Source organism: Saccopteryx leptura, chromosome 5 (genome assembly GCF_036850995.1).
Source record: "Saccopteryx leptura isolate mSacLep1 chromosome 5, mSacLep1_pri_phased_curated, whole genome shotgun sequence".
Lineage (NCBI taxonomy): Eukaryota > Metazoa > Chordata > Mammalia > Chiroptera > Emballonuridae > Saccopteryx > Saccopteryx leptura.
This window is the reverse complement of record NC_089507.1, coordinates 5,194,730-5,264,200: the sequence shown is the minus strand read 5'-3', so window position 1 is coordinate 5,264,200 and position 69,471 is coordinate 5,194,730. Positions and strand designations below refer to the sequence as shown.

At 51.9% G+C, this 69,471-nt stretch overlaps 3 protein-coding genes across 4 annotated transcripts in view; 1 reads left to right on the top strand and 2 right to left on the bottom strand.

The window, feature by feature from the left end:
- The window catches only part of TMEM128 (transmembrane protein 128), a 5,654-nt gene extending 4,089 nt beyond the window's left edge, over positions 1–1,565 (bottom strand). The window contains exon 1 of the mRNA XM_066386109.1: positions 1,442–1,565. Coding sequence (XP_066242206.1) covers positions 1,442–1,538 — 97 coding nt within the window. The 5' untranslated portion in view covers positions 1,539–1,565. The remainder of the gene's footprint in view (positions 1–1,441) is intronic.
- Positions 1,566–15,632: 14,067 nt separating this feature from the next.
- On the bottom strand, positions 15,633–34,292 carry LYAR (Ly1 antibody reactive). 2 transcript variants are annotated; one of them, XM_066384632.1, is made up of 10 exons: positions 34,153–34,292; positions 28,901–28,947; positions 26,865–27,039; positions 25,402–25,516; positions 23,327–23,434; positions 23,147–23,230; positions 18,980–19,403; positions 18,587–18,676; positions 17,329–17,414; positions 15,633–15,921 (listed from the first exon to the last, which is right to left on the bottom strand). In XM_066384632.1, exons 3-10 carry the CDS (start codon positions 26,984–26,986, stop codon positions 15,787–15,789), a joined length of 1,164 nt encoding a protein of 387 aa, XP_066240729.1. In that variant the 5' UTR covers positions 26,987–27,039; positions 28,901–28,947; positions 34,153–34,292; the 3' UTR covers positions 15,633–15,786. The 2 variants fall into 2 exon arrangements, with proteins under 2 accessions (XP_066240729.1, XP_066240730.1); XM_066384633.1 differs by having other exon boundaries at positions 28,901–28,943; positions 34,153–34,267.
- A 33-nt stretch (positions 34,293–34,325) lies between these two features.
- ZBTB49 (zinc finger and BTB domain containing 49) lies at positions 34,326–69,086 on the top strand. Its single transcript, XM_066384631.1, has 8 exons — positions 34,326–34,474; positions 47,372–47,542; positions 52,206–53,236; positions 55,024–55,070; positions 62,237–62,310; positions 63,492–63,574; positions 63,659–63,820; positions 68,288–69,086. Exons 2-8 carry the CDS (start codon positions 47,391–47,393, stop codon positions 68,956–68,958), a joined length of 2,220 nt encoding a protein of 739 aa, XP_066240728.1. The 5' UTR covers positions 34,326–34,474; positions 47,372–47,390; the 3' UTR covers positions 68,959–69,086.
- The last annotated feature ends 385 nt before the right edge of the window (positions 69,087–69,471 follow it).

Genomic DNA, 69,471 nt, shown 5'->3' with positions numbered 1-69,471 from the left:
AAGGAAGATTTCAACTTATTAAATTACCATTAACTTCATGGGGAAAATTAACCTCTTTTAAGCCAAATAAAAGAATGTATCCTAGAACTTTCTGAGAACAAGATTCTCTCCCAGCATAGCACAAATTTCTTGCATAAAATTCCCAAAACAGGTTTATAGCTGCAGAAACGATTATTACGAGGTCAATATATAGCATGATCAAAATAGTCAACTATTTTCCTCTGCATGAATTCTCAAATCAAATTTACATACTCGGTCTTTCAGAAAGAATGACAACATCTGGTAGTGTAAGAATTTTAATATTGCTTCATATCTCATCTAGGAAAGTAATTGGTGCTACTAAGGAAAAGGCAAATGTTAAGAGCACAAAATAGACTTGTAATTTTCCAAAAATACTACTTGTTAACTATTCATTTTAAACAAACACAAACTTTTAAGGCAGCTCTAAAGTGGAAGGGGCACACTGGGTCTAGACCCAGCACAGTGCTGTCTAAGACAGAGGACAAGTCAAAATTTATTCTATCTGGAACCCAATCTGAAAGAACAAGTGGCTGGGGTTGGGTCAAATGAGTTCTTGCCAACAAGTTCCCCAGGTGATTGACACAGCCCCTCTTAGTTCATGTGAAAACCACTGGTACACATTTAGAGTTCCTAAAACGCTTGTTCATTCATAACACACATTCCGGGAGAGAATACCCTCAAAATGTATAAACCAGGATGCCAGGGCATGACATTTTCTGTGTTTATTTTTAAAAAGGTAATAAATGCAAATGGCTTACAACAAACAGGGGAAAAAAGGTCTAAAATGTATCCATCTCTTCCAGCTCCCCTGCCCAGGAGCAACCACCACCAACATCGCCTTCTACTGCATTCTCTCTCCTATACTCCTGGCATCTACCGGAAAACGCACACCGCACGTGACACCGTCTGCACCCCAATGGTCGCGTGCCATACACTGTTCCGTGCCTCCCTTTGAAATGCATCCACACTGGCAGGCAGGTAAGTGTGCCCGTGTGTCTTTCACCAACTCCCTGCTGACGGGCAATCAGACAGTCGCCGTCGTTCGCTGTCACAAGCAATGCTGCAGTTGAAAACACGGGGCCCACGCGGCCTCGTGGGTCCATAGGAGGGTGTCTGTTCGATGCTTAGAAATAGAACCGACGGGTTTTTTGCACAGATATTACCCAACTGGTGTTAGACCAGCATCCCTGGGAGTCCTGAAGCGCAGCCTGAGATGAAGATGCGCAGGGCTACGGATCTCTACGGATCTTTTTATGACACTCTCTACCCCATTTGCAAACGACTGGTCAACCCTGAGAAACAGAACCCGGTCCCTCCCGACTGGGCAGGGCTGGGGGAGGCCGCAAGGCCGGCCGTTTGCGGGCGCCGCGGCCCCGGGAACCTCGGCGCGGCTCGGAGCGGGCCCGCAAGAGCGCCTCACCCGGCCGGGCGTAGCCTTCCCGGTCCAGCGAGGCCTCGGCGTCGGGCGAGAACAGGTATCGCCGCCGGAGCTGCTCCCGAGCCCGCAGAGCGTCCATCTTGGTGCGCCTAGGAAACGCGACGGAAGTGACGTCGTATCCACACCGGAACTTCCGTTGTCCGCGGAGGGGCCTCTTCAGGCGAGGGGTGGAGACTGGTCTTTGTGGTTTTAATTGGCGAGACTCGAAGGGCGCAGTTGCCTTCGTAATTTGCGCGCCGAAGTCCGCGAAATGAGTTGAATTTAAAATGCTCAGCCTCTCATGGCCGAGAATATCCCACTTTCTTCCCGCGGACCGAGCCCGCGGGCGCCGCGTGGGTGGCTGTGCCGCCTCCAGAGCTGTCCTTGCCTCCCAGGTGCCCAAAGAGGGCGAAGTTCTCGTGCAGGCCTCCCCTCCCAGCCCCCAGCTTCGCCCAGCGAGACCTTGAAAGGGTCGAAAGCAGCCTTCGCGAGGGGGGAGGGGGGGCTCCGAGCTATCGACCATCGACCACTTGGGTGGGCTCTGGCAAGAAGTAAACCTCTCTGGGCCTCTTTCCCCTTCTGCACCCCGGGGACTGTACCTGCCTCCGTGGTGTGCTGTGAGGTTGAAGGGCGAAGCTCCTGTTATGTGGTTCGTGTTAACCCCCTTTTTCCAACTAATGAGAAATTTCACCAGCTGGGAATGTGGATAAAATGGATACTTTTCCCAGAAAACTGCCATCTTCCAGCGCTCATTCTTATAAGCCGGAAAAGACTTGTGTCACTAATTCACAAGATTTTCTATTGCAAACATCCTATCTATTACTCTCCTGCCTGCTTTCTCTGTGTTCTGTGTTGAATGTGCTTAGCCACGCAGACGTTTACTGAGCACCTACTGTTGGCTAGGAACTGTTAGGTGCCCTGCCGGGCAGTGGAGAGAAAAATAAATAAGACGTGATGTTGCCCTTGAGGAGCTCCTGGACCAAAGATGGCCACAGAGAGGTACTGGACTGTCGTATGTTGCAGTATTCACATATACATAGAAGCATTTCATTAAGCCAACAAACATTTTCTGAGCCGCTGCGTCTACTAAAATACTGAGGACACAAGTAGGTTTGCATCTAGTGAGGAGATGATTTCAATGCAATGCCATAGTAGAAACACTGTATGTAGCATTATGCGAGTACTGAATAAAGGGCACTGTATTCTGCTGGGAGGTGTGGGGAACAGGGAGAGTGGCTTGAGGTGTGTCGTAACAGGGGTGGGTAGCCCAGAACACTTGCTACCCAGGAAGTAACATTTAAACCAGTCAGTTGGCACTCTTTCATATCTTCTACATGTCGTGGGTATTTCACCAAAGAAATGTAATAAGAATGTCAAGTTTCTAATGGTTTATTTGTCATTTCTTCTGCCTGTTTAGCAAACCCATTAGAGCAAAGGATCGAACAGCTGAGTGGATCGTATGACCTTCCTACACAATACCTCCTCTTGTTTTGTTTCTTTTCAGGCTCTTAAAGAATCAGGATTCATCTCTTCAAAGCCAACTGGGGTCTTTGCCCTCCTTTCTTCTCTCTTGTACGAGGTTAGAAGCCCCGGTCACAGGAAGTGAACTCCTCCTATCAAGTACAGTCTTCTGTGGATGACTCCTTGCAGAAAGGTCAGTGCTGGGTCTCCCTGGTAACTGGATATTCCCAGAGCCTGGCAGCAATTCCAGGGTTTCCATATGTAGTATGTGCAAGTCCGATCTGGTTTCCCCTTCGGAGGTTTTGGGGCCTTTGTGTTTGGCTCTGAAACCCTTCCAGTTTTTCCCCCTGGGGACACATTAAACAGCACCACTCACACGCCACACTGATGATACGTAAAAGCAGGTTGAAAAAAATGCGATATGTAACAAGCACGTCTGCCTTGTGGGGGCCCCTTAAATAAGTTTTTAAATGCGTGCGCTGTGCACCTTCGCGACAAACACGTGATATCAGCGCGCTACCAACCAAGAAACTCTTATTTCCGGTGTGGCTTGCTTGTTGGGAAAACATGAATTTGTGACCTTGGCCGGCCTCCCCTGACAGCAGTACGGTTAAGTACAAGGTGTTTATAGACTTGAGCTCTGGCTCCGTCACTGTGGGTCTTGGGCAGGTTACTTCATTATTCTGAGTGTCCGTGTCCTCGTCTGTGACACTGCAGGTACCAGAGTGAGGATAAACGGATGCCAGTTGCTCAGCGTAGCGCCTGGCACGTAGTATGCGTCCAACAGGCAGGAGTTCCTGCTCTTGACTGCCGCCCTGGGCTGCCGGGCCTTCCCGGCCAGGCTCCTGCGCACTCTTCATTGGCTGTTCCCTTCACGGCTCCGGTTACTCTGTTACAGTTTCCCTTTTGCCTGTTCTCCCCCTAGCTGGTGGGGGCAGCCACCACTCTGAGCTCCCCAGTGCCATGCGAACACCTGACACGTAGCGGGAGCCCCATCGCCCGGCCTTCAGTGTGGCCACACATGTCTGCCGGCATCTCTCCCTCCGAGAAAGCCCTGTTGCCGCTTTCCGCAGTGGTCCTGCCGAGCTCCCGGGAGGCTGGGAGAGGGCCCGTGGCCCGACACAGATCTCTCAGCCCTCGGGACAGAGGCAGGGGCTGCTGCGCGTGTGTGGGCTGTGGGCTGGGTGGCCTTGGGGCCGCCACCACGGAGACACATGGGAGGAGTGCACCCAGGAAGGAGGCTGGGAGATGCAAACCCAGCCAGGGGTCCAGGCAGCGGTGCCTCCCCTCCTGGGTCCAGCCGGGCCCTAGTGCGCCTCATGCACTTTGGAGCCGGCTGCAGCTGGCTGTCATGACTGGTTCTGTCACCACTGGCCATTGCAGCCTTGGAAGGCCACCTACCCTCTTTCTTGTCCTAGTTTCCTCACTTGCAAAGCGGGGTGAAGAACGGTACCCACCTTATAGATTGGATGGAAATTGAAAGTACTTACCCATGCAAAGTGCTTAGACCGGTGCTGGGCCCACGGAAAGCCCTCAGTCTTAACTGTTGTTATTATTCAGCGTTGCAACTGCCCAGATTCCTCAGCAAAAAGAAAAAAAAAATTCTCTTTTTTCAAATTAACGCTAATTTGAGTTGTTTTCTATGACTTGCAAGCCTGAGCACGCAGCCCTGTTCCCTCGTTGTGCCCCGAAGCTGCCCCAGTAGTCCCCAGCTAGGCGGACTGGGAGCAGCTGCAGAAACCAGTTCATCCGCATAAAGCCCTCAGAAAGGCCCCTGCCGAGCGGACAGCGCTCGTGAACGTGAATGTATCGCCCTTCATTCTAAGAAGAAAGCCAGTTTTTAAAAACTCTCTTTGTATAAATAATACAGCGAGGTATGTGTCTCTTTCTACATGGCTCTCCTTCCCTGACAAAAGCTGTCGACTTGGAATTGCTAGCTGAAAAGACCTGAACATTTGAAAAGGTTTTTGACCCATCTTTTCAAAACAGCTGGAGTGCATTGTTCCACTTCACATTCCCACCACCAGGGGGCAGGAGAAACCACAACATGTGCACCAACAAACTGGCTTCATCATTTTGGTACATTTTTCCCAATTCATAATTGAGGAGTTGGAAGAGAATCTGCTGTTTTACCTTTCTTTCTTCTCTTAACCAACTTTATTAACATATTAATTAGTTATTGGTACATCATTTTCCTTTTGGGGTTTTTGTTCTTCACTTATTTTTATAGATCAGGGATATTGTTGAATATCAGATCTGTGGCAATTATGTTTTTTCCAATTTACTGTTCACCTTTGTGTGTGTGTGTGTGTGTGTGTGTGTGTGTGTGTGTGTGTGTGTGTGAGACAGAGAGGGGGGGGACAGATAAGGACAGACAGGAAGGGAGAGAAATGAGGAGCATCAATTATTCGTTGTGACACCTTAGTTATTCACTGATTGCTTTATCATATGTGCATTGAACGGGGGTGGGGGGAGGTTATAGCAGAGCAAGTGACCTCGTGCTTGAGCCAGCGACCATGGGGTCATGTCTCTGATCCCACACTCAAGCCAGATGAGCCCATGCTCAAGCTGGTGACCATGGGGTCTCAAACCTGGGTCCTCTGTGTCCCAGTCGGACGCTCCATCCACTGCGCCATCACCTGGTCAGGCCTATTCACCTTTAATTTTGATCCCGTTCGTGACTATGTTTTGTTTGGCCTCTCTTCACTTCTCATAGCCTCTGATGAAGAGAGACTGCGTGCGCTTGCCGCAGGGGGTCTAAGTGGGAAGTCCTGCCGGGTGGAAAGCACCAGTGTTAGTATATGTCATGTGGGGACACCACATAGTAAACATCACCTTGCTACATGACCTGGGGCACATCGCGTAGGCTCTCTGCACCTTCTTATCCATGAAATGGATACAATAATATTCTTCTAGAGCCGTTGAAAGGTGTGGTGTGTACTCGGCACTGTGCCTGATGTACAGGAAGTACTCCGTAGGAGGGAACGGTTGTTGTTGCTTTGGGGGAGGTGGCATCCAGGCGGTGGGGGAGGCAGCTCAGGAGTGGCACGTGGTCAGTGCCCGTGGAGCAGTGGCGGCTCGGGAGTGGCACGTGGTCAGTGCCCGTGGAGCAGTGGCGGCTCGGGAGTGGCACGTGGTCAGTGCCCGTGGAGCAGCGGCGGCTCGGGAGTGGCACGTGGTCAGTGCCCGTGGAGCAGTGGCGGCTCGGGAGTGGCACGTGGTCAGTGCCCGTGGAGCAGCGGCGGCTCGGGAGTGGCACGTGGTCAGTGCCCGTGGAGCAGCGGCAGGTCGGGAGTGGCACGTGGTCAGTGCCCGTGGAGCAGCGGCAGGTCGGGAGTGGCACGTGGTCAGTGCCCGTGGAGCAGCGGCGGCTCGGGAGTGGCACGTGGTCAGTGCCCGTGGAGCAGCGGCGGCTCGGGAGTGGCACGTGGTCAGTGCCCGTGGAGCAGCGGCGGCTCGGGAGTGGCACGTGGTCAGTGCCCGTGGAGCAGCGGCAGGTCGGGAGTGGCACGTGGTCAGTGCCCGTGGAGCAGCGGCAGCTCAGGAGTGGCACGTGGTCAGTGCCCGTGGAGCAGCGGCGGCTCGGGAGTGGCACGTGGTCAGTGCCCGTGCAGCAGCGGCAGGTCGGGAGTGGCACGAGGTCAGTGCCCGTGGAGCAGCGGCAGGTCGGGAGTGGCACGTGGTCAGTGCCCGTGGAGCAGCGGCAGGTCGGGAGTGGCACGTGGTCAGTGCCCATGGAGCAGCGGCAGGTCGGGAGTGGCACGTGGTCAGTGCCCGTGGAGCAGCGGCAGGTCGGGAGTGGCACGTGGTCAGTGCCCGTGCAGCAGCGGCAGGTCGGGAGTGGCACGAGGTCAGTGCCCGTGGAGCAGCGGCAGGTCGGGAGTGGCACGTGGTCAGTGCCCGTGGAGCAGCGGCAGGTCGGGAGTGGCACGTGGTCAGTGCCCATGGAGCAGCGGCAGGTCGGGAGTGGCACGAGGTCAGTGCCCGTGGAGCAGCGGCAGGTCGGGAGTGGCACGAGGTCAGTGCCCGTGGAGCAGCGGCAGGTCGGGAGTGGCACGTGGTCAGTGCCCGTGGAGCAGCGGCAGGTCGGGAGTGGCACGAGGTCAGTGCCCGTGGAGCAGCGGCAGGTCGGGAGTGGCACGAGGTCAGTGCCCGTGGAGCAGCGGCAGGTCGGGAGTGGCACGAGGTCAGTGCCCGTGGAGCAGCGGCAGGTCGGGAGTGGCACGTGGTCAGTGCCCGTGGAGCAGCGGCAGCTCGGGAGTGGCACGAGGTCAGTGCCCGTGGAGCAGCAGCGGCTCGGGAGAGGCACGAGGTCAGTGCCCGTGGAGCAGCGGCAGCTCGGGAGTGGCACGAGGTCAGTGCCCGTGGAGCAGCGGCAGGTCAGAGCACAGCCTTGAGGGGAGGCTGGTGCCCAGAGGGAGAGCTCAAGCTGTGGCACAGCGGGGACTGGTGATGACGATGGCCGTTTGTGGAGCACCTGACGTGTACCAACTATGTAATCCTTCTAAGCATCACGCAAGGTAGTGACTGTTGTGATCCCCGTTTTATTTCATACATGAGAAAACTGAGGCACCAGCTCTTGTATTATGGGATATGAGGAAGCTTTAATTTATTCCCGCGATGTAGGTGACTGAACGAACTGTTTGGTAGTTTAATTGCTGAGTCAGTATCTAGTTTGGGGGGATTTTAGAGGTTTGCCGTCACGCGGGTCACGACCCATCGTCTCACAGCGAGTGAAGTGGAGACAGGGTCTGAGCCCCGGCAGGCGTGGCGTCGGGGCCTGACCTCCGAGTGCCGTGCTGAGCCGCCTCTGACTGTGCAGACGTCTCAGGACTGACACCAGATAAGAGCAGAGTGCCGGGGCCCGTCCTTGCTGAGTGCTGGCTCCGTGCTGCAGGAACACCAGCTGGTCTGGAAGCTGGGAAGGGAACAGGTGGTGACTTGGCAGCCCCTTGTTTGCCCCTTCCCCACCCAGATCCATGCAGACATTGCTAATCGATCACAGCACTTCTTCCTCTTCCTACGAGCAGGAGCGGGGCCTCCAAATCCTGAAGGACACTAGAAAATCATCACCAAATGACTGGAGTTGAAAGGTCAGATAAGCCTATTTGCTGTCCTTAGCTTGAGGGCTTGGCATGGCAGACGACAGTGCAGAAATGCAAACAGGGCTGCTTCTGTGCCAGCAAGAATCTGTGTGTTCTTCCTTGAAAGACAGAACACACCGCTCATCTGAGTGTTCTGAAAACTCACAGTCCTAAACATGCAAACACACACATTATAAACAGCCCAGAGGGAACTCCCTGCCGATGTTAGGAGATTTGAGGCATCACCGGTCATACTGGAGGGTAATTTCTGCGCGCAGGGGGTCATCTGGACTCACCCCCCTTGGACATCATTCCCAATACCACAAACAACGCCGAGGAAGCCTCTGTGCCCTCCAGTTAAAAAAGCGAAGTGGGGGGAGAACACCTGCCTGTCAACACAGTCAGAGGAGAGCAGGGGGGCGGCCACGTTGTGAGCCAGGGTCAGCTGGTGAAGTGGGAACAGCTGACATCAGGGACTCCCCGGCACCGGCACAGAGAGCCCTCCAGACACAGTGACTGCCGTCGTGACAATGTTTGGGACCACTGGCTCTCCGTACAGACCCCTGATTCTCGAACTTGTTCAAATGGTGGAGCTCCAGGCACTTTTGTGGAACATCAAGAAATGTGGATAACTTAAGCGGAAAAATAACCCGGTGCTCTGAAAGTTGATGCCAAGTCTCATAGCATCTAAGTTAGAATTGTAACAAGTGCCCAGAGGTTTAAGAAATGTTATGCAGAAACCCCTTAATGTTGAGAAGATTCTGTTACCTTAACTATTTTTGGAAACCTAGAGAAGAGTGCTGTTTTCTTTTCGGCTATAAAATGCCCCCGTCCGGACACGCTTGGTCGGAGCAGGGCTGTCCTCTCGGGCTCCCGTTAGCGCCCCGTGCAAACTTGCTGGCCGATCCCAAGAGCAGTGCTGTTGGAAACTGCCCAGGAGAACCGAGTCTTCACCTGCCTTTGATCTGAAGGGAGAAATCCAATCTACGGCCTGCCACCAGCCCCCGACATTGGTCGGCCTGGTGTCGTCAGGCGGCCAGGCAGCGAAGGCAGGATTTCTGCAGCCCACAGTACCCGCGCTGTGACGGAGCAAAGGCTCACCTGCCGAGCGCTGCCTGACCTCTCAGCCCTGACAAACATGTATTTACCCAGCGATGACAATCGAGACTGTCCAAGGGGCAGCTTCATCACAAATATCAAAGGGAGTCAACGGAAGGTTTCCCAGATCCCGTAGCAAAGCCGCTGTGCAGGCCTGTGCCCTCGAAGGGGCCGCTCTTCTCGCCGCGGCCGCGGCTCAGGAACCCGCACCGTTCTGTGACCCACACAGAGGGCACCCCGGGCCCAAGTTACAGAGGTTGAGAACCCTGATGAGCAGTGGCTGAGCAAGCCCTTGCGCTCCTGTAAGCGTTAAGAGGCAGTGCGAGGCTATCTAGGCGGGTGCGTTTGCTGAGCAAGGGGGGTTGCTACCCTGGCTGGTGTCTAGCCTCCCTCGGGACTGGAATCTGCTGGGGAGACCCCAGGAGACCGTTTCCAGTTTGATAATCTAGGGTAAGTCCCAGTGACTTGACTTGGCAGCATCGAAAAATAACTATTTTGGAAAGAGGGATACAAAGACAGAAATTTGAGAAATAATAAATTTCAGTGCATTTGGGGCAAAGTAAATTCCATTGACCCTCACACATGGAGGGCAGCGGTGGCGCTGGGAAGCTGGCTGTGGCTGTCACCGGGACACGCACCCGGGGACTCGGCAGCTCTCCCTGAGGGCCACTCAGCAGAAGTGAGAAAGTCCGGGAGACAGAGAGAAGGCGTTGGCTTCATGAGCAAGTTAGCACCCTGGAAACGCCCGCGTCTCTTCAGCAGGAGGGTGGATAGGCACCGCACTGCATGAAGGGGTCAGAGCCAGGCGGGCGACTCCCCGGGAAGGTTGAGAGAAGGAAGCCAGACACAAAGGGTTCCTGCCCTGTGACTCATTTGCATAAAGCTCAAATCCAGGCTAGCCCAGTCCATGCGGACAGAAGTAAGGATATGGTTGCCCCTGGGCTGGTAATAGTCCGTGTCTTTGCTTTGGGACCAGTGTGTGCACTGAGTTGTTCATTTAGGTTTTTATACATTTCTGTGTGCATACTTCAGTCAAAGTTTACATTACAGAATGAACTGTATGTCGGTGTCTGTGTCCTGAAAAATGGTTACACTTTAACTGTGGACTGTCACCTCAGAGTCGAAGTGGATTCCATCATGACACGTGCTGCTGTACTGCCCGCCCGGTCTGGTGTGGGTCTTCCTGCTGCAGCCCAGGCACCTGGAGAGCCGCACGCCTGGAAAAGCCTCTCCCTGGGCCAGCGCCCCCGACAGGCGACGGCGCGCACTGCACTCAGTCTGCCCGTCCCTCATGCGCGGCCAGAGGAGGTCCTGCAGACACAGCACACCTGTGTGCCAGGGACCTTGTGTGCATGTTTTAAATTTCATTCTATACTGTGCGAAGTCAGGATACCAGACAAAAACCCTGAGGTTCAGGGAGGTTACATAACCTGCCCAACAGATGCCCTTGGCTAAGAAGATACAGAGTCACACTCGGGGTCGTCTCACTGGGGTCCCTGGAGCCCTGTTCAGAGCACGTCACTTCTCACTGCCCCTCACGGGCAGGGGTGGCAGTCTGCCAGTGAAAGTGCAGGCTGTGGCAGGAAGAAGAGAATGGTACCCAATACAGCAAGTAGGTAAGAAACACCTTTCCAAGGTCAGTCCAGGGGCCTCTAACCTCACACCTCCATCCGCACCCCAGGGGAATGGCTGCGACCATGCGCCTCCAGGACTGGCTACTGTGCCTGCAGCAGGTGGCGTGCCCCTCCCTACAGACAGCACGGAGCCCCGCCCAGGGTGGGCACTCTGGAATCGCCCCCTTTGTCCCTGTGACGTGGAATGGTTTCAAGGACAAGAGGGTATAACTGAAGAGTTGTGGGCAGCGAGGGAGCCGGAGGGTTCAGGTCCAAACGTGTTTGTAAAGAGGAAGAGCCAATGCGCGCGAGACCCCGTCCCGACAGACTGAGCGAGCCCCGGGCGTGCCTCTCGTCAGTGCCTCCTCTGCCGGAGGGGGGTGGGCTTTCTCACGTGGGCACCCTCCTGCCACGTCCAGCCCGCTGGGCTGCGGATGACCACCGGCCACAGAACCGACCTCTCACCCATGTGTGCTGCAGGACTCAATATAAAGTGACACTTCAGTGAGAAACAGCCCGTGCTCTCCTCCGCTCACTAAGGCACTGAGAGGCTGATGGCAGGCATTTCGTGACGGGAACAGGGAGAAAGGCCGACTAGGCTGAGACCCAGGCACTGCAGGCTCTGATACATACATGCACAGAGTACGCTGTGGGTCTTATCTCAGAGGAGCATAGTCATCCATCCCCAGTTTCCCCCCCAGGGAGGGAGCGCTGTGGCGTCCTGGTCCTGTGTCCTGGTAAAGCCAACAATATACAATCTTCTGCTTTATGCTGGGGTCCAGGTTCACGATTGAGACAAAACACAAAGCTAGGGGGTCCGTTTTCAACGGTGGAGTAGAGAGCTAAGATGATACTATCAACAGCTTTCACTAATGGAGATGAATTGAACAAAACCACTGCGCTTGAAGCTTTCTTTATTCAACTGCAAACGCGTTACCTAAAATACAGTCCATGAAAGACTGTTTCTTCCTCCCGACCCCACCCCCAATTCCTAGAAGTCTACTTTGGGAAAGAGTGGCCATTATAGGCTAGTGAGATTATCAAGGGAAACTGTCTTTATAGGACCTGGTCAGCTCAAGTGTTCACTTTCACAGAAAAACGACGTGTTTAGGATGAGAGTTTTCCAGAGAGATTCATAAAAACCTACAAAATGGGCCCTGGCCGGTTGGCTTAGTGGTAGAGCATCAGCCTGGTGTGTGGATATTCCCGGTTTGATTCCAGTCGGGGCACACAGGAGGAGTGACCATGTGCTTCTCCATCCCTCCTCCTCTTGCTTCTCTCTCTCTCTTTCTTTCTTCCCCTCCTGCAGCTATGGCTCCATTGGAGCAAGTTGACCCCAGGAGCTGAGGATGGCACCATGGCCTCCACCTCAGGTGCTAAGAAGAGCTCAGTTGATGAGCAATGGAACAACACCCCAGATGGGCAGAGCATCAGCCTCTAGTGGGCATGCCGGGTGGATCCCAGTTGAGGCGCAAGCAGGAGTCTGTCTCTCTGCCTCCCCTCCTCTCACTGAATTAAAAAAAAAAATGCTATTAATCTTGACTTTTACAATTAGCTTTTTTTCATAACCACACTATGAGAGGGGCTGAACAGACTGAGGAAGAGGGTCCTTGAGAGCCTCTCAGAAAGGTCACTGTGCTTCCCTGTGGGAACAAGCCACTGCACCCGCCTGAGGTCACTGCTTCCCCGCGGGAGGAAGCCACTGCACCCGCCTGAGGTCACTGCTTCCCCCACAGGACAGGCCACTGCACCTGCCTGAGGTCACTGCTTCCCCGCGGGAGGAAGCCACCGCACCCGCCTGAGGTCACTGCTTCCCCCCAGGACAGGCCACCGCACCCGCCTGAGGTCACTGCTTCCCCGCAGGACAGACCACCGCACCCGCCTGAGGTCACTGCTTCCCCCCAGGACAGGCCACCGCACCGGCCTGAGGTCACTGCTTCCCCCCAGGACAGACCACCGCACCCGCCTGAGGTCACTGCTTCCCCCCAGGACAGGCCACCGCACCGGCCTGAGGTCACTGCTTCCCCCCAGGACAGGCCACCGCACCCGCCTGAGGTCACTGCTTCCCCCCAGGACAGGCCACCGCACCGGCCTGAGGTCACTGCTTCCCCCCAGGACAGACCACCGCACCGGCCTGAGGTCACTGCTTCCCCCCAGGACAGGCCACCGCACCGGCCTGAGGTCACTGCTTCCCCCGCAGGACAGGCCACCGCACCCGCCTGAGGTCACTGCTTCCCCGCTGGAGGAAGCCACCGCACCCGCCTGAGGTCACTGCTTCCCCCGCAGGACAGGCCACCACACCCGCCTGAGGTCACTGCTTCCCCGCTGGAGGAAGCCACCGCACCCGCCTGAGGTCACTGCTTCCCCCGCAGGACAGGCCACCGCACCGGCCTGAGGTCACTGCTTCCCCCCCAGGACAGGCCACCGCACTGGCCTGAGGCAGTGTCCTGGGAAGGAACGATTCTGCAGTTCTTAAACTTTGTCCATAGACACGCCCTTCTGTCCTCAGCCGTGTCCAGCTGGGGCAGCGGGCAGAGGGAAGGTGGCCCGGCTTGCTCCTGCTTGGCCTCCCCGTTCTGAGCCCTGGCGGCCTCATCAGACTGAAAGATGCCCGGTGTGCCTGACACTCCGAGGCCCCAGCCTGTCGTGGTCACACGTCTTCATCTTTGGGAGGGCAAGCCCACCCTCCCAGTCCCCTTGTCAGCAGCATCACCGAACGTGCCAGAGTGCTGACAAATGCCGGGAGCGCCAGGAAGGGATATATAAGAAGCCCTGTGTGTCAAGTGTGCCCCTGGCAGGTGTGCGGTTCCCAAGTGGGGTACCATCGGACCTGCATGGGGACAGGCAGAACCCGGTAGAATTCAGTCTTCCGTTCAACTTAGACGAGATGAGGTTGTAAAGCCTGACACGAATTATCATCCCATTGGTTTCTAAGGCCCTGGGCTCCAGTGTGGTGTGCTGTGTCCAAGTCAGGCAGGCAGCTGCCTGGGCCAAAGGGCAGTCCCCGTGCAAGGACCCAGGGGAGAAGGAGTGGCCTGGGTGTCCTGCTTCACAGCCACGCCCACAGGGGCAATGGGCAAAGCTCCTCCCACCACCACAGCAGCTCCCGTGACAGCCCGTTAGAGGCCCTTCAGAATCGCCAAAGTCTTGCTTCTCATCCTCGGACCCCCAAGGGACTGAGAAACCACCTCCTCCACCCCACCGCCCAGGCAGGAGCTCTAACAAAGTCCCCACTCTTGAGAACCCCGGGGAAGGACTGACGGATACAGAAATGGGGACCCTGTCACAGTTTAAGTATATGGTTTAATTTTGTTTTCCCCATGTCTAATTTCTGTTCCGGAACATAAGCTCTTTTTTAGTTACAGTTGACGTACATTATATTAGTTCAGGTGTACAACATAGTGAGGTTTCACATTTATACACCTACGGAGTGATCAATATGTTTAATTGTCACAATAGCCAGACTGGGTCTTAAATGTGCCACAGTAAAATTGACATAAAAGTCAAATCAACAGAAATCTTACAGAACTAGGTGCTGGACATCAGCGTGACTTGGGGAGGGCTTCACACCCCTCTGTGCACAGGGACGGGGCCGCCTCCGCTCCCTGGAGCTGGACCAGCATGTCCTGGCCTGGCCTCTGGCTCCACTATTGTCCCTGATGATGTGACCTGGGTCCGGCTTCACTACCATCTTCCTCAGTGTCTGAAGCTTCTAGCTCAGAAATTGTTACTGAAAACATCACAGTAGTGACAGCAACCACTGAATGAGCGTCTGCTGGGCTGCAGGGACAGCGCCACGTGCTCTACCCCAGGGTTTCCCAGGGCCACTCTGTGGGAGAGGCAGCCGCCCTCTGTATGAAGATTCCAGACCCAGTGACCGACTGGAACCTTCACTCAGCATCGGGGCGGCTGCCTGCAGGGGTCCCCAGACTTTTTACACGGGGCCAGTTCACTGTCCCTCAGACCGTTGGAGGGCCACCACATACAGTGCTCCTCTCACTGACCACCAGTGAAAGAGGTGCCCCTTCAGGAAGTGTGGTGGGGGCCGGATAAATGGCCTCAGGGGGCCGCAGTTTGGGGACGCCTGCAGTGGACCGGCGCTGGGCTGCGAACCAGTGGCTGAAAACCGCTGCTTCACACAACTTCGTTCATTCATTCACACTCCAAGAGGGACCTCTCCCTGTTGTCCTGATGAGCACGTGCGGTTCAGAGAACTATGTACTAAGAGACCACACCGGGGCCTGACTCCAGGCCTCATTCTCAAGCCTCGGTCCTCGTTTATCCTGACACAGTGCCGCTGAGTCCCTCCCATCTCTGTACAGCGGCATGTCCCCAAGTGAACTCATTGTGGAGCTGAGGTCAGACAGCGTCTGTCTGGGCTGGTCCCGCCCCAGCTGTCACCACTGTGCCCTCTGCTTTCCCTGCAGGAGGAGGTGCTGACTGCTGGTCAACACTGGATAAAGGGCGATTCCTCTTTTCAGGGACTTGTGGGCAAACCCATCGGAATCCCTGATGGCTCAGCACGGCTCTCCAGGATGATGCACGAGGACTCGGTGGCATTTCTGAAAGCCCTCGAACCAGGGAGAGCCCCGCACTGCTGGAATCCGGTCTGAAACGAGCTGCTCACCCGACCTGGTCACAGGTCACACCCCAGCCCTCGTCACCGACAGATCCATCTCTGGCTTGAGGACAAACCATTACAGGGACACCTCCTGCAGAGGGGACACCTCCTGCAGAGGGCGGACTTCAGGCCAGGTGCGGGCCATCCCACACAGGACGGCCGGCAAACACATTCCAGGGCGCAAACCAACCCTTGAAAACCTCTAATCCTTTCCAGTCTGACAGAGGACCAGTTATTCCTTTTGACTTTCCACATGACAGTATTGAGTCCATATAATCATTTTCACAATCACAAATTTAAAATTTTGGACAATATAGTTTATTTTCTCATAAAAGTTCTACCAAAAATATATATTCTTAAAAGTACAGGTTAGGACAGCAAAATTTGAGATATTACTCATCACATGTATTACAAACAGCAGTAACAGGAAGAAATCAACAGAATGGGCTCAATGTATCAATATAAAAAGGTTCACTTCAAAAGCTTGACCCTGTCCTTCAGTAGCTGGAAGGTGGGGTTCTTGCTGACTTTCCTGTTAAAGGTGGCCAGCAGCTCCTCCTCGGACCTGTGCCGCTCCGCCGTCACCGCGTAGTACTGGGCCAGCACCTTGACAAGGAAGAGCAGCTGTCAATCAAGGGCAGTGGTCCTGAGGATTGACCTACAACGTTTGTTACTTAATCCAGAGGTAGGGCGACAGTGAGAAGTGAGAGGAACCCAGGTGCTGGCTGCACAGGTGTTCTGCTTGGGAAAACCTGGGCGCGGCACACGTGAGCACCTGGCCAGCACAGGCTGTACGGCGACAGGAAGTTAGAAGTCAGAGAAGCCGTTGCTCTGGAATAATCCAGAGACAGCAAACCATCTAGTGCAGGGGCAGTCCACCTTTTTATACCAACCGCCCACTCTGTATCTCTGTTAGTAGTAACATCTTCTAACCGCCCACTGGTTCCACAGTCATGGTGATTTATAAAGTACGGAAGTAACTTTACTTTATAAAATTTATAAAGCAGAGTTACAGCAAGTTAAAGCATATAATAATAATTACTTACCAAGTACTTTATGTCGGATTTTCACTAAGTTTGGCAGAATAAATCTTTTTTTTTTTAGATTTTTATTCATTTTTATTGGCGAGAGAGAGAGAGATGGAGAGAGAGAAGAGGTGAAGAGCAGGAAGCATCAACTCCCATATGTGCCTTGACCAGGCAAGCCCAGGGTTTCGAACTGGCGACTTCAGCATTCCAGGTCGACACTTTATCCCCTGCACCACCACAGGTCAGGCTGGCAGAATAAATCTTTATAAAACAACTTACTATAGTTAAATCTATTTTTTTTTCTGAAGTTGGAAATGGGGAGGCAGTCAGACAGACTCCCGCATGCGCCCGACCAAGATCCACCAGGCACGCCCACCAGGGGGTGATGCTCTGCCCACATGGGGCATTGCTCTGTTGCAACCAGAGCCATTCTAGCGCCTGAGGCAGAGGCCACAGAGCCATCCTCAGTGCCCGGGCCAACTTTGCTCCAATGGAGCCTCGGCTGCGGGAGGGGAAGAGAGAGACAGAGAGGAAGGAGAGGGGGAAGGGTGGAGAAGCAGATGGGTGCCTCTCCTGTGTGCCCTGGCTGGGAATCGAACCCGGGACTCCTGCACGCCAGGCCGACGCTCTACCACTGAGCCAACCGGCCAGGGCCAGTTAAATCTATCTTTTTATTTAGACTTTGGTTGCTCTGCTACCGCCCACCATGAAAGCAGGAATGCCCCCTAGTGGCAGAAGGGACCCGGTTGACTACCCCTGATCTAGGACAATAACCTCCAACAGCGCACACAGTGCTCCGGCCAGAGAGGAGTGATGGCCCGGGCTCTGCCCCTCCCCATGGACCCCTGGAGGACCTGGGGCAGTGTGGGAGTCACTGAGGCACGCACATGTACATTCAGAGTATTTTAGATACTTTTTAAACCTGTACATTTTAAATAAAGAACGGCTTCTCCCCTGCTTCTGTACCTGGATTCATGCACCGTACCTTTTTCCTTAGCTTTTTGAGTGCTATTTCGTTGTCTGGGGCCTGCTTCAGAATTGCTTTAATGGTTCCTTTCCAGTTGAATTTGCCTGCAATACAAAGAACAACATGCAAAACACTGTGTTTTGTGTACAGCAGAGGAGTAAGGAAATGACCCTGCACACCGATTTGCTACCCGGGAAATGAACTGATCCTGAATGGGCCGATACGGCACTGCTGTATAGCAGGCAGGCACTTGACCTGTCCAATCACAGTAGCCTAGAAGCTCTGACCACCCTTCACCATCCTCGTTCTCAGGGTGAGCAGGTTAAGTGAGTATCATGAACACATCACCACTGTAAATTCCCGTAAAAAGGCAGGGTTGCATCGAATGACCTCAGCAAGACTGAGTAAGCACCCACCAAGATCACGGGCTGTCTAAGCACAGGAAGCAAGACAAAGGAAGGGGGCCAAAGGAGCTGCCCTGACCGAGAGGGGCAGCCACAACCATCAACCATCTGGGCTAAAAGACTCATTCTGCAACTTTCTGCTACTCTACAATGACCTCCACACAATTTTTTTAAGAGCCTCATCTCTATAAAGTTGGGGGTGGGAGGGTTCCAAGCTGAGAGATCTAACCCAACTTGGGCAGTTACTGAGCCTCCATTAATAAAGCCTCATTTGCCAGCTCAGTCCCTGGACCTCCTCTTCACTGGCAGGACCAGGGGCCTCTCCGGGCCTGAGGACCAGGACCAGCTGTGTGGAGGAGGCAGCACTGAGAGGAACGCTGAAGCCCGAGGACCGGATGCTGACAAGTCCACACTCCAGCCGGGAGAGGGGCGGCCAGGGCTCTGAGCACGGGGACACCCGGACAGCTGTGTGGAGGAGGCAGCATTGACAGGAACACTGAAGCCCGAGGACCGGATGCTGACAAGTCCACACTCCAGCCGGGAGAGGGGCGGCCAGGGCTCTGAGCACGGGGACACCCGGACAGACCCAGAGAAAAGGGGCCCTGCCCGGGCTGGCCGGGAAAATGTGCTGGGCTTTCCCTTCCAAAGAGAATACACATTTCCAGTCCGGACCACTCTGCCCTCCACCTTCCTGACAGCCAGACAGCGGCCCTGCAAGGGTGACGCAGTTCTCCCTGATTACTGGGAGTCACACCCTTGGGGACTCACTTATTTTCGCACGTGCCTCTGGAGGGTACGGCCTGCCCAGACGCCCTGGTTCACTCTGCCCCCAACCTGGAGAGGGCGGACTTTTCCAAATGATGGAGGGATACCTGTTGCAGGAGGAACGTCATGGTTTTCCGGTTCTCCGCCCTCAGCATGTCCTGAGAACTTTATCTTTTTCTTCTTAGAATTTGCTTCAACTAGAGATTTAAAACAAAGAGGTTTTGCACTCATGACATCAGCGGCACTCAGTGTGCCTCTCGCGCCAGGCCCGCCCACCCACCGTCTCGCTCCTTCCCCAAGCTACCCAGCTACCCATCCCGCGGGGCTTCTCCTCAAGGCCAGGGGAAATGGAGGTCACCGGCCTGGATTGAGCCCAGGCTGGCCTTATGCCCTTTGCCTTGCTTGGCTCAAAATGCAAGACCAAACGCATTTTATTTATATGTATCCCAAATTCACAGCAGTGAACTTCAACAAGCCTGCAGCACACGCTGGCCACACACCTTCAGAGAGCTTCCGCTTTCTGCTCCCTGGACCGGTGTCTGTCTCTGCCTCTCCCGTGTCTCCGTTCACTCCAGCGGCCTCCGCGTGCCGCCCGCCCCGGCCCTTCCTCCGGCTGCTCGCTCCCGTGGAGCCGGTGCTCTCCAGGGCGCCCTCCCCGCTGGGGTCCTGCTCGGCCTCCTGCCCCACTCTGCGCTTTTTAGGCTTCTGACTCTGTGACTTCTCCTGGTGGTTTAGTTTCAGTTCCTTCTTTTCCTTCTTCCTAGCCTTCTGCCGCTCCTCCTTTCTTTCTCTCTTGTTCTTCTTCACCTCTGCTCGTCCCTCCGTGGTGCCGTTTGCTTTGGAAGGTGCCGCCTCGGTGGAGGTCTCTGCAGCTGTGGCCACCTGGTCGCGTGGCTGCTGATCTTGCCCTTTATTGGCTGGTTCCTTATTATTAGGCAAAACCAAGAAACACGTGAGCATACATTCCAGACACACCTGTTCACTCACTGCGTGTACCTACCGACTCACTGTGCCACGGAAAGCATCTCATTACTTACTGTTTTAGAACGGTGGCCGCGACAGGTGAAACTCAGCAGCAGATACACGAAATGAGAAGCACTGCCCCAGCCCACACCCTTCTCGGCACTGAACACACTTTCATTCCCCTGGAAAAGCGGATCCGTAAGTCCCTTCAGCCAGACCTTCCATCCTGGCTCATTATTCACCTTCCTCTCCAGTGAAAGGCGAGCACTGGGGTGCGGCCGAAGCCGGCAGACGGACACACCTGCAGACCCGGGTCAGGGCCAGCTCTGCAACGACCAGCCAGGGTCCTCGGGCCAGTTACTCATCTACTCCATGCTGTCTGCTTGTCTGCAGCCTGAGAGGCAGCAATGCCTTCCTCCCACAGCTGGTGTACGAGGAGGCGAGAGAAACACGTCCTGGGCGCAGCGCAGGAGATGCTCGATGCACCGGCCCAGTGTGCACGGCGGGCTTTGTAAGCGACAGCACTAGACAGAGACACGATCCAATCGTCCTTCAGATTAGATGGTTACCCCGAGAGGACACCAGCGACACTCGGACAGAGTCACGTATGGTGGGTAGGGAGTCACAGGAAACAAAATCACGCGTGCACTGGGGTAAAAGCTGTTTCCCACTCGCTGCACTCCCTTATTCAAATCAGCACATAGAGCCATTTGTTAAAATGACTTCAGCACAGCTTGTCCCAGTGCCTGCTGTATGTACTCCCTGACTCGCAATGTGCTGGAAATCTAGGCCAGCCCCACTCAGGAGCTGGTGCAGAGCCTTCTGCTGAGCTGCGGTGAGCCCGGGGTGCCCGGCGGGCAGGGAGAGGGTCGGAGGCAGCAGCTCTGGGAAGCCGGCTGGATTTATATGTCCGCAGACCTGTCCCAAGTTCCATCAGTAACTCACCAACCAGCTGACTCCAAGTCACCTCCAGTCTTCCCCTCCGGGGACTAGGTCACAAGAAGGGAGCGACTTCCCCCCATGTGGGACCAAATAAACAAGATGGCTTTAACTCAGTGCAAGAATACCACAAAGCCACACCTCACTCTGACATCAATGCTCAACCTCTGGCAGAAAGAGCAGCACATAGGAAATGAATGTTAAACCAAACCAGTTTTCTCCGTAGCAGTTCAGAGAAATAATGTAGTCCAGGCATGGGGGGGGGGGGGGGGAGAATGAGTTCAGAATCAGACTCACGAGGAAGAAAGTGGGCAAAGAAGCTCCCCATCCATCCTACGATGTTGTTCATATTGCCTGTTATTACTTTAACCACTAAGGACCAAAGACCTCAGCCCACCGTCCACCCAGTTCAGACCAAGTCTCTAGCCGGTGCCTTGCCTCTATAACCAAACTCACAGAGGAGGAGGAGGAGGAGGAGGAGGAGGCAGGAGACACACTTCCACCCCCCCCAGCAGCCACTCAGCAGGGCATGGTCAACCCATTCCGGTCTTCCTTCTGCTTCCTTCTGGGCTCTCCTACAGCGTGGTCTCGGCACTGCCCTCAGACCCCCGCCTCACAGAGCCCCTCCTGTCCTCTCTGCCCTCCTCCTGCCTTCAGTTTCTTCCTAGTACTTGCTACGACCTGATATTTAGCACAAAGTCACACAGCAGCTGTGACCACGTGCGAGTTGTGCCAGGTACAGAAAGCACCACAGAAGAGCAGAGAAAGCCACCACTAATGTTCAGCAGAGTAACGGGAGGGATGAGACAGGAGGCGTGATTGGACAGGGCGCCTGGGGCCCTCTGCTCTGCGCCACACGCTGGGCGGTGCTGTGACACTCAGGGTCAGAGGCAGAGCCACGGCCACAAGCTCAGCGTTCATCTCAAGCCATTTACTGATTTTTTAATTAAAATGTTCACAGCTTCCAAAGGGAAGTCAGAAAGAACTTTATCTTCAAACTCTGCAATTGAACTAAATCATTTCAAATCTTTGGTTCTTAGTAAAAATTATGGAAATAGCCTTTAAAAATTAGATGCCACATAAAGGCCAATTAAATGATTGGTTGTAAGGTTTCAAGGCCCAATCTGTACCTTTTGAGACATGCTAGATATACAGCCAAGATCAAGTTTCATTTTTATCAACTGGCCGCTCAAACTATTGCAATGTAACCAACAATGTGGCTAAGCTATCAAACCAAAACTCTCTGCATGTGACCCCTCCCCCCTCACCTAAGACACCTGGTCCCTCTCCACGCCCTCACCTGCTTCCTTCCCTTCACCACTCGCTCACCACCTGGGACCCCTCTATATAACTACTCTATATAAAGCAAATCAACTCCTAACAAAGTAACCAGAATAAAAGACCAGCAAGATCTACCGTTCTTTAAAAACTACTCATGGTGTAAGTCTCTGAATGGGATGTAAGCACCAAAAAGAGAATGCAACTGAATTAATGTGAAAGCAATCAAATTAACAATGTAACCAACAATGTGGCTAAGCTATCAAACCAAAACTCTCTGCATGTGTATCCACATCTGGGAACTCTTTTATTATTTTTTAAGTGAGTGGAGGGGAGATAAAGAGACAGACTCCCACATGCGCCCCAGCCGGGATCCACCTGACAACCCCCATCTGGAGCCAATGCTCTGCCCATCTGGGGCCCTGCTCACACTGAGCTATTTCTAGCACCTGAGGCAGAGGTTCCTCAGAGTCATCCTCAGGGCCCAGGTCCAATGTGCTCGAATCAATCAAGCCATGGCTGCAGGAGAGGAAGAGAGAGAGAGAAGGGGGAGAGGAGGAGAAGCAGACGGTGGCCTCTCCTGTGTGCCCTGACCGGGAATCGAACCTGGGACTTCCACATGCTGGATCCACACTCTACCACTGAGCCAACCGGCCAGGCTCACATCTGGGACCTCTTCTATCAAACCATTTTGACTAATGGGAAGTTGGCTGAATTAATCCCGTGGAATTCTTCCTCCACCAGAAGGAAAGAAAGAACACTTATCAAGGGCCCACTGAAAGTTGGGCATACGGTAGGATGCTTTTGTAGTCTCCTCTATTTTAAAACTACAGATGTAAGGGGCGCTCGTGACCCCTCCCCCCTCACCTAAGACACCTGGTCCCTCTCCACACCCTCACCCTGCTTCCTTCCCTTCACCGCACACTCACTATCTCGTGACCCCTCCCCCCTCACCTAAGACACCTGGTCCCTCTCCACGCCCTCACCCTGCTTCTCTCCCTTCACTGCACGCTCACCACCCGGAATATGTCACAGTTTTGTTCACAGCCTGGCACAGATGAGACACTTAGTAAGTATTGAAGGAATGAATGAATGTGACAATCCAGTGTTTAAAGAAAAGGAAACTGAAGCTCAGAGAGGTTAAGTAACAGGCCCAGATCAAACACCGGGCAGAGAGCAGCAGGGATTCACTCCGGGTCTGGCTGACGCCCACGCTCCTGTTCCCTCCCACTATGCCCGCCACCTGATTTCTAAGCAAGCGGTCCCTGTTCGCGGCTGCCGGATCCAACGCTGCGACAAACCACCTTTCTGTGCACACCAGGAAGCCCCTCTCGGCAGGGCCCTCCGGTTATCCCCCCCCCCCATATGAAGGCCAGAGAGGCTTCTGCAAAAACAGGCTGTCTTAACCTCCGAAAATAAGACACTCCTACTGCGTTATGACTAATGACTTGTGCAACGGTACAAATCTAAAATTAGATCTGACTTACACTGCTGGAAGCTTCAGAAAAGATATTCCACACCTGCTCCAGAATTGACTCATTATGAACTTTTAAACTGTTCTTCATCCAGTTCTGTCAGGAACAAACAGAGAAAAAAGAAAGTTTATCGCATTTGACAGGCGCACACAGCTGTCACTGAGGGCCACATCCCCTCCGTCAAGTACGCACCTGAAATTTTGCCTTTTTCCTGGGAATGTTGTCAAAACCACTGATTTGCTCTAAAAGTTCTCTCACTTTGGGGCTGACATTGGGTCTTTTAATTAATTCATTAATTTTCTATGAAAAAACAAGATAAAACAAAAACAATAAGCTGACACACGAGTATCAAGTAGCCAGAGCTACAGAACTGATATTTCAAGCCCAAATCTTGTGTTAATCCCTATGCTTACAAATGCCAACATAGTGCGGGCAAGAGAAAGAAACAGAAGGCATCCACGTAGGAAAGAAAGAAGCAAAGTTATCTCTGTGCACAGCCAACAAGGTCTTATACGCAGAACAGTCTAAAGATTCCACAAAAAGAAACTGTAGAACCAACTAACAAATTCAGCCGAGTTGCAGGGTCGACACTCAAAAATCAATTTGCATTTCTATAAACAATCTGAAAAAGAAATTAAAATAATTTCATTTATGAAAGACTTATCTATTTAAAACTAACAAAACATTGCTGAAAGGAAAAAGACACAAAGAAATGGAAATGCTCATAGACTCGAAGACTTATTAAAATGTCAGTACTACCCAAGTGATCTACAGATTCAGATGCAATCCCTATTAACAGCCCAATGACTTTATTTTTTGCAGAAATAGAAGACTCTACCCCAGGGGTCGGGAATCTTTTTGGCTGAGAGAGCCATGAACGCCACATATTTTAAAATGTAATTCTGTGAGAGCCATACAACAACCCGTGTACGTTACACATTATCCAATAAAAATTTGATGTTGTCTCGGAGGACAGCTGTGATTGGCTCCAGCCACCCGCAACCATGAACATGAGCGGTAGGAAATGAATGGATTGTAATACATGAGAATGTTTAATATTTTTAATGTTACTATTTTTTTTTATTAAAGATTTGTCTGCGAGCCAGATGCAGCCATCAAAAGAGCCACATCTGGCTCGCGAGCCATAGGTTCCTGACCCCTGCTCTACCCTAATGTTCACATGGACTCAAAAGGGACATCAAGTAGCCCAAACAATCTTGAAAAAGAAGAATAAAGTTGGAGGTCTCTGATTTCAAAGCCTACTATGCAAAGCTAGAGTAATGAAATCATCAGGGACCTGGCACGGAGACAGACGTGCAGACCAGTGGAACAGAGCCCAGAGAGAAACCCTTGCATACTTGGTCCAACGATTTTTGACGAGGGTGTCAATATCATTCAACTGGGAACGGACAACAAACAGTGAATGCACTTAACTGGAGACTTACAAATGGTTAAAATGATAAACTTTATATCACGTATAATTCACAAGTTTTAAAGACTGGAAAAAAATGTAAACAAATCAAAAATGGTCAAAAGAATCAGAGAAAATTCAGTCCAAAGGGACTAGGAAATAAGGACCAAACCAAAGCACTGATGTCTGATAAATACGTTTGAAAGGAACAGAACAGAGATGAAAATTAAATGTGTCCTAAAAACATGCTATGGCAATGCCAGTGAAGGCAGGGAGAAAGTCACTGTGAGAGTGAGGGAGATGGCAGTGTACACAAAAGACAGTCACCGGTGAGCCCCTGCCGTGAAGGGCCAGAGCAGAGCCCTTAGGCGCTGAGACCACCCAGCTTCTGTCCCAGGTGCTCAGCGCCATGCCCGCAGCGCTCAGGGAATCAGGGCTTTCGCTGCTTTGTCATTTTTATTGTGCATGTCTTCATTTTATTATTTAAGTGGAAAATTCCTCATATTTATGAAAATGTCTTCTTTTGCCCGATCCTGATGACCCACAGAGTTGTAAGAGCTGTGTTAGCACTGGAAGCACATACAGGTAAGAAAACTGCACAGCCCAGGGGAAGTGAGAATCCTACACTATTTTTGCAAGATATCTACAAAGCATATGAACTAAAGACAAAACACACTGCGATTATTAACAGAGAAATAAAGGACTCTTTTTTAAGGTTTAGTGCTCAGCCTTAGCCTAGTGTAAGAATGCTGTTTCCGTCTGGTCTGCATGGATGACGTCATTACTCTTGGTGTCTCAGGCTTCCAGAGAGAAGTGGAAGGTGTGAGATGGAGCTGCAGCCTGACTCAGACCTTACCTGAATCCACGCCTGCTGTTTCACGTCGCCCTTGTGGGTTTTCCCTTCATAGCCTTTGCCTCCGTACTTCTGGTTTTCACTTATGCATTTCACGTGGTTCTTATAGTCCTCGCCCCTGGGAAGGGAGGCAGGTGCACCATCAGATCGATTCTCAGGGCGGAGGCTGTCCAACGTGAGCACGCTGCGCCTACCTCCTGCAGCCACACGGTGTGTTTCACCCCCGCCCAGTGCACAGGCACGCCAACCTGTTTCACTCACTGTGCTTCCCACCTGCTGTTAACCACATCCCTCCTCCAAACCGTTCCACAGAAAACCCACCACCGAACTTCCCACCCATTTCTATATCCCAATGCCTTACACCAAGTGGATCAGCAGTACTTGTTTCCATAGAGGACTACACTCTGAATAAAAAATAGTCTCTGCAACAGGTGGCTTTATCTTAAGTGACAAAATCTGTTTGGGTTCCTGGTAACATAGTAGGCAATCAATACTCAGTTGTAGAACAAGTTAAAAACTGGTGTAAAATTAATACAATGTTATATCGATATAGTGCAATAAAAATAAATCATAAAAACTTAAAAAGTCCTGAGTGTGTCCTGTTCAGAGTGGACGCTGAAGTCTTTCTGATCTCAGAGTGTTGGGGAACAGACAACGTAACTGTGTCGTACAGTCCTTCTGTAGTTGTATGGGGCCCTCGGGGAATGTGTGCGGCACGGTCAGGTAAGAGCCCACCCCACCTCCAGCTTCCCCCTAGGACTACAGCAATAAAAACTTTAGCAGTTTCCAAAATAATTTTTTACATATCACTGCTCTAGAATAAAATGAAAACAGGCTATCATCCAAAAGCCGCCGAGGACAGCGGGCAGACGCACCCAAGGAGACTGCGCTGGAACCCTCGGAGGCTGAAGGGGGACAAGGAGATGGCGGAAGAAGCCATCTACAGACACCCTCCTGAGGGTGCCGCGGATGAACAAGTGAAGATCCGTCCTGCCCTCCCCCAGGTCCCCTTTCCAGGGACAGCCACCCTCCGTGGAAGTGTGGACACCCGCGGGGAGCAGGAGCCGCCCCCACCCCGCAATCAGCTCTGGTGTCCTAGGAAGGACCCAGCCTCTCTGAATTAGTTCACTTTCTGGTTTATAAACCCATCTCCACAGAGGGGTCAGCACACCATGCCCCAACGCCTTACTCCGTGGTCACTTCTCAGGTCTGGTAACGGGGGCAGTGTAATGTCAGCAGGTGCCCCAGACTGACCAGATGTTCCGTTCCGGTCACCACAATCCACCCTTCCTCCAGTCTTCTTCGTAAACCGTCCGTACAAGGCCAACGGTCTTGTGAACCACTTCCGATTCTTTCGTCATTGCTTTCCTTGAATTTGCCTCTATTTTGTCAAGATTGATGGGAACGATGCTCCCTAAACTAGCATGCACCCTTGCTAGGATCTACATGAGTGATTTAGAACTTACCAGAAGTCTTTACCGCAGTCAATGCACGAAAGGCTCTCGCAGCTCCTGCAAACGGCCACATGCTTCTCCACTTGTATTTTCTTCACTGATTCACCACATGCATTGCATGTAAAAAATACCATTTTTAGCTAAATGATTAAATAGTCCCTATCCAAGATAGGTGTCAAGTCTCGTCCTAAAAAAATTAAAGATAAAGGAAAAAAAGGTAATTATCATAATCTGGAACTTTTATTCCCAATAAATCAGTGGTCCCAAACCCCCGGGCCACGGACCGGTAGCGGTCCGTGGGCCACTTAGTACCGGTCCACAGAGAAAGAATAAATAACTTACATTATTTCCATTTTATTTATATTTAAGTCTGATGTTTTATTTTTTAAAAAGTGACCAGATTCCGGCCCTGGCCGGTTGGCTCAGCGGTAGAGCGTTGGCCTGGCGTGCGGGGGACCCGGGTTCGATTCCCGGCCAGGGCAAATAGGAGAAGCGCCCATTTGCTTCTCCACCCCCACCCCCTCCTTCCTCTCTGTCTCTCTCTTCCCCTCCCGCAGCCAAGGCTCCATTGGAGCAAAGATGGCCCGGGCGCTGGGGATGGCTCCTTGGCCTCTGCCCCAGGCGCTACAGTGGCTCTGGTCGCGGCAGAGCAACGCCCCGGAGGGGCAGAGCATCGCCCCTGGTGGGCGTGCCGGGTGGATCCCGGTCGGGCGCATGCGGGAGTCTGTCTGACTATCTCTCCCCGTTTCCAGCTTCAGAAAAAAAAAAAAAAAAAGTGACCAGATTCCCTCTGTTACATCTGTCTAAGACTCACTCTTGACGCTTGCCTCATAAGTTCGACAATTATATTTAAAAATATCAGTTTTTACACTGTTCGCATAATTTTTTTTTTTTTTTGTATTTTTTCTGAAGCTAGAAACAGGGAGAGACAGACAGACTCCCACATGCGCCCGACTAGGATCCACCCGGCACGCCCACCATGGGGCGACGCTCTGCCCACCAGGGGGCGATGCTCTGCCCCTCCGGGGGTCGCTCTGCCAGGACCAGAGCCACTCTAGCGCCTGGGGCAGAGGCCAAAGAGCCATCCCCAGCGCCCAGGCCATCTTTGCTCCAATGGAGCCTCTGCTGGGGGAGGGGAAGAGAGAGACAGAAAGGAAGGAGAAGGGGAGGGGTGGAGAAGCAGATGGGCGCTTCTCCTGTGTGCCCTGGCCAGGAATCAAACCTGGGACCTCTGCACACCAGGCCGACGCTCTACCACTGAGCCAACTGGCCAGGGCCTGGTCGCATAATTTTATTTCGTGCATTTATCCGTCCCACCCGAAAGGCTGATCCGTGAAAATATTTTCTGACATTAAACCAGTCTGGCCTGACCAGGCGGTGGCGCAGTGGATAGAGCTGCGCCTATCCACTGGACTGGGATGCAGAGGACCCAAGTTCGAGACCCCGAGGTCACCAGCTTGAGTGCAGGCTCATCTGGTTTGAGCAAAAGCTCACCAGCTTGGACCCAAGTTCGCTGGCTCGAGCAAGGGGTTACTCGGTCTGCTGTAGCCCCCCGGTCAAGGCACGTTTGAGAAGACAATCAATGAACAACTAAGGTGTTGCAACGCGCAATGAAAAACTAATGATTGATGCTTCTCATCCCTCTCCATTCCTGTCTGTCTGTCCCTGTCTATCCCTCTCTCTGACTCACTCTCTATCTCTGTAAAAAAAACACACAAAAAAAACCGGTCCGTGGCCCAAAAAAGGTTGGGGACCACTGCAATAAATGATCACACAACTTTTCAAGCATAACTTCGTGTGAAAATAACTACAAACAAGAGCATCAAAGTTGATTACCCAATCTACAGAGAACTCTACTGCCATGTAAGCAACATTCTAATTAACAGGGACGCTCATGCTAACATTTGTTGAGTGGGTGCTAACCATGTGCTGGGTCCTCTAAGACCTTCACACATAGAAACTTACTTCATCCTCACAGCAACCCTGAGCGAGAGACTGCTGTTCACAATGTACATGAAGTTTGGAAGCACAGAGATTGAGTAACTTACCCAAGGCCACACAGTAGCAGAACCAGGACTTAAACTTGGCAGGCTGGCTTTGAAGAGAAAAAGTTTTGGAAACATTAAGTGAAAACCTTACATTTTCTAATAACTTTCTTACTCTCTCCCCTCCCTCTCTCTCACCCTTAGGTGTGTACTGCAAATTATCTCAGGTCCCCAAATACAGTAAGGACATAATGAGAGGAGTTGAGGAAGCTTTAGAAAGTGGAGAACAGGCCTATAAAACAACTTTTCTAGGCACAAAAAACATTTATATACTGTGTATCCTTGGGTGTCACTGCACATTAGGATGTGCCCTCAGGCACCGTAGACAGGGAATAGGTGAGGGGCCTCCCCTGTGTGGCTTCTCAGACCAGTAAAGAAATGGAATGACATGCAGCTGTCCCAACTGCTGGTGCTGAGTCCCTGGAGGGCGTTCACAGTCCCAGGTGTCCCTGGGCCTGTGCCCACATTATATACATCTGCACAGATACAATCCTCTGTTTAAAAATCTGTGGGGCCGCTAGTGCTCAAAACAATACAATGTTATTTAAACGTGTGACAGAAGTCACAGTAAGTTTCCATGTTTACATAATTTCTAATCACTAGATTCTTGAGGAATATTGTTTATTTACATTATAAATAAGCTTCACAGCAGAACTGCCAAGAACTGTTGAACCCACTTGCTCACTATGGAAAATTAAGGGAGGCTCAAGCCAACTGGTACAGTTGCTCCAGGGTAAGACTTCCCCAGATCCTTCAGCACAAACGAGCAACCCTCTGTTCCCACGGCACGGCCACGCATGAAAGCACTGCCCTCCACTGCCCTGTGCGGTCACTGCAGGAGAGGCCGCACCCACGCAGAGATCAGGGCTGCTCCGCCCGCTCAACCTTGAAAGGAAATGTACGTCCTGGCTGCAACTCCACGGTGTACAGAGCCCAGCTGGTCCCTCATGGAGGCCTCTGGCTCTTCAGGGCACTGCCGGACACCAGCCTGCCTGAGAAGCTACGTACAAACGCAGGCCCTGGCCCCCGGTCCCCTTCCTCGGCTGCCAGAAGGGTCAGTGAGCCAGGGAGGGAGGTGGTCGGCTACAGCCCAGCACCGAATCCTGGGGGAAGCAACACGACTGTTTGCTCTGCGAGGTACAGCAACCCCACCCCCTCCTCACCCGGTGTGTAACAGTCACTGGGCCTGCGCAGTGGGCATCGCAGGCACCTGGCCCAGCTCCCTCCACGCTCAGCATGCTGCACACGGCAGATGGACAGGAGGACGCCCGGTTAATGACAGGCAGCAAGGACAGTGGCCGCCCTGCCCCTCAGGGGGAACAGAGGCCGGCACGGGAGCCAGCACCACATTACCAAACAAATAGCGTGCGGGGGCCAGCCGTTACCTGTCACCTAGAAATAGTACAGATGGCCATTGTACACGCAAGGGAGAGAGAGCTGCAAGATGCCAAATTATCTGCTGAAAAACGTGTAAGTGACTTCATGATGGAACTCAACAATGAAAACTAACCGCTCCGGGTCAGGCTATGGCCTAGAGCTAGTGCTCTGACCTTCCCTGCTGAGATCTGGTCTGTTTCCTGATTGAGGGGAGGAGGGGACAGGAGGTGGCCTCCACAATCTCTGACATCCCACTGGGAGACTCAGTCTGTCGCAGAAGGTCTGAAGTTTAAGGCCTGGGAAGGGGGCAGGTGGAAACAAAACACCCGGACTGGGAGCCGTCAGTGATGTTGACAAAAAGCTGCGGGAATGTCGTGCAGAGCCTGCCACCCCTCTGGGGACCAGCCACCCAGTGTCAACATCAGTTCAGGAGAGGAAAAGAATTCCATCACCTGTCCACCGGAAAAATACTGCCAACCCTTTCATTCGGTCTTTTAAGGCCAACGCTCCCATTTAGAAATGTGTTAGTTTTCCTTTACAAGCAGGATGGATGGCTCGCAGTGAGTCAGAACTCCATCCCTTAGTGCCTTCCTTGGGTTTTCCAGAGCCTACGACGCGCTTTCAGTCCTGATAGGAAATGGGCAGTGTGGCCGCCTGCTTGCTAATCAGACAAACAAGGCCTGTAAGCAGCTTACCCCTCACTTATCCAGAGCCCAGAGGACATCCCAGCACCAGCACAGGGTGACCGTGATCAGGCCTCACGCCTGACCTAGCCCCCTAGGAAAACATCTGTCATTTATGCGGGAAGCACCTGTGTGTCTGTGTGTGTCCATCTGTCTGCATGGGGGATGGGCTGTAAGGACAGGGAGCTGGACACCACCCTAACTGCACAGCAGACAGGTGTCCCAAGCCTCAGGGCAGGCTTAACAATCTCAGAAGCACACATGCCACAAACTTACAAAAACACACCATGTGAACAGTCCCTCTATCAGGGGTCCCCAAACTTTTTACACAGAGGGCCAGTTCACTGTCCCTCAGACCGTTGGAGGGCCGCCACATACAGTGCTCCTCTCACTGACCACCAATGAAAGAGGTGGCCCTTCCGGAAGTGCGGTGGGGGGCCAGATAAATGGCCTCAGGGGGCAAGCACTGCCTCCAACAAAAACTTAAACAATAAAATTCAACAGAGAAAGAAAGAAATTTACATAATTATACTTTCAAATGATGCTTTTGGTAAATTTGTAACATTTCTCCTTCGGAAATTAGCAAAGCTGAAAGCAGGCTGCAGGAAGACTTAGGACCCCGTCTGCTGGGCTCAGATGTCACACATTTCAACGTTTGGCCTTTGGCCCAAGTGTAAAAAGATGGCGTTCTTTTCGGGGCTGAACCTAAATAAGAGTCCCCTTTCCTTCCCTGGCTCCTCACTCTCTGAGCGCAGGCTGGGTCCCAATCCGGCCACAGAGATTGAGTTCTCCCTCCTACTGATGTGGGCATGTCAGAGACAGGCAGGCAGGAGGCAACGTCTGCGGACTGGCTGAGGGCACTCGGGGGTTCTCGCCCCAGGTGAGTCACTACAGTTCCATTCAGCGGACATGGACTGAATGCCAGGTGTACACAGAGATCCCTGTGCACCCTGGTGCCCTCCCACCAAGTAGACCCAATGTGAACTTCTGGCTGTCTGTCTGTCTGGTCAATTTACTGAGTTCTCATCATGTGCCGTAAACAGAACATGACCATTTGGCTTAGTTCTGCACAAAGCCACTTCTCATTTATCATCAAGACTGCGCAGACGGTGTGCTCACACCACCACCCGGACTAATCGAGGTTCAGTGGTCTGCCTGGAGGCACACTTCATAGTGGGCAGCCTGACAGGCCAGAGGCATGCAGGAGCAGCCCCCCCCCCCCCCCCCCCCCCGCCTCCATCTCGACTTGTCATGTCCTTGTCATGACTTGGTCCCTGGATCCTGAGACTGTCATCCAAAAAAACTTAAAGGCTCTACAAATGATCTTCCACTTTAAAATACGAGGACCCTAAGTCTTCATTCTAAGGCCAGCCCCAGAACAGAACCACTTGTGTCACAGCGCACGGACGTTGGAAAGCGGTGCTGAGGGCAGCGGACGGCATCAGTAAGACGCTGGGAACGGGGAGGGACCGAGGGCCTCTCCGTGTCCTCATCTAGATGGTAGCATGTTCTGTTGAACTGGCCTGGACTGAGGGCCACAGGATCTGAGCTCGTGCCCGCCTCTGCCAATTAAAAACTAAATGACCTAAAGGTACCCTCTTTGGATGTTTATTTACCTAGAAAACGAGCCTAACAGCTGCCTTGCAGCACTGTGCAGAAAGTCAAAGTACCAGATCCGAAAGATTCCTCCTCACCCAACGGCAGAAGTTCCTCTGACCTACTGATTTGCACATCAGTGTCCTACAGTCCCACCTAAGCCCATGCTTCTTTATATACGACCTAACCTACCCGTCTATCCTCGTAAATTCACTCCAGTCCTCTCCAGCTCCCCACCCCATGGGTGCTACTCTACCACCCTGTTCCCTGATACCGAGACCTAAGGTTTAGTGCTGGGATTGGGAGTAACTTTTTGCCTTTTTACACAAAAAACTACATTCACTATACTTAAAACACTCTCTCACACACATATACACACAGACCTCTACCCCATCACCACCGACCACCAAAAGAGCCCCCCTGACAGGCCAGGCTGACAACCTCAGCAGTCCCCAGGGAGCACTCTGACCTCAAGCTCGTCCCTGTCCTGCTGAACTTCCAAGTTCTCCCACCTGTGAAATAAGGGATCAAGCGAATTAGACCAGCCCCGAGCCCCTTGCAAGGGGAGAATTCCAAGAAACCGTTGGTGTGGCACAGAGAAGGGCACATCTGTACATACTGTCTACCAGGCCACCTAAACCCAAAGCCCTGAATGTGGGGGTGAAAAGGTCTCCATGTGCTCTTCCACAGGGTCTCCCCCTTGCTCCTTGCAACACCTTGAGAAGCACCTTCACTTACTTTACAGATGAGTAAACTGAGGCTGGGAGAAGTTAACCCCACCTCACACCCCCCACCCCCACAAACACACACACTACATCACCAGTCCTGTTCTACACGGCATCCCTTCACTGGTGTAATGACTGCCTGTGGAAGTCCACCAGCTGTCAGGCTCCATGCTAGACGCTGGGGGGCTGAGGGGGCTGTGTGACCAAGTCCCCAGTGGGCTCTCTCTGCAGGAAAGTCAGCCTTGCAAATACACCCCACTTTGTTCCCCTACCTGTCTCATAGAGGAGCTGCAGGAAACCTGCTATGTGCCAAACCCTGGCCTGGGTGGTTAACGCGTTTCTGCCCATGTGCTCCTCACACCAGGCCTCTGAGTTACGTTCTGCATCATTCCCTTTTCGCAGACGAGGGAACTGAGGTAGGTACAAAGCGGTTAAGGAAGCAGGCCACAAGTCCAGTTGGTGGCAACCCTGGATTCACACGCTGTTCTTATTCCGGCCCCAAGTCCGTGCTCTCACCGCACTATGCCCTAAGGCCCCCTCCTTATGGCCCGAGCTCCCCCAGACTCAGAGAGCCTTGTCCCCAGCATGCACCAAGCCTGAAGCCCGGTCCACCGGGGACCAACCGTCCTGCTTTTGCGCAGGACAGAGAGGCTATCCGGCACAAGAACTTTTCCGTTTTAATTCCGGGAAGAATTGGTCATTCTAAGTCCAGGACTCCTTCCACTTGCCCAGAGTACGAGTAAGATTTGAATGGATTTCCTTCCCTGTACGTAAACCAGAGGGACCCTAGCGGAGGAAATGCAGGCAGTGCGCACCTCTCCTCGGTCTCTGAGCCCAGGCTCGTAGGTCGGACCTCCGAGCCACCGCTCCTCACCTCTCAGCCGGCGTCCGCCAACGGTTGCAGCCCGCCGCGGGGAGCGCGTGTGATCGCCGCGGCCGCCCGCCCGCCCAGCGTAGCAGCCGTCTCCAGGCTCCGCAGCTTCCCGGCGCAGAATTCGATTGCGAACCTCCCAGCGCGCACGCGCGCCGCAACCCCACCCTAGAGGAAGTGACGACACCGGAAGTCGGGCGGGCTTGGCCAGCCGAGGGGGCGTTGTCGGGATGGTGCTGCTGCTCGCGGAGCTCCGCGAGCCGCGCGGAGGACGGGGCGGCTGGTGAAGCGAGGGCGGCGGCAGGTCCCAGAGAGGCGTCTGAGGGTAAGGTGACCGCCGCGCCAGGGGGCCGGCCTCGCGACGGCGTGCGGGTCACGCGCGGAGGGAGCGGCCCGCAGCGGAGGCCACCGCCGTCGCCCCCGCGTGCCGGGGCACCGCGAGGGTCCGCGGAGAGCTGCCGGCCCGTGCGGCAGGGAAGCGGCGACGGGACACAGAGGTCCGCTCCCGCCCCTGCCGCGGGGCCCTCGCCCTCGGGCGGCTTCCTCGGCCTGGAAACCGCGGCGGCCTCTGGCTCGGTCGTCCCGGCCGCTGGGCCCCGCTGCCCTGCGCTCCGCCCTCGGCGCCGCTACAGATCCGCTGCCGTGGGAGGGCCTGAGCCGCGGGCGCTCGGGCCGGCCGCGCCCGGTCCCCTGCGCGCTCTGCTGCCCGGGCTCTGCCGGGGACGTGCGGGCGCAGGTGCGTGCTGCTTCGGGGGCCCGGGGGCGCGCCTGCGCCGGCCGCGGACTGCAGGACCGCCGGGGGCGTGTTGCTGGGTGCGTGCGTGGAAGGTGAATGGGCGTGAGCAGAGTGTCCTGAGAAACGTTAACCCAAGGCGGGGCGATAAGGAAGTCTGCAGATGAGCGTGTGGGGCCTGGACTCGCAGGCGGACACCTTTGCTGGGGCCGCCGCAACGGAACGCCACAGGCTGGGTGGCTCGAAGAGCAGACGTTTATTTGCTCACAGTCCTGGAAGTGAGAAGCCCAAGACCGAGGTGACAGCCCGCTCGGTGTCTTCTTAGGCTGCGCGTGTTGCCTTGCAGATTGACAGCTGCTGTGGTGTCCTCACCTGGTCTTCCCTCTGTGCACGAGCATCCCTGGGGTCTCTGTCCAGACTTCCTCTTCCTACAAGGGCATCAGTCAGATTGGATTGGGGTTTTAACGTGGTTGGATTGAGTTTTGACTTCATCACCTCTTCAGAGGCCCCATCAGCAAACACAGTTACCTTCAGAGGTACTGGGGGTTAGGGATTTAGCATATGAATCTGGGGGGTGGGGACACAGTTCAGCCGTAACAGAAGGAACTCAGTGGAGTGGGCTAGGAGGGAAATATTGGCCGGCCGAGGTGACAGGGTGCCCACGAGGTCCAAGAGGAGGGTGCTTGAGGCATCTTGTGTGCGGGGCACACTTGGCCGCCTCGTTTTTGTTTGCTCTCCCTGCGTTGGTTTTTCATTTGCTTCCTTTGAAAACTCAGGGTGAGCCCTCCTCACTCTCCCTGGCAGACCTGACTTTCAGGCTTCAGCATGGATGTCTCTTTCTCAAGGAAGTTTCTCTAATCCTCTGTTCCTCCCACCACCACCAGTTAATTCTTTACTTCCTCCGTTTAGTATCTCCCGTAAAGAGCTAGACTTGTCTCTCCCACTGGACTGACGCTTCAGGAAGGCCTGGATGACCACATCTGAGGCGTTCGCCACTGTACCCTCAGGGCCTGGCATTCGGAGGATGCTTGGTAAAGCTAAGTGAATGGCGCAGAGGACAGGGAGCACGTCCCACTCAGTTTGTTGGCATTCCATCCTTACAACAACACCTGCACATGCTAGGTTCGTGATGGCGAACCTGTTACACGTATGTCAGCACTGACACGCAGAGCCATTTTCTATGACATGCGGCTGCTTGCAGAGAAGGACGTTTCATCCTTGGCTCCTGCAGGGCCAGGTGCAGTAGCCGAGGATAAAACATTTGCTCTAGTGTAGACACTCTGTGCCGGAGATCTGTAGGCCAAAACAACAGAACTCCGGCACAGAGCGTCTAGTTCTGGGACTTCTGGTTAGGCCGTTAGGGGATCTTTGACCTCTCTTCCCGCTGGGGGAGCAGGGAGCAGCGGAATGCCGCGGGGGACGCATCTCTGGGGGCCCTGTGATCGCCATTACCAGCAACCACATAACCACAGCAACCATCATCCAATCTACTGTTCTGGGGTGTTGCGGATTTCTAATTGACCATCATTACTGAGATAAGTGAGGGGGAGGCTGGGAGAGGCGAGGGCCTGTGCTATGGGTGCCGTTTCCTGTCATTAGAAATAGCAGCAGCCATCTTAATTTACATAAGATGCTACTTGCAGAATTTCAAGACAGCATCTGGGCTCAGGTGTTTGTCGACTTGAGGTCAAAGCTTGAGAATCTGGAAAGGTGCTGCTTGGAGAATCAAGAGGAGTGCCACTATGGACAGGAAATTTGGAGTACCTGGAACCGATTACCAGACACTTTTAGCACCCTGAAAAATATAGCAATGGCTTTACTCACAATTTTTCCCTCTACGTACTTTTGTGAGACCTTATTCTCAGTGTGTTAAATAATATCAAAACCAACAAAAGAAACAGATTGACAGATGAACAAAGAAGTCGCTAAGCAGGTAAGTTAAATAATTAGTTTTTGGTTTATTAAATACAGTTATATATTACAATTATACATTTTTGTTATTTAAACTATAAATATCACGGAATTAGGTTTTTTCTCGAAGTAACACACCACCCAAGTTATGCTCGTTTTTTTTGGCGAATTTTGAATCACCAAGCTCAAAAGATTGCCCATCACTGTACTAGGCCCACGATACTGGTCTAGCTGAATTGGCCTTTGTAGCATCATGGAGTCTGTATAGAGCTAAAGCCTGAAATCAGGTGTGTTTGCTTGAAGTCAGTGCATTTGTTGTTTGAGTTGGGATGGAGGGTTGGCAATAAGCTGTTTGAAAGGCATGATGGCGAAGAGGACGGCGGGGTCAGTCTGAGACAAGCTCGGTGCTGAGGTGCGGGAGCTGTGCACCCTTGGAGGGGCAGTCTATTAATAGCCCCACAAATACTTTCCTCTGGTGTTGGACAGGCTGGTAAATTGTCCCACCAGACAGAAGAGCCTTTGCTCTAGGAGCCATCCCTGCAGGATAAAATTCCATTTTCGCCCTTGTTCCCTGTAGAAACACCTCTTCGTTTACCTCTCCCTAAGTTTTCTCTGTTCTCTTTCTGTTTCCTTCCTTCCTTCCTGCCTGCCTGCCTGCCATTCAGTTCATCTTTCCACTATCACATTTAGAACAGGAAGAAACTTTAGAGATTAACCCAGTGGGGGACCCCTTCCTTTTTACAGGTGAAAAATCTGATGCGTACACATCAGTCGAGAAACTGTGTGTTGAGCCCCTGCTGTGTCCAGGGCACTCTTCTAGGCTGGAGAGATACACTGACCATTTCCACTCCTTGTCACAGTGATTCAGCTGTGAAGACGAGTGAGTCCTGGCCCTGTATCACAGCACACGCCTGGCGTTGCGTGCCTCGTCCTCAGGTGTGCTGCTGGTCTGCGGGGTCACCTGGACAGTCAGGCGTGGGCAGTAGACTGAAGAGGCAACTGAATTGATCCAAGGAAGCCCTTTGATCTGTCACACGTAACTCAGAGTGGGGGATAAGCTGTGGGCTTTGGGGTCAGATTTCCTGTGTTTCAATTCCAACTCTGCCCTTTATTAATTGCCTGTAACTGTGCTACCATCCTCTTCATACCTGGTCGGGTTCTCTATCTCTGTGCCCCACACTAAGTGACTTAAAGCTATTGTATTTATCTCACATTTGTGTGGGTCAGGAATTTGGGCAGGGCTCTGCCAGGCAGTTCTTCAGTTCCACGTGATGTCAGTGGGGGCTGGGTTCAGCTTATGATGGGGCTGGTCTGGAGCTTGCTGTGGCTTTGCTGCCACATCTGGTGCCTGGGACAGATGGCCAGTAGGCCGGGCTCAGCCGAGCCCTTCTCCTGCTTCGTGTGTTCTCTCCCTGGGCATCTTACACCCTGCTGCCGACGGGGCCTTCCAGAGCTGGTGTTCCAAAGGAGGGAAGATGGAAGGTGGAGCTGCCTGGTTTAAGGGCCTGGGCCCAGAAATAAGCACAGATTTACACCCTTACTCTTCCCTGTTCTGTTGATTAGCCCAGAGGCTACTCTGGTTCGAGGGGAGGAGACGGAACCCATTTCCCTTTGGGAGGAATGTCGAAGAAGGTGTGGCCCTCTCATCTGCCAGGTGCTTCAGTGTCCTCATCTAGAAAATGAGGTTAATGGTTGTACCTATCTTACCGTTATTCTGATAACTAAATGAGTTAATGTGTATGAAAGGCTTAGAATAGTGCCTGGTAGCATGTAGGAAACGTTTTGTAAATATTTGTTGTTATTGCTTATGTGAGTTATATACATTATTATTTATAGTTATGCATAGGACACATAAATAGATATTACCGATTCTTTATGTAGAGGGGTATTTTTTATAAGGGACTTAGAGGAATAACATCACAAAGCAATTAGAGAATTACACTAAGTAATATAGGTTATAGTTTTTATTGTCAGAGTAAATTATGGAGTGGTTCATAACATTGCGTATCATCAGAACTCTGAGGGTCATTCTAACGAATTTTTCCCTTTATCACTACCGTGTAGCTAGGAAACAGCTAGTGTAGATTCAGAATATTTGCTGCGTTTAAGTCTGGAGGAAGGTTTTATGTTGTTTTCTAACATTCCTTTCCTCATGGGATATAGCATAGCCTACGAGCACAGACTGCAGGGTTTAGAGAACAGTTGAAATCCTGGCTTTGGAACATAAGTTTTAATGATAATGGACAAATTACCCAAACTCTCCATTTCTTAATATCCTGATTTGTAAAATAATGAAAATGGGGCTCTTCTAGTATTATTTGAGTTAACATATGTAATATATGCTTAGCACAGTGCCCAGCCTACAGTAAGCAGTCAGTACGTGATAGCTAATGATAAATAGTAAAGCAGGAAGTCCTTTCGTGTCGGGCAGCCAGTGGGGTAGGGGAAGGTTACTGATTACTCAGCCGTTTGGCTGTTCAGTACCTTGGAGGATTCAGCACTGGGGACAGTGCCCCGGCACCTGACAAAGGCTTTCCTATCCGTAGTCTGGTTTTGGGTAGTGTTTTCCACTCCCAACGCTGCAGTATAGCTCTTTGTAGATGACATCACCTCTAGTCCTGTTTTTCTCTAAACCCCACCCTGATCTCAAACCGGTAGACAATGCCGGTACCCAGATTCTACCTACTGGAGACTAAGCTTTCCATAAAGAAATAGGGGAGTCAGAAGAAGGCGTAGAGCTGAGGATGAGAGGGTGGGGGTGAGTTTGGAGGATTCCTAGTTGAGGGGCCATACAGTTAGAGATGTTTAGCAGGACGTTGGACTTTGGGAACTGGTGATCAAAGCTAAAGTTCAAGTTTAGGATTTGTCTGCTTAGAGACAGATAACAGCCAAGAGTAGATCTGATTGTCAAGGGGAGAGAAGAGGGCCATGTGCTCAGTGTGAAGGGATGTTAGGCTTTGAAGGGCTTGCAGGGGAACAGTACAGCAGGCCCGGGCCGCGGTGAGAGGAGCAGAAATGTTCGAGGACAGAGGACTTCTGAGGTGGCAGTAGGCAGACTGCGCCTGACGTGTTGCAGGAAAGCTGGGTGATGCACTGAGCACAGGCGGTGTGGGCAGCCTGCTTCAGCATGGTGGGGTTGGCAGCAGGGTTGCCAGGTGAGAACGGAGTCCTCGGGTGCAGAGACGGCTAGTGTGGAAGTGTGTGAGGCCGTGGTGAACTGATGTACCTGGACAGTGTCCAGGAGTCTGCATTTTTAACAGGCTCTGCAGGCATTCCTTCCAGATAACATCTGTTGAATGCTTCCACCTGCCAGTTGCTATTCTAATGTTCACGAGGGCTCTCACACTTACCTCAGTCCCTGTGAGATAGCATGAGGAAAGTAGAACATGGAACTAACTGTCACTTGCCCAACATCACACAGCCCGACAGAGTCACTAAGGACACAGCTTGGGGAGCCGCAGGTAGTTTATGTTGGTAGCACACCTGGGAGTAATGGGAGGTGAGGCAATTATTGTAATCATAGTAATCGTAGAAGGAGGGAGCATGTTGAAAAGCTTAGATTTGGGGCTTCTTGGTTTAGCGACTTTTTTTCAGTAATGTTTACGCACTGAGAATGAATGCAAATAAAACAAATAGTGACTTTTTGGGGTTTTAGTGTATCAGACTGCCATGTTAACCTCTGTAGTCTTGTTATTGTAAACTACTGTCCCTCACTTCCACGGGTTTCCGTAGAGCAGTGGTTCTCAACCTTTCTAATGCCGTGACCCCGCAATACAGTTCCCCATGTTGCGGTGACCCCAAACCAAAAAATAATTTTAGTGGCTACTTCATAACTGTAATTTTGCTACAGTTATGATTCGGAATGTAAATACCTGATATGCATTATGTATTTTCCGATGGCTTTAGGCGACCCCGCTGGGGTCGCGACCCACAGGTTGAGAACTGCTGCCATAGAGACACCAAGTCCAGATGAATTTTGAAGGGTTTTATTAAAGGAGGAGATTTATTAAATATGCCATCCACATATGACTAACATGGGGCATTGCAGACCCAAATCGTGTGTGCCAAATACATGTCAGAGGCTGGTTATATACCCTTGATCTCACACTGGCGGGGGAGAGCATGGCATTATGACATAATTATTAACAAGCTTGTAACATTTGTTTAGGGGATCCATAGAAACATTAAGGTAATACAATCAAAGACATTTACAAATCTTTTAGTGTCTCTCTCCCCTCCTTTGCCTGGAGGTATGTTACTCTCAGGATTCCAGGAAGGGAGGAAGAGCCAAAATCAATGTAGGGTGGTATGTAAATTCTGTCTCTTATTGTAAGAGAAAAGAAGTTCCTTAGACAACCTTTATTCTATAGTTAAACCTAAATGACCCATTGTCCTTGTAAATCAGGAAGCTTCTACATTCTTCTCCCTCCCCTCCCCTAGGAAAGGACTGGACAGAAAGCCTGACCTTTCCTTCTAAAATATCAGTATTAATTTTGCAGCTTTTTGGTACCTTACCACATTGTCCCCATCTGACTTCATTTCTCCCTGCTACTGACACACCTTAGACATTGTGGGTTCGGTTCCAGACGCACAGCAATGAATGTTAAGCCTAATCTGGAGGGACCCGAAACATTGAAGACACGAACAAAGTCCGTCGATTACACATCAAAGCTTTATTGTCTAGTGTTGGGCAGATAAAATGTATTATGCTCACTTTGTTAAAGATAACAGGAGGAGGCCGTCGCCCAGGTGATATTAATGTGTGTTGAGAATTGTTGTACCCTGAGGCTTGGTTTTGGGATTAAGCCGGTCCCACCCTTTTTGGTGTGAGGTGGTACAATCCAATCATGCCTCAGAGAAGTGACTGTATTAGAGACTTCCCTATTTTGTATATTGGACTAAGGGTTTAGATTTCTACACTATAAAATAGGGATGGAGCGGGACCTTGCTCTCTTGGTTCCTGAGATTAGCAAGAGAGAGCAGAGGAGAACAGAGAAAGGCCACGTGGAGGAGGCCAGGAGAAGCAGCCAAGATGGCGGAGTGCTGAGTGAGATGCCAGTTTGTGTAGAGTTTGTATCTGGGATAAGGAAGGAGATGGGGAACTGAGGAGAATAAGGTTGGTGAGCTAGAAACCTTTGATTCTAGGAAACGCGGATAAGTCAGTGGCTTTGTGAGCACTGAGTGTGACTGGGTTTTGGAGCCCAGTGTGTATTTTTACTTGCCCGCCGGGTGCAAGGTAGGATTAAAGGTTATGGCCCACCAGTTTTTGGCTCCATGGTTTCTTTACCGACTGTCCGAATCCAATGCGAACCTGCATGGGCTGGGCTGCTCTGATGGTGGCCCTGACCCTGCCTCCTGGCTTTACATCTAGCTTGGCCAAGCGGTGGCAACTCCGACAAGTCTGAGGGAGAGCACGCTGGCCCTTTGTTCTACTTAGTTTTTATAGTTTTGTAAGTAGGAAGTACAGAAGCAAAAATTGTAATTAGGAGCCCTTTACCACTATTGGTTATAGTCACATGTCCTTTAACATGATAGGACCATGTTCAACTTGCAAGCCATACATTATTTTGGAGAAAACAAAATTTACAAGTCATTGCTATAAGAAAAGGTTTATTTTGGCTTTTCTCTCCCTGTACCTGGCTAGCCATTCACCCCTTTCCCCACAGGCGTGGTGGAATGTCCGGGAATCCATGTTTTCCTCCCCTTTGCATTTATAATACTGTAAAGCCAGTAGCCAGGGCCACCATCACAGCAGCCTGGCCCATGCAGATTCTCATTGGATTCGGACAGTTGGTAAAGAAACAACGGAGCCAAAAACTGTTGGGCCATCATTTTTTTTTTTTTTTTAATGAGAATCAATTTGATGAAAGTATGTAGTTTTATTTATTTATTTATTTTTATTCATTTTAGAAAGAAGAGAGAGAGAGAGAAGGGGGGAGGAGCAGGAAGCATCAACTCCCATATGTGCCTTGACCAGGCAAGCCCAGGGTTTCAAACCGGCGACCTCAGCATTTCCAGATCGATGCTTTATCCACTGCGCCACCACAGGTCAGGCCATGGGCCATCATTTTTAATCCTAGCTTGCACCTGGCGGGCAAGTAAAAACACACACTGGGCTCCAAAACCCGCTCACATTCAGTGCTCACAAAGCTACTGACTTATCCGAGTTTCCTAGAATCAAAGGTTTCTAGCTCACCAGAATTATTCACCTCTGTTCCCCATCTCCTTCCTTCTCCCTGCACAAACTCTGCACAGACTGGCTTCTTAGCACTCCACCATCTTGGCTGCTTCTCCTGGCCTCCTCCATATGGCCTTTCTCTGCTCTCTGCTCTCTCCTCTCTCCTCTTAATGCTAATCTCAGGAACTAAGAGAGCAAGCTCCTGTTCTGCCCCCATTTTATAGTGTAGATTCATAACCTTTAATCCAATATACAAAATAGGGAAGTCTCCAGTACAAAGTCACTTATCTGAGTCATGATGGGATTATACCACCCCACATCAAAATGGGTGGGAAAGGCTTAATCCTAAAACCAAGCTCCAGGCTACAAGGATCCTGCCTGCCCACAGCCCACAGAGACACACATTAATATCACCTGGGCAACGGCCTCCACGTGGGCAGCATCATCTTTAACAAAGTGAGCATAATACATTTTATCTGCCCAACAAATACAGTGCCAAAGGCTATCCTGGTCATGCCAATCACACAGTACAGGGACAATTTCTCTGCATACCTTAACCCAAATTAATAAAATGTTCTTCAAGCCTCCCAAAATATTAATACTAACTCTGTAGCTTTTGGTACTTTACAATACCTGTGGGTGAGGTGGCGCAGTGGCTCCTCAATGAAGTATCACAATAAAGCCAGCAGTCGTCTTTTTGCTAGTGGAAGAGCGTCTTGCCTTCGGTTTGTAGAACGTGTGACATCTGTGGAGCACGATAAAGTGAAACAAGATGTTCCTGTATTCCTCTTCCATAAGTCATCCCTCAGTAGACAGCTTCTGGGTGTCAGCCATGTCCTGCTCATCTGTGGATTCAGTCGTCTAGCTGTTTGGTTTAGTTGTGTGTCAGATACTTGTGTGTGTGTGTGTGGGGGGGGTCCACACACACACACACACACACACACACACACACACAGCTAAATGAGGGTTGGGCCTGACGTGTTGTTGTTTTTATAAAGATTTTATTTACTTTAGAGAGAGAGAGAGAGAGAAAGGCATGGGGGGTTGTTGGGCAGATAAAATATATTATGCTCACTTTGTTAAAGATGGCTCTGCCCAGGTGATTGCTTGGGATGGGCGTGATTGTATTAATGTGTGTTGGTGGCGGGCTTTGGGCAGGCAAGATCCTCAAGCAGGATCCTTGTAGCCTGGGGCTTGGTTTAGGAACCAAGCCTTTCCCACCCTTTTTGATGTGGGGTGGTGCACTCTTATGAGGAATTCCATTATGCCTCAGATAAGTGACTGTGTATCAGAGACTTCCTTGTTTGTATATTGGATTAAAGGTTTTGATTTTTACACTATAAAATGGGGCAGACCGGGAGCTTGCTCTCTCTTGGGTCCTGAGATTAGCACTAGAGAGGAGAGCAGAGAAAGGCCATGTGGAGGAGAGAGAGGCAGCCAAGATGGTGGAGTGCTGAAGGAGAAGCCAGTTTGTCAGAGTTTGTGCAGAGAGGAGATAAGGAACAGAGGTGGTGTTGGGCAGATAAAATGCATTATGCTCACTTTGTTAAAGATGGCGCCACTGCCCACGTGGAGGCCGTTGCCCAGGTGATACTAATGTGTGTCTCTGTGGGCAGGCAGGATTGTTGTAGCCTGGGGCTTGGTTTTGGGATTAAGCCTTTCCCACCTTTTGATGTGGGGTGGTACAATCCAATCATGCCTCAGTGTAGAGCCAGCAGCCACAGCCAGGGTTACCATCACAGCAACCCGGCCCTTGCAGGTTCGCATTGGATTCGGACAGTCGGTAAAGAAACAACGGAGCCACAAACTGGTGGGCCATAGACTTTAATCCTAGCTTGCACCCGACAGGCAAGTAAAAGCACACACTGGGCTCCAAAACCCAATCACATTCAGTGTTCACAAAGCCACTGACTTATCTGAGTTTCCTAGAATCAAAAGTTTCTAGCTCACCAGCCTTACTCTCCTCAGTTCCCCATCTCCTTCCTTATCCCAGATACAAACTCTGTACAAACTGGCATCTCACTCAGCACTCCGCCATCTTGGCTGCTTTTCCTGGCCTCCTCCACGTGGCCTCCTCCCGCTGCTGGCTCTACTCTCTCTGCTCTCTCATGCTAACCTCAGGAACCAAGAGCCCCAACTCTTGTTCTGCCCCCATTTTATAGTGTAGCTTCACAACCTCTAATCCAATATACAAAATAGGGAAGTCTCTAATACAAAGTCACTTGTCTGAGGCATGATTGGATTATACCGCCCCACATCAAAAAGGGTGGGAAAGGCTTAATCCCAAAACCAAGCCCCAGGCTACAAGGATTCTGCCTGCCTTTAGCCCACCCCAACACACATTAATATCACCTGGGCGATGGCCTCCTTGTGGGCAGCGTCATCTTTAACAAAGTGAGCATAATACATTTTATCTGCCCAACACTCAGAAGTGACTTTGTATTAGAGACTTCCCTATTTTGTATATTGGATTAGAGGTTATGAAGCTACAATATAAAGTGGGGGCAGAACGGGAGTTGGCGCTCTTGGTTCCTGGGATGATTAGCATGAGAGAGCAGAGGGAGCAGAGCAGAGAGCAGAAAGAGGCCATGTGGCCAGGAGAAGGAGCCAAGATGGCGGAGTGCTGAGTGAGATGCCAGTTTGTGCAGAGTTTGTATCTGGGACAAGGAAGGAGATGGGGAACTGAGGAGAATAAGGCTGGTGAGCTAGAAACTTTTGATTCTAGGAAACTCGGATAAGTCAGTGGCTTTGTGAGCACTGAATGTGAGTGGGTTTTGGAGCCCAGTGTGTAGTTTTTTACTTGCCCGCCGGGTGCAAGCTAGAATTAAAGATGACAGCCCATCAGTTCTTGGCTCCGTTGTTTCTTTACCGACTGTCCGAATCCAATGCGAACCTGCATGGGCTGGGCTGCTGTGATGGTGGCCCTGGCTTAGATACTGGCTTTACAAGGTGAATAAGGCTGGTGAGCTAGAAACCTTTGATTCTAGGAAACTCAGATAAGTCAGTAGCTTTGTGAGCACTGGATGAGTGGGTTTTGGAGCCCAGTGTGTGTTTTTACTTGCCCGCTGGGTGCAAGCTAGGATTAAAAAGCTAATGGCCCACCAGTTCTTGGCTCCATTGTTTCATTACTGTCTGTCCAAATCTAATGCGAACCTGCATGGACCCGGCGGCTGTGATGGTGGCCGTGGTGGCTACTGGATTTACAGGGGCGGAGAGCAGGAAGCTTCAACTCATAGTTGCTTCTCGTATGTGCCTTGACCAGGCAAGCCTGGGTTTTAGAACCGGTGACCTCAGTGTTCCAGGTCGACGCTCTATCCACTGCGCCACCCCAGGTCAGACCCTGACGTGTTTTGTTCATTGTCGTCTTAGAACACAGCACACAGTAGTTAGTCATCAATAGATACTGAATGATGAGACTTCCTGTATCCCCGTAATGACTTCCCATCTCGTTCAGAGTCAAAGTCAGGGTTCTCAAAAGGGCCCACATGACCCTCCTCTCTCCTCGTTCCCTCCCTCTCCCCCTGCTCTTGTCATGTCCTCGCCACAGTGGTACTTGCAGTACTTCTGTCCTAGTCCCCACAGCTCGTTCCCGTACTTCCTTCAGGTCTCAGCTCACACAGCGTCGCCTGTCAGACGGGTCTGAGGGGCCACATGTGGCTACAGCTACTGTACTGAACCGTGCGGAGAAGGGTATTTTTATCATTGCGGGCAGTTCTGTCGACCAGGACTGTTGAGATGCTCGAGAAACGACCTTTGTTTGCTTGTTTTTTTTTAAACTGCTGTCACGGAATCATGACAGTGAACCATACATCATCAGAGGGATTTGGTGCCTTGGAGTGTCCAGTCTTGTCCTCGGGAGTCAACGTTCTACCCTGTGTTGGGGACTGAAAGCCAACAGGGTCTTTGCAGTTAGATTTGGGGGGGACAGAGGTGTGGGGAACTGGCAGTAAGCTGACAGTCTGCCCAACCCCCCACCTCACTTGTTTTGTGACGTTGCTAAAGGCTATGTTAGCTTTGGTGCTGGATTGTTTATACTAGTTTAGGCCCTTTGTCTCTCGGGAAGACTTGAGGCAAGTTTCTTTTTATCCTTTGTTTTGTGAAGTTAAGATGTTATGTATGGTGGGGTTTTTCTGCACTTGGGAGAATTCTTGACATGCCTTGGAAATGTGACCAGAGATCTTTGATTTGCTAGTGGCCTCACTTTCCCTTATACATAAAGCAGGATGGGGAATGGAGGGTCGCTTTTTGCAAACTATCTCTTGCATTGCAAAGAGACCCCCGAGCCCATCCTTTTCTCTAAGCCTGTTTTCTTAATTCTGTGCTCTCCCCACTCAGGACCTGTCACTAGCTGCGCTGGCTCGCAGCAGGGAGTCACCGTTCTCCCACCTTCTCTGTTGCAGGTGTTGCGAATGCTCGAGCATGGACGCCGTGGCCACTCACAGCTGCCACCTCCTCCAGCAGCTGCACGAGCAGCGCATCCAGGGCCTGCTGTGTGACTGCATGTTGGTGGTGAAGGGCGTCTGCTTCAAAGCCCATAAGAACGTGCTGGCGGCCTTCAGTCAGTACTTCAGGTAGGGGTCAGTCCTCGCTCTTCTGACTGGGGAAGAAGTCCAAGGGTGGGGATATTCTGACTCAATTGTATTTGCTCCTTGGATTTCACTCTCCTTTCAAAGTACATTGTGGGGTTTTGTTTGGTTTTTACTTTTTTAATTGAACTTAGCAGGTTGACATTGGTTAACAAAATTATACAGGTTCCAGATATACAGTTCTGCAGTATATCATCTGTGTACCCCACTTTTCCTTTTGTACAATATTTACAGTAACCTGAAAGCAAAAGAGCCTTTGAACTAATATACATGTATTTGGGGTGATTGAAAGCATTTTAGCCTGACCTGTGGTGGCGCAGTGGATAGGGCGTCCACTTGGAAATGCTGAGGTTGCCGGTTCGAAACCCTGGGCTTGCCTGGTCAAGGCACATATGGGAGTTGATGCTTCCAGTTCCTCCCCTCATCTCTCTCTGTCTCTCCTCTCTCTCTCTCTCTCTCTCTGTCTCTCCCTCTCCTCTCTAAAATGAATAAATAAAAAAAATTTAAAAAAATAAAAAAATAAAAAAAAAAAAAGAAAGCATTTTAGTCCTTTCCTTAGAATGTGATTATTCTAATAATGTCAGCCTTCTATATATATTTCTTATCCTTTCAGTATAAAAAGATTGAAGAATAAAATTCCAGGGAGAAACTTTTCTGTTATAAAGAGTCAGAGAGGGGAAACAGCCTATATGCAGGGTTTGGTTTTAGTTTGGGGTTTTTTAATTAAAATGTTTTAACCCAGGCTGGTTGGCTCAGTGGTAGAGTGTTGACCCAGCATGTGGATATCCCGGGTTCAATTCCCGGTCAGGGCACATAGGAGATGCAACCATGCTCTTCTCCACCCCTCCCCCTTCTCACCTCTCCCTACTCCTCTCCCTCCCCTCTCCCTCTTCCTTCCCTCTTCCCCTTCCCTCCTCTCTCCCTCTTCCTTTCCCCTTCCCTCCCCTCTCCCTCTTCCTTCCCTCTTCCCCTTCCCTCCTCTCTCCCTCTTCCTTTCCCCTTCCCTCCCCTCTCCCTCTTCCTTCCCCCTTCCCCTTCCCTCCCCTCTCCCTCTTCCTTCCCTCTTCCCCTTCCCTCCCCTCTCCCTCTTCCTTTCCCCTTCCCCTTCTCTCCTTCTCCTGCAGTGATTACCTGACTGGAGCATTCCCAGGTGCTAAGGATGGCTCCATAGCCTCCACCTCAGGCACTAAGAAGAGCTCAGTTGCAGAGCAACGGAGCAATGCCCCAGATGGGCAGAGCATCGTCCCTAGTGGGCTTGCAGGGTAGATCCCAGTCGGGGTGCTTGTGGGAGTCTATCTCTGCCTCCTGTCCTCTCACTGAATTAAATAAATAAATAACATTTTAGTTCTTGTTTCTCATTTGACTAAGAAAACAGGTTTCAACTCAGTTTGCTCACCCTTGTAATGGTTTGTCCCTGTGGGAAAGATTTACTTACAAGTAGCACCAAGCAACAATGTTTCATTCACTGTAACAGTAGAGTGTTCTCCATATATATTTTCTGATGCTTATAGGTCTAACGCTCTATGAGCACTCAAGGTTCTTTTTAGTGACTTTTCTTCCCAAGAATGCTTACTGTTTTACTGCTCTGGGAACTGCCTGTGGAACAGGATTTAATCTTTCCCTCAGCAGTCCCAAGTCATGTGGTGACATTCAGCCAGTGTACGTGCTGTGAGTGCCCGTGGAGCTGAGGGTGAGGTGACATTCAGTGCGTGTGCTGTGAGTGCCCGTGGATCTGTGAGGTGACGTTCAATGCGTTTGCTGTGAGTGCCCGTGGAGCTGAGGGAGAGGTGACGTTATGTGCGTGTGCTGTGAGTGCCCGTGGAGTGGAGGGAGAGGTGACGTTCAGTGCGTGTGCTGTGAGTGCCCGTGGATCTGAGGGTGAGGTGACGTTCAGTGCGTGTGCTGTGAGTGCCCGTGGAGCTGAGGGAGAGGTGATGTTCGGTGCGTGTGCTGCGAGTGCCCGTGGAGCTGAGGGAGAGGTGACGTTCGGTGCGTGTGCTGTGAGTGCCCGTGGAGCGGAGGGAGAGGTGACGTTCGGTGCGTGTGCTGTGAGTGCCCGTGGAGCGGAGGGAGAGGTGACATTCAGTGCGTGTGCTGTGAGTGCCCGTGGAGCGGAGGGAGAGGTGACGTTCAGTGCGTGTGCTGTGAGTGCCCGTGGATCTGAGGGTGAGGTGACGTTCAGTGCGTGTGCTGTGAGTGCCCGTGGAGCTGAGGGAGAGGTGATGTTCGGTGCGTGTGCTGTGAGTGCCCGTGGAGCTGAGGGAGAGGTGATGTTCGGTGCGTGTGCTGTGAGTGCCCGTGGAGCGGAGGGAGAGGTGACGTTCGGTGCGTGTGCTGTGAGTGCCCGTGGAGCGGAGGGAGAGGTGACGTTCGGTGCGTGTGCTGTGAGTGCCCGTGGAGCTGAGGGAGAGGTGACGTTCGGTGCGTGTGCTGTGAGTGCCCGTGGAGCGGAGGGAGAGGTGACGTTCGGTGCGTGTGCTGTGAGTGCCCGTGGAGCGGAGGGAGAGGTGACGTTCGGTGCGTGTGCTGTGAGTGCCCGTGGACCTGAGGGTGAGGTGACATTCAGTGCGTGTGCTGTGAGTGCCCGTGGAGCTGAGGGAGAGGTGACATTCAGTGCGTGTGCTGTGAGTGCCCATGGAGCTGAGGGAGAGGTGACATTCAGTGCGTGTGCTGTGAGTGCCCGTGGAGCTGAGGGAGAGGTGATGTTCGGTGCGTGTGCTGTGAGTGCCCGTGGAGCGGAGGGAGAGGTGACGTTCGGTGCGTGTGCTGTGAGTGCCCGTGGAGCTGAGGGAGAGGTGATGTTCAGTGCGTGTGCTGTGAGTGCCCGTGGAGCAGAGGGAGAGGTGACATTCGGTGCGTGTGCTGTGAGTACCCGTGGATCTGTGAGGTGACGCTCAGTGTGTGTGCTGTGAGTGCCCGTGGATCTGTGAGGTGACGCTCAGTGTGTGTGCTGTGAGTGCCCGTGGAGCTGAGGGTGAGGTGACGCTCAGTGTGTGTGCTGTGAGTGCCCGTGGATCTGTGAGGTGACGTTCAGTGCGTGTGCTGTGAGTGCCCGTGTATCTGTGAGGTGACGTTCAGTGCGTGTGCTGTGAGTGCCCGTGGAGCTGAGGGAGGAGTGCTTCTATCCTGGTACAGAACGGCCCCAGGCTCAGTCTGCGCCTCTCTTTCGTAGTCCGGACGGTGGGGTTTGGAGACTGTGGTCCATTGACTGGTGTTTTCCCTGCCCCTTCCATTTTGTACTGTCCTGGAGAAAAATCAGAACTGAAGGCTGGGGGGAGCAGGTGACTGCATCTGACAAAGTGTCTTTAGCAACACTGCGAGACCCCTTCCCTCACTCAGCTTGGTATTGTATACAACACAGATCCCTTCCCCGGCGAACTTGTCTTGTGCTGGAGTAGAGCGTGTGGGCTTTGTGGAAGCGTGCCTTTATTCCCACATTAACTCACAGGGCTTTCCTTTCTCACTGCGGATGTTTGGATCATCTGGTGCCGAGAAACGGCCTCTGGCAGCTAGATAAGGTCCTGAGTGCAGAATGAGTGTGTGTCAGGGACCTGGCAGTCCTGTTCAAGGACAGAGAATGGCGTGGTGGGGCTGGGCGGAGGGGCGAAGGGGGAGTTCCTGTCCCCTGGGCACAGAGTCTCTGTTTGGGGTGATGCAGTTTCTAGAAATGGAGAGAGGTGATGGTTGCACGTCATGAGTATACTTAATAACACTGAATTTACCATTTGAACTGTATTTAAGTGTTTAATTTAACATGTATATTTTGCCACAATTAAAAATTAAGGTTAAAAAAAATGAGCGTATACTGAGGGTTGGTTTATTATACCTATTTTTATTTTTAGACTTTTTTTTTTTTTTGTATTTCTCTGAAGTTGGAAACGAGGAGGCAGTCAGATTCCCGCATGTGCCCGACCGGGATCCACCCGGCATGCCCACCAGGGGGCGATGCTCTGCCCATCTGGGGCGTTGTTCTGTTGCAACCAGAGCCATTTTAGGGCCTGAGGCAGAGGCCATGGAGTCATCCCCAGCGACTGGGGACAACTTTGCTCCAATGGAGCCTTGGCTGTGGGAGGGAAAGAGAGAGACAGAGAGGAAGGAGAGGGGGAGGGGTGGAGAAACAGATGGGCGCTTCTCCTGTGTGCCCTGGCCCGGAATTGAACCCAGGACTCTTGCACACCAGGCCAACACTCTACCACTGAGCCAACCGGACAGGGCCTCTATTTTTAGACTTTTTAAGGTACTTAAATGTGGGAATATTTTTGGATGTGTTTTATGGCCAAAAATACATGATTTGTCAGACTAAACATGAAATAATGAAAAATATATGTCCTTTAGTTTTCTGTACTCTATATGTAAACAATAATACATATGGATAATTACATTTGAAAACAGTTATAACTATATTGCAATATTTTACTTTGAGATCTACTTAGAATTTAAATATTCAACAAACTAATTTATCTATCTGAATTGCTTTATTAGACGGCTTGCCAATTTTTTAAAAAGTGGTAAAGCATACTTAATTTTAAAATTGTGGCCTTCCTAGAAGGGTAGTCGTTTTGAATAGTAGTATGAGTATTATTTATGAGAAAGTTGCTAGCATGTATGAACTGTTAACACTGTACACAGATATCTTTTCTTTTATCAGGAGCCTCTTCCAGAATTCTTCCGGCCAGAAGAGTGATGTTTTTCACTTGGATATTAAAAACGTGAGTGGCATTGGGCAGATCCTGGACTTCATGTACACCTCTCATCTCGATCTTAACCAGGACAACGTGCAGGTGCTGCTGGACACCGCACAGTGTTTGCAAGTCCAAAACGTTCTGAGCCTGTGTCACACGTTCGTGCAGTCCACCGCCGCGGAAGAGGCCGCCGGCATGCCTTGTGGCAGCAGGTGCTCCTTGCAGAGCGCCCTGGCCCCTGGCGCTGACTGCACCGTCACTGTCGGCGAGCACTACCCTCCCTTCCTGCTGCCGAGGTGCTCGGCGGACCAGCCGCACTTGCAGGCTGCGCCGTCCGTCCATCTGCATCACCCTGCAGGTGAAACGCCGAAACCAGCCCCTGAGACTCTAGACGGTAGCTGCAGAGAGCTGCCGTCCAAGCAGCCAAACTACTACAAACTCAGGAACTTCTACAGTAAGCAGTACTACAAACAAGCCGCTTGTCCCGGCCCCCAGAGGACAGCCGAGCAGCCCTTCCCCGCCAGCCCCCCCACAGACCTGAGCGCTGTGGAGAGCCAGCCCTGTGCCGCCAGTCACTCCGAGTGCGCCCCGCGGGCCCCAGCCCCAGACCCCGACAGTGCGTGCCAGCCCCCCACAAAACAGGGGAGGCTCAAAAAGCACATCCACCTTAAGAAGCTCAGTTTCCTGAAGTCACAGAAATCTGCAGAGCAGACTCCCGACACCAGGTCGGGTGAGGGTTTGACAAAGAGGACCGGCTCTGCGAGGGAGAACGCTGGAGAGAAAGCCGGCAGTCCGGGCGCGGAGGAAAAAGAGAGCAAGGACCTCGCCAGTTCCGAGGCCTTCAGCTGCATGAACGGCGCCCAGGGGCCTGAGGGACTCGTGGCACCGGAAGACCAGTCCCTGACGCTCCAGACCCAGAGACAGTACGCCTGTGAACTGTGCGGGAAACCCTTTAAACACCCAAGCAATCTGGAGCTTCACAAACGGTCTCATACAGGTACACTGACCGAGTGCCGCAGCGGGAGGCAAGGAGACGGGGCAGCCGGCACACGCCAGTCCTGCTCCCTCTTTGTAAGGAGCTTCGCTGTCGCTTCATGTCACTGACGTCTGCCAAAAAACGGAACAAAAATGAGGAGCATTAGCTACCTTTTAATTTATATTTTTGGTGATGCCTCTTAAAGAAGAATCTTAAAGTTCTGTAGATGCTTTCATAGAGCCACTTTTAAAAGATGTCATGCTTGGCCCTGGCCGGTTGGTTTAGTGGATAGAGCATCGGTACAGCGTTTGGACGTCCCAGGTTCAATTCCTGGTCAAGGCACACAGGAGAAGTGACTATCTGCTTCTCTTCCCTCCCTCCCTCTCTTTCTCCCTCTCCCACTCCCTCACCCCTTCCCCCTTCTCTCTGTCTTCCCCTCTTGTAGCCAGTGGCTCAGTTAGTTCAAGTGTCAGCCCGGGCACTGAGGATAGCTTGGTTGGTCTGAGCGTCAGCTTCAGGTACTAAAAATGGTTCAGGTTTGAGCATCAGCCCCAGACGGGGGTTGCTGGGTGGATCCCGGTTGGGGCGCGTGTGGGAATCTGTCTCCCCTTTCAAAAAAAAAATCACTTTTTTTTATTCTAATTACATTTTTATATAATAAACTTTCCATCTCTAAAGAAGTATACTGAGTTATTTTGAATTGCTGATAATTTCAAGTTCTAAAACAAGTTATATTTGTCTTTAAAATTAAATTGTTTATTTTTCTAAAGCATCATGTACAATATACAGGTGATGTATTGTAGAATTGTGCACCTGAAACCTATATAATTTTATTAGCCAATATCACCCCAATAAATTATTTAAAATAAAATAAATGAAAATTCAACATTTAAATAAAGAAGTAAAAGTATAATGTAGGTTAATTCAGACTAAAAATAATTTAGTTTGAATAATTCTAAAAGTTCTCTGGAAAGAAATTTGAAAGCTAGCAAACCTCAACAATGTAGTAGGAAGGGGTGGGTGGTTATTTTTTAAAGAATCGTAATGAAGCCACCTGTGTGAGGGGAGTGGGGAAAATGGACGGTTCCTGGACGTGCAAGTCCGAGAGTTATCTAGACTAAAGGTGGGACCTTAAAGTGCACTTTTAAACTGATCATTTTCTAGAGACTGTATTTAGAACTGCCGTGATTTCTTTGCAGTAGAGTTCCATTCTCTATAGTCTGTTCTACATGAAAATGTCATTAGTCAGTTACTGAAATCAGGGACTCTTCCACTGTTAGCATGTTCAATCAAGACTAAAAGGCAGTGGAGAGGGGCTTTTCTCTGTCCCCCTTTCCGGAGGCCCCTCTCTGCTTGGGGCTGTCCCGTGTCCACACATGGGGTGTGAATGAGACCTTCGTTCTGCTGGGAACTGTTGGTAAGGGAAAGAGCCAGGCTGAGGGACCTGTGAGCAAGTGCATGGCGTTCCGCAGGAAAACTCACACTTGATTTTCAATGGAAAGAAGAGACGGTGTCCAAAACCTAGGCAGGGTGTGAATGCAAATAAGTAAGTTCAACTTCAGCATAGCGTTATATTTGGAGAACAAGGTGACTCTTCAAGAAAAGTAATCATATTTCACTTTGTCATCCCTGCCTGCCACCTGCGGACGAGAGAGACCAGGAAGAGGGTGTGGAGACTCCCGTGACGAAGAATGTAATCTCTGCTTTGAATGGCCAGACTCGGGGGATCGCTTAAACAGTTTAAACAGAGAATTACTGTGCAAGTGACATGAATAATTTTTACAAGTTGTTGTTTTGTTTTGTTTTAGGTGAGAAACCTTTTGAATGTAACATTTGTGGGAAACATTTCTCTCAGGTGGGAATACTTTTATTTATTGTTAATAATTGGAAACATAAAAGCCAGTGTTGATTTTTATTACAAATAAGACATACTTTCGAAGTTCTGAGAATATCCATAACTTAAAAGACTTTCGATTACATCAGGAGAAAACAAACCCCTAGTTCCTTGGGGAAAACGCCGGGTTGTAGAAGTGTGGGAACTCTCGCAATCACCCCCGCCCTGGGACGGGCCTGGTCCTGGTACATTCCCATTCATAACGTCCGCCGTATGACGTACACCTGCAGGCTGCCGATTACGCTGGGCTACGTTCAGACAAACATCCGCTTGTCGGAACTGTAGATGTTAGGGTGTTAGAAAACAGACCAAACAATTTTCATTCCCTGCTTTTGCTACCTTTTAGCTGACCTCTGCTAAGATGACGTATCAGTTCTCTCACCCAGCCAGTGTGTATTGTGTCTCCCTGTGGGCTGTATACGGACCTGGGCACTGGACCTAAAGGAACCCACAGGTATAATGTTGTAGAGAAAACTCGGAATGCAGGCTTGTGGGAGCCTACTTTTCCTTCCAAAACAGAAGGAAACTGCCCGTGCCCCCGTGCAGGGCCCTGACATTCCAAAGGGAAGTGAGACGAAGCCACTTGGGGCCCAGGCACTCAGTCCTGCAGGGGGACATCCCCATACGGCTGGTGAGTCCTGCCGTGGCAGCATGTGCGAGGCTGTTCTGCTGGGGGAGAGATTTCCGGCTGGGCCTTGAGCGGGAAAGGAGACCGCTAGTCTGGGTGGGAGTGTGGAGGCGGCCCTGTCGGGCACAGGAACAGCCAGAACAGCGTCTCTGACACATTCGTTCCCCAGGGAGTGACCCTCCGTCCCCCACACACCCGGGCCACCCAGACCTGCGATCTTAATGACTCCTCAGCCTGCCTGCTCCGGTTTTACCATCGGGCAGGGCCCCGTCTTTCTCCTCATCCGGGAGAATGCCCGGCACCCACTGAGAGTTCAGTACGTTTTGAGAACTGAATGGAGTGATCGTCCCTCTGGTGGCCAGTCTGGTTGGGGCTTCTTCGCTCCAGCCTCGCCTTGGGGTTCAGAGCGTGGGCTCCAGGGCCAGAGGGCCTGGTCTGCACCCTGCCGCCACCTTCCTCCTGTGTCCCCTCGGGTTCCTTGCCTGTAAAACGGGCAGTGAGAGCACCGCCCCCAGTGGAGTCTGAGGAGTGAGTGAGGGGTGAGGGTCAGTGCTCAGCATCTGCACGCACCGCGTGCTCAGGAAACGTCATTTCCTGTCCCGGGCCAACACCGTCCTCTTCTCTCCAGGGCTCTGCTCCTGCAGACAGTCTGAGAGCGCCCGCACACACCACTGTGGCCTCGCTGGGAGAGAGCTAGACCCAGGTGACCAGTAATTATTAGTGATCACAGCTTCTCAGCCTCGTGTTAGTAATTCTTAACATAAGGATAATACTATGTCAGGGCAACATTAATAGAATTAAATGAAAAAAAAAAAAGGACTGGAAAGCCCTTGCTACCTTTAAATTGTGATTATTTAAGTTCTGTCCCCTCCTTGCCTGGACACCTTCTGCGACTTCACTGCCCGCCGAGTGAAGTGAGGGCCGACGTCCAGGCATCTGGCGGTCTCCGCCGGCCCTCTCCCCCCCCCCCCACGTACACGTAGACGACGCCGGCCCTCTCCCCCCCCCACGTACACGTAGACGACGCCGGCCCTCCCCCCTGGCGTAGACACCGCCCCCCCCCCCGCGTAGACGCCGGCCCTCCCCCCTGGCGTAGATGCCAGGCCCACATGGAGGCTCTGTTGGCTTGGGGTGGGGCAGAGGTGGCGGCAGCCTGGTGTGCAGCGAGGGCTGCAGGCCGCACTGGAGACCTTGTCCTGCACTTCCCCCTCGGTCCTGCGGGGGCAGCCCTGCCTGGGGGACACTCGGAAGGCCTGCTCTTCTGTGTTGACGTCTATGTTAGGTTTTCTTCAATGTAGAGTTATGGGTAGTTATGGTTTTCAGAGGTATATTGTTTTATTTCATGGTGAAATGATGGCATTTCTGTAAACAGACCTAAAACGCTTCACTCAGTGTGTGTTGGCCACAAGCCTGCAGTGTCTAGGGAGCCCTGCATGTGCTCGGGACAGAGACGAAGGAGGCTTCCAGGGCCGGGTGCTGAGAGGAGGAAGCACGTGTGAACCCTCAGAGGCAGCAAGCGTGGGAAGTGCCACGACAGGAACATGTACAGGAAACAGGGGAAACCACAGTGGCTTCAATCATTCTCCACGGACGGGGGTCACAGTGGAGTGGGGTGGGCCCTGGAGTGTCTGCGTGGGCCGACACGAGCTGGTCAGTAACACGTTTGCCAGTGAGAATTGTCTTTTATGCTGTTTGCTTAATTCATATTTAGTAGGGTTTTAAAAGAAAAAGTTAGCCACAACCTTAATAGTATATCAGAAAGCCATATGAGATATCGACTTTAAGAAGCTTCCATCGTCCTGCGCTGGGCCACAGAATATACATGTCCTGACCTAATTCTGGACACTGTCCCCGGTCTCGGGAAGTAGAGGCACACTGCAGCGGGAGAAAGGGGGTCTGAGTGTGGGGGGTCCCCTGTGAGGAGTAGAGGCGGGGCCGGAGGTGCACCGGGGGCGGGGCCCGAGGTGGTGAAGTGACAGGTCCTGAGTGCCTGTCACATGGGACAGGAGGGAGCAGCGGCGTGGTCAGCTGTCTGGGGCAGGAGCAGCGCTGCAGAGAGGCGAGGTGGGCTGCGAGGGGCGCAGTGTCCTCCCATGGGCGGTCTGGAGGCGGTGGCTGCGTTGTCCCTGTGTGGGGGAAGGGGCGCTGCAAACGGGGCCGGGGGGGGGGGGGGGGGGGGGGGGGCAGCTTAGGCACGTGGTTCCCAGGACACTGATGTGTCTGATGCCAGAGGTGACAGAGTTACAGGCCATCCAGGGTGCAAATGCAAAACTAAGACTAGTTTATTTATTCTTTTATTTTATTTTTAAAAATGTTTATTGATTGACTTTAGTGAGAAAGGAAGGAAGAGAGGGCAAAGAACGGCAATCTGCTCCTGTCTGTGCCCTGACCAGGGATTGAACTAGCAACCTCTACACTTCAGGACAGTGTTCTAACCAGCTGGGCCGTCCTGCTAGGGTGAAATGAGGAGTAGTTTAATGAACTTTTCCCAAGTTATTAAATTTTCAACTCCTGAGATGATAATTTCCACATTTTTCTGTTAAATGTCCTTTTAACAGTATAGTGATTATGTCTGTGTAGGTGACATCTCTGTGTCAATCTCTATTTTTCCCTTTTACTGTTATTACTTTGTGAAATCCTAAAGTCTTAGAACTGAACTAGGTGGCTTTTAAGATCTGAGGTCCCTGCTCTCTCCAAAGTTCTGTGGTTTCCTGACTTTCTTACATAGACAGCTGCCGTTGGAAGGTCAGTCTGGTAGAGAGTGACATGCTTGGTTTGTTCACGTTCAGACACTGCTGCTGCTCAAGGACCTGTTAGAAGGAGTTCACAGCGTTTTAAGAATTACTCAACAAATCAGATGCCCGTGTGCTCTCAGTTCTGACAGCTCCGTCCTAACTTAGAGCCGCACTTGCTTAGGAAGGGTGCGGGCATGGGGTCCAGTCCGCTTCCGCCGTGCTGGTGACTCCCCTCCCAGGTCCGCTCTCTGTGCACTGGGTCCTTCTGCTTTATAAGGACATGGTGATGGTTAAGGGAACGCTGTTGGGCTGCTGAGCAGCGTGTGTCGTTAACCGTGACGCCCCAGTACTTGATGGCTGTTGTCGTTATCACTTGCTGGAGTTTTTGTGGCTCCAACTACAGATGATTTCTAAGACATGATCTTTGTACTTAGCATATAATTAGAGATAGCAAGGTTTACTAAAACTTTTTAAAAGCATGACTAAAGGTCAAACAGTCTGGGCCCGTTTGCCACATAATGTGGTATAAATTATCTGAATACACTATTGGACTTTCTTGCCTGAATTTTTCCGTTATTTAAATTACTTTTATATTATTTATCAGACTAATAACTTCTCCTTTATGTGGAAAAAGATCATTGTTTACAGTATTCATTTCCACTACTGCAGGGGTCCCCAAACTACAGCGCGTGGGCCTCATGCGGCCCCCTGAGGCCATTTATCCGGCCCCCACTGCACTTCCAGAAGGGGCACCTCTTTCATTAGTGGTCAGTGAGAGGAGCATAGTTCCCATTGAAATACTGGGCAGTTTGTTGATTTAAATTTACTTGTTCTTTATTTTAAATATTGTATTTGTTCCCATTTTGTTTTTTTACTTTAAAATAAGATATGTGCAGTGTGCATAGGGATTTGTTCATAGTTTTTTTTATAGTCTGGCCCTCCAACGGTCTGAGGGACAGTGAACTGGCCCCCTGTGTAAAAAGTTTGGGGACCCCTGCACTACTGAGTAGTAGCTAAAGAAACATTCTATTTTTTTTTACTATTGCTTATTAACATATTGAGTGGAAGACCATTCAATTACACTTGCTTGGAAAACAAGTCATTGTTATGCTTTACTTAAAAAGGAAAACTGCAGCATTGCTGAGAACTGACTCAGAGACTGAATTGCAATCGTAATTCCTAGTTTACGAAATAACTGGAAACGAGGGGTCTGACCCCGCAGCTGAGGAGATGGGCTGTTTGAGTTGTTCTGTAACTGATGAGCTGTTCTGAAATTTGGAAGCTCTTGCTCCAGAACAGGCAGTGGTGAGTTATCTTTCCTCCAGTGAGCTGCTTCCTGAGAGGCCAGGTGACCCCATCACGCCAAGTGTTCAACACGAACCAGTTTGATCCCAGAATCTCGCACGTCTCAGGTTTTCCCCAGGTGACACGATAGCTCAGGCTCACACACCAATATTAGTCTCTGGCCCGGGCGTGTCACCAGAGCCAGCACTTGATCTGAACCTCAGTTTTAGAGCTTTGATAACAGTTACTAAGGGCAACTAGGTAATGCATGTAAAGGCCTAAGTAGAGCACGAATGTATTGCTATTGGCATTTGTTGCTTTATTATTGTTACTCGTACTCATCCTGTTAAAATCTAGGTATTTCTCAATATTTTGCCAAGTTCCTTCTCTTTGGCTGCTGAAAATAAAGCTAAGTTTTTTGTCTAAACCATATTATATTCTAAAAGGCACTACCTAATGCAGTGTTTCCCAGAGTCTGACAGAGGTAAAGATTCTCTCAAAACTGAGAGTCCAGACGCGTTTTATTCCTGTCTGTTTGCACTCATAGGCAGGCTTCAGACCCGTCTTCAGACCTGTAACCATGAACTACCTTTGCATTTTATTTAAGAAATAATTAACAACTTGGAAAAGCCAAGTGTGTTCGTTGAGTATTAGTGTTCATTCTCCCCCCCCCTTGGCTTATTTTGTATGTCATAACTGTGCACTGTACCCTTGGGTATAGTTAATCATTTCAGTGTTTGTGTTTTTGACGGAACACTATAAAAATTTAAGTAGGGGGTATGACAGTTTGAGACTCTTAACTTAAATGATAGCCGTGGAAGATTTTGTCTCTAAGTCCTAACTTACAGATGAGACAGCCACGATTTAATGTCTCAGGTGTCTGCCGGTTCGGTTTCAGTGTGCTGGGAGCGATCTCATACTGATTTCCTATATTGATCAGTACATGGAAGCCGGTTTCAGTGTGCTGGGTGCGATCTCGTACTGATTTCCTATATTGATCAGTACATGGAAGCCGGTTTCAGTGTGCTGGGGGCGATCTCGTACTGATTTCCTATATTGATCAGTACATGGAAGCCTGTTTCAGTGTGCTGGGGGCGATCTCGTACTGATTTCCTATATTGATCAGTGCATGGAAGCCGGTTTCAGTGTGCTGGGGGCGATCTCGTACTGATTTCCTATATTGATCAGTGCATGGAAGCCGGTTTCAGTGTGCTGGGGGCGATCTCATACTGATTTCCTATATTGATCAGTACATGGAAGCCGGTTTCAGTGTGCTGGGGGCGATCTCGTACTGATTCCTATATTGATCAGTGCATGGAAGCTGGTTTCCGTGTGCTGGGGGCGATCTCGTACTGATTTCCTATATTGATCAGTGCATGGAAGCTGGTTTCAGTGTGCTGGGGGCGATCTCGTACTGATTTCCTATATTGATCAGTGCATGCTGGTTTCAGTGTGCTGGGGGCGATCTCGTACTGATTTTCTATATTGATCAGTGCATGCTGGTTTCAGTGTGCTGGGGGCGATCTCGTACTGATTTCCTATATTGATCAGTGCATGGAAGCTGGTTTCAGTGTGCTGGGGGCGATCTCGTACTGATTTCCTATATTGATCAGTGCATGCTAGTTTCAGTGTGCTGGGGGTGATCTCGTACTGATTTCCTATATTGATCAGTGCATGCTAATTTCAGTGTGCTGGGGGTGATCTCATACTGATTTCCTATATTGATCAGTGCATGCTAATTTCAGTGTGCTGGGGGTGATCTCGTACTGATTTCCTATATTGATCACTACATGGAAGCCTATGTTGTGACCTCCCTGTAGGTAAGGTTTTCTCTGTAAAGCCCTGCCGGTGTCGGGCAGGGACATAAAGTCCCTGAGGCTGAGCACTGCTGTGACTCCCCTGATTTGCATTGTTGCGCAGAGGACAAAATGACAAACCTGTCAGGTAGAACAACTGTCCTGCAAAGGAAATACTGCTAAATGTCTTATCTCTGTGAATAAAGCATGTGTTCTAGGAAGAAACAGTGTATAGGAAATAACCTGTGTAAGCACACCTTTTGTTTTCTAAGTGATACTTGCATGTAGATGGTCCAGATTTAAAAATAGATGAACTAATACATAAAGGTCTGTATAACATGAAAGCTTAGTGACCTCCACAGCAGCCTGCACTGTGTGTCACAGTTTATGAGAGAAACGGCACAAGGCCAGCCCGCGATGGAGCCGTCGGGCTCACGCCCAGCCCCTGGCGCAGGAGCACAGGTGGGAGAGAGTCGGGCTCGGCAGACCTAGGCAGGGACCCCCCACTCCCGTTAGAGCTGGGCCGTCCTTAGCCTGGCATGTGGCTCCGGTGTTGTGCGTATCCAGCCCTCCTTTCAGAGTTGGACTGGACCCTGGGTGTCTGTCAGTTTCCATGTGAACGTATGTAATCTTTTTAAAAAGCCCTTTCATTATCGGCGTGCTTTCTCTTCTCCCTTTCTGCAGGCAGGTAACTTGCAGACTCACTTACGTCGGCATTCTGGTGAAAAACCATACATCTGCGAAGTCTGCGGAAAGAGGTCAGTGCTGGGCCTGCCTCGTGCCCGTGGGGAGCCCTGTGTCTGAACTCGGGGCTTGGACTGCTCCCAGCGAGCCGCCTGGAGGCTCCTGCCGCAGGGGAACGAGTCCTCCCTCTGCAGAGCCTTGCATGTGACACACGGAACAGCAGAAAGAAAAAGATGATAATTCAGAGAAGGAAACCGAGGACAGGAGTCTTAAGAAATGGGATTTTACAGTAAAGATTTATACTAAAATTTCCACTAAAAATGGCTATGAAATAGGTGAATGCCTCAGACTTCAGGAGAAGGGTGGGAGGAAAGGCCCTTCATGGCCCCTCAGGGCCGTGGGAAGCTGGGGAGGGGTGAGGTGGGCGTGAGGGGGAGCTCTGAGCCCTGAGGCCACGTGGGATTGTGACTTGGGAGATGCGAGTGGACTTGGGGGCAGGATTACTCTGGAGGTGAAGTGCGCTCTGAGGAGGGGCCCCTCGGGTGTGCACGCAGGTCCCTCCGCCCCGGGTCACTTACTGCAGGCCCCACGTCCCCATCTAATGGTCATGCTGGGACAGCAGGCAGCAGCCATGACTGGACCAGCCACGTGGCTCTGTACTCATTCATTTAACCACTGATTCGGCATTTATTAGCCACCTGCTGTGTGAGTGCTGTGCCGGGCACGTAAAGATGAACCGTAGGACTCTGCCTCTGAGAAGGTTGTACTCAGGAGTCCGGGAGGGAGGACACGGGGACAGAGGCAGCCCTGCGGTGCAGGACAGGAGGCAGCACGGAGAGCCAGGGCAGGGCTGCTCTCATCAGTCTTGGACGGTCGTCTCTGCAGACGGGAGAGCACAGATTCGAGGCCAGCAGCCTCGCGTGCCTCCTGCCCGCCGGGGGAAGCGCAGCTCCTGTCAGGTGTGGTGGGAAGGCGAGACCTAGGTTCCCACCCGCGGGCCGGGGCTGGGATTCCTCCCTCAGCCACAGTAGTGGCCATCTCTGAGGAAGAAAGATGAATGCAGCTAGGTAGAAAAAAGCATTTCCACAACAGAACACGTGCATTATTTTCTACTCTCTTTTTAAAAAAGGAAAAAGTAAAGCTGTTTCTAAGTGCGCACTTCCGTTGCGGTCAGGCTGCTTGTGGGCTGCGTTCTGAAGGCGGTCGGGGCACAACGTGGAAAGGCTCTTACCTGCATTTCCGAATCACGTTCCAGGTTCGCAGCTTCTGGGGATGTCCAGCGCCACATCATCATCCACTCGGGGGAGAAGCCACACTTGTGTGACATCTGTGGCCGAGGTATGGCTGCGTGTTCCCCTCTCTCTGGCAGACACTGGCGGGCACGCGCTCGGCCCTCAGCTGAGCGCCATGTCGTCTCCCCAGGGTTCAGCAACTTCAGTAACCTTAAGGAGCACAAGAAGACCCACACGGCCGACAAGGTGTTCACGTGCGACGAGTGCGGGAAGTCCTTCAACATGCAGAGGAAGCTGGTGAAGCACCGCGTCCGGCACACGGGTGAGCGGCCCTACAGCTGCACGGCCTGCGGTGAGTGCCGGTGGCCCCGACCCGGCGGCCCTGGTCCCTGACCCCTGGCTGTGGGCGGGCATCGGCTGTGCTGGCCGCCCCGACCCGGCGGCCCTGGTCCCTGACCCCTGGCTGTGGGCGGGCATCGGCTGTGCCGGCCGCCCCAACCCGGCGGCCCTGACCCCTGACCCCTGGCTGTGGGCGGGCATCGGCTGTGCTGGTGTCGGACGCTCGCCGCTTGCTCATGGGTAGAATGGCAGTCATGCTGTTTCTTTACCACCACACGTGGTCCTCATTCATTTCCACGTTCGTGTATCAGAATCCCGGAGTGTCTCTGAGGTGTCCACACTGGGCCAAGATGCTCCAGGGACCAGGGTGACTGAGACAGGGTCCCCGGGCCGCACGCCTGGTCCGGCAGCTGGTGTCCGAGCACACGCCTGGAGCGCAGGGCCGCCGGCTTGTCTGTCCTCTGGGGCACACTGTGGTCAAGAGGGAGGGCTTCTTGGGATCACGCAGTATGAAGCCCAGGTCTGACACATCAGTGAGTCATCGGGGAGGAGACGGAGAGCCGACGGCCAGTGTCACGGTGCTTCATTGTACAGGCCAGGACACGGGGACTCGGAGCTGAGTCACTGTCACCTGTGATCACAGTGTGTCCCGGCCTCTGAGGAGCTGGGGTGTGCCCATGCACGTGTCCGCCTGCGCCTGTGACAGTACCTGACGCTGTGGATGGAGCAGGGGAGAGCGCCCCGAGCCAGCTGTGGGAAGCCTGGAGTCCCGGCTGCTGAGAGCGCTCGTTCCAAGCGAAACTGGAATTTAAATCAGGGAGGACCTGAACGTAAGCAGAGGACGACTCGGCTTCATCTCCCGCTTCAGCCGTGTGCGTCTCCGGACGCAGGTGTAGGCCGCTCCACGCTGCTCCCGTCAGTCTGAACGAGCGACATCGCGACCCTGTATGTCATGGGTGCAGTCTCTGGTCACTCGTGTGCAGTGTCAATTCCAGATCATTGCAGGCGACAGTGAGCTAAGGTTACGTGTTCTCCTTGCTCCCTGTGGGGGCCTGCAGCTGCGGCTCCTCCCCTAAGGAGCTCCTCTCCCCTCACCTCACCTGCAGCCCGTCCCCACCCCGCCCGCTGGCTTCTGACCTGACGGGTCAGCTTGGGGAGCTGGGGCGAGAGAGCGGTAAGGCCATTCTCGTGTGGCAGGGTCAAGCACTGGAGACAGCTCTGTTGAGCTAAAGGCCCTGTACTGTAAACTATACTTTCCAAGTGACCATTTCAGAGGTTTTGTGCTGGTGACCGAGTTGTGTGTCCACCACAGTCAAGCCCCAGAGAAACTGCTCAGTCGCTCTCCATTGTCACCCCAGCCCGAGGCGGCCATTAATCTACTTCGCTCTCTGGATTTGCTGCTTCTGAACATTTCATAGAAGCGGAGTCACCCCATATGTGGTGCTTTTATGTGACTTCCTCCACTCAGCAAACCTGCTGTGAACACTTGTGCAAGTTTATGTGAGGGTGTGTTTGCAATGTTTAAAGCAGGGGTCCCCAAACTTTTTACACAGGGGGCCAGTTCACTGTCCCTCAGACCGTTGGAGGGCTGGACTATAAAAAAAACTATGAACAAATCCCTATGCACACTGCACATATCTTATTTTAAAGTAAAAAAACAAAACAGGAACAAATACAATATTTAAAATAAAGAATAAGTAAATTTAAATCAACAAACTGACCAGTATTTCAATGGGAACTATGCTCCTCTCACTGACCACCAATGAAAGAGGTGCCCCTTCCGGAAGTGTGGCAGGGCCGGATAAATGGCCTCAGGGGGCCGCATGCGGCCCGCAGGCCGTAGTTTGGGGACCCCTGGTTTAAAGCCTTCTTCTCTCCCTCTTCCTCCCCCACCCCTCCCCTTCCCCGGCATCTCATGCCTCCCCTAAAGACAGCCGCCAGCCTCGGGGCGCTTCCTAAGGCGCAGACCAGCGCTCTCCACAGCCCTGGGTTTGTGGCACTTCACTCCAGGACCGCCTCCCCCGGGGTCTCCTCCACAGCCCCCCTGGGCAGTGCTCCTACACTGGATTTAAGAGGGTTCCAGGCCAGCTCTCCTGGCAGCGCGTCCCTTGTCCCTTGTCCCTTGTCCTGCCAGAAACACTCCGTTCTGTGTTCCAGGGGACTGTAGGCCCACACAGTCCAGAGGTGACCGTCCTCTCTCTGCCACCAACACAGGTGGCCAGCTCGCTCCCACCAGACCTCCCAAGCAGGAAGCCAACCCTGCCCCCCCATGGCCTGCACAGGGCAGGGTCGCGCCCGCTCTTGGCCGCATCGACTTGAGGGATATAGGAGAACAGCTCCCAGAGTCCTCTCTCGTGGGGACTGTCTGTCACTAAAATATATACATATTAAGCACCCTAAAAATGGTATCTCCTGCGCAGTAATTTCACTATTGAGAATTTATCTTAAGGAAACAGCGAAAGGAAAGCTGTAAATTGCACGTCAGATAGCACAGCTAACGGCAGAAGCAGCCCAAACGTGCACCAGTAGCGGGCCAGTGTGAAGCGTCTGACCTAAAGTGCCGTGCATCTGAGTAGAACACGCCATGGAGAGAGTCTGCAAACTGAACATGCTGTCCCGTGGCGTGACGTGGCGGCGGCCGTAGAGGGAACACGTGTGGGCCACACGTAGAGGGAACACAGGAAGGACTTGCTGTGGCCCGTTCAGTGCCGTGTGCATGGGGACGGAGAGTCACACAGGTGGAGCCACTTTAGAGTGGGGGCCCGAGCTGCCGCCCAGAGAGGCCGCCTTGGACCTCCGGAGCGTTAGAACAGGGCGCCCCGGCGTCAGCACTGGGCCCGACGCAACCTGGTGCTCCAGAGAACTGTCCGCAAAGGTCACAGGAAAGCAGCCGTGACTGCTAGTCCAGTGGTTACTGCAGCTAAAAAGTAAAAACGTTATTTCAAGTTAGCCTCACTGTATGCTTTTCTGCACTGATAGCAGGTTCCTGTCCTCTGGACATCCTTGTCCCCTTCCCGTTCTCATCAAGACCCCTCTCCAGGTGGGAACACTGTTCAGCCTTCCATCTCTATCAGTGCATCCTAAATTCTTTTTTTATTTTTTTATTTTTCTAAAGTTGGAAACGGGGAGGCAGTCAGACAGACTCCCGCATGCGCCCGACCGGGATCCACCCAGCACGCCCACTAGGGGGTGATGCTCTTCCCACCAGGGGGCGATGCTCTGCCCATCTGGGGCATCGCTCTGTTGCATCCAGAGCCATCCTCAGCGCCCAGGGCAACTTTGCTCCAATGGAGCCTTGGCTGTGGGAGGGGAAGAGAGAGACAGAGAGGAAGGAGAGGGGGAGGGGTGGAGAAGCAGATGGGCGCTTCTCCTTTGTGCCCTGGCTGGGAATTGAACCTGGGACTCCTGCACGCCAGGCTGACGCTCTACCACTGAGCCAACTGGCCAGGGCCATCCTGAATTCTTACGGATCTCAAATAAATGCTTGTTGCCTCTCGCTTTGAAAGGACTTGTTTTTAGGTTAACAGAAGAAAATGCCCAAAATGTAACACATAGGCATTGACATCATTTTGTTCCTAGACAGTGTTTTTAGATAGCCCACCATTGCTTGCCCAGGGCTGGAGAGGTGAGAATTCAAATAGAGTGACAGACAGGTAAGGGAGGAGTTAACAGATGTGCATGTAAACCGTGTAGTTCTCACTCCTTTGTAAATACATCATGACTTGTGTCAGGTTAGTGACTGGGTTCATGTTCTGATCCCCTTGCCTAGTCTAATTGTGGAACTATCCCTACCTCAATCATACATACAGGCACAGGAAACAGAACCTAGAGAACTATGTGTAACATTATGTTAAAAGCAGAATACAAAATGCCTTTGCAAAAGATGTTTCTAAATTATAGATCAGCTGTGCTGCCTGACTGGTGGTGGCGCGGTAGATAGAGCATCAACCTGGGACACTGAAGTCCCAGGTTTCAAAACCCTGAGGTTGCTGGCTTGAGCATGGGGTCACTGGCTCAGCTGGAGCCCCCTGGTCAAGGCACGTAGGAGAAACAATGAACAACTGAAGTGCCGCAACTAACTATGAGTTGATGCTGCTCATCTCTCTCCTTTCCTGTCTCTCCCTCTCTCTTTCTAAAAAAATAAGTAAATAAAAATATAGATTGTGCTGGGTACAAACATTTAAAGGAAACTGATAAGGTTTCCCAGCTCCCACAGGCCGGCAGGGCTGGCAGCCTGGCTTAGGCAGCCGGTGACCCAGTGCAGGGGGACAGCGGCTGGGAGGCCTGAGAGGCGTGGCTGAGAGCCCCGCACGCCCGGCTGCGGGAGGAGGGGCTGCTGGGAGCAGGAGGAGGAGCCCCCCAGAGTGAGCGCGAACAGCGGACTCGCCTCCACTCGCCTGAGAGCCACTCGTTCTGTAGTCTGGAAGGGGTGGTGGCCCTCCCAATGCCCACTTCTGAAAAGACCCCTCTCTTTGTCCAGGGAAATGTTTCGGGGGATCCGGCGACCTCCGCCGTCACGTGCGCACGCACACCGGGGAGAAGCCGTACACGTGCGAGATCTGTGACAAGTGCTTCACGCGGTCGGCCGTGCTGCGGCGGCACCGGCGGATGCACTGCAAGGCCGAGGACGAGGACCAGGAGTCGCTGCAGGAGCTCGCACGAGCCATCAAGACCTCCGAGCTGGACCAGGCCCACGGCTCGAGCTCGTTTCCCCAAGACGTCGCTGTGACCGTGATGCCCGTGGCTGGTAAGCTCCGGCTCCACCCGGTGGAGGAGTCAGTGACAGAATTTGACAGCCCCTCTGATGGCTCCTACTGCAAGTTCCGGTCCACACCTCAGCCTCATGGCGACCAGGACAAGCTCCGTCTGGATCCCAGCAAGCTCGCCAAGGCGCCCGGGCAGCACATGCAGCATCAGGCCTTCGCTTACTCTGCCGCGGACACCGCCACCAGCGACGGGCCACTGCCGGCGGACGGCATGGCCACGGTCCGCTCGTCTCTGGCCACTTTGGACAACCACTGCGGCGACACCATGGGTGGCCGGGTGTCAGCCACGGCGTACAGGAACTCGGAGGGTCAGTTCTTCTCCAGCATGACTCTGTGGGGGCTGGCGATGAAGACGCTGCAGAACGAGAACGAGCTGGACCAGTGAGGCCGACGCCCGCGCTCTCCAGCGCAGGGCCTCTCCGCTTATTAGCTTATTGCGGTTCTGGTTCCGTTCCGAGGAGTCTCCTGGAGGGGGCCCTGCCCCGCCCCCAGGGCCACACTCTGAGCCTCTGGGAGGGGACCAAGCCCTGGCACGGTGGCGCCACTTGCCCCTGCGAGGCTGATCACTGGGATCCTCAGGAGCCCAGGCTTGGGAGGGAGGCCGGCTCACCGGGGTAGCAGTCCCAGACTGGAGCTGGCGTCACAGAGAACAAAGGCGAGAGAACCGTTTCCCTGGCTGGATAGCGTCATCGCGTACACTCTGGGTCAACTACTCCACACTTTGGTCATGCTAAAGAGAAAAAATATATATAAAAGAATACAAGTAGTTTTGTATTTTTACATGATTGAAATTTGTAGTACTTTGTATTTTTATTTACACAGATTTTCTTTATGAAACTCATACTATAATTTAACTTGAATAAATGAAACTTGCATCTCTGTATATTGTATGTTTCCT

What these genes read in the sequence shown, in the direction of transcription:
- LYAR (XM_066384632.1), bottom strand. Translation starts at nt 26,986, where the DNA reads ATGGTATTTTTTACATGCAATGCATGTGGTGAATCAGTGAAGAAAATA. An exon ending in AACAGCAGGCGTGGATTCAG is followed by an intron (nt 23,435 to 25,401) that starts GTAAGGTCTGAG and finishes GTTTTTTCATAG; the next exon opens with AAAATTAATGAATTAATTAA. An exon ending in AAAGCGGAAGCTCTCTGAAG is followed by an intron (nt 18,677 to 18,979) that starts GTGTGTGGCCAG and finishes TTAAATCTCTAG; the next exon opens with TTGAAGCAAATTCTAAGAAG.
- ZBTB49 (XM_066384631.1), top strand. Translation starts at nt 47,391, where the DNA reads ATGGACGCCGTGGCCACTCACAGCTGCCACCTCCTCCAGCAGCTGCAC. An exon ending in GCCTTCAGTCAGTACTTCAG is followed by an intron (nt 47,543 to 52,205) that starts GTAGGGGTCAGT and finishes TTCTTTTATCAG; the next exon opens with GAGCCTCTTCCAGAATTCTT. An exon ending in TGCGAAGTCTGCGGAAAGAG is followed by an intron (nt 62,311 to 63,491) that starts GTCAGTGCTGGG and finishes ATCACGTTCCAG; the next exon opens with GTTCGCAGCTTCTGGGGATG.